Source organism: Tasmannia lanceolata, unplaced genomic scaffold (genome assembly GCF_043159265.1).
Source record: "Tasmannia lanceolata isolate RefF3 unplaced genomic scaffold, GAP_Taslan_0.1 ptg000012l, whole genome shotgun sequence".
Taxonomy (NCBI): Eukaryota; Viridiplantae; Streptophyta; class Magnoliopsida; order Canellales; family Winteraceae; genus Tasmannia; species Tasmannia lanceolata.
Window position 1 is genome coordinate 20,894,125 of NW_027518689.1, and position 72,089 is coordinate 20,966,213.

At 40.7% G+C, this 72,089-nt stretch overlaps 1 protein-coding gene across 5 annotated transcripts; it reads left to right on the forward strand.

Moving 5' to 3' along the window:
* The first annotated feature begins 12,879 nt into the window (after positions 1 to 12,879).
* LOC143887697 (putative F-box protein At1g60180) lies at positions 12,880 to 42,504 on the forward strand. Of its 5 annotated transcripts, none has more exons than XR_013254341.1 (5): positions 12,880 to 13,917; positions 14,314 to 14,487; positions 14,591 to 15,048; positions 41,805 to 41,848; positions 41,930 to 42,504. XR_013254341.1 is itself a non-coding variant. In XM_077391841.1 (3 exons), exons 1-3 carry the CDS (start codon positions 13,489 to 13,491, stop codon positions 14,963 to 14,965), a joined length of 978 nt encoding a protein of 325 aa, XP_077247956.1. In that variant the 5' UTR covers positions 12,880 to 13,488; the 3' UTR covers positions 14,966 to 15,059. The 5 variants fall into 5 exon arrangements, 1 of the variants encoding a protein (XP_077247956.1); XR_013254342.1 differs by having other exon boundaries at positions 41,933 to 42,504; XR_013254343.1 differs by having other exon boundaries at positions 12,883 to 13,479; positions 13,565 to 13,917; positions 41,805 to 42,504.
* The last annotated feature ends 29,585 nt before the right edge of the window (positions 42,505 to 72,089 follow it).

Here is a 72,089-nt window from a genome sequence, read left to right on the forward strand (position 1 = left end):
GAGGTGACCTGGATTGATTGAGATGGATGTAGATGACTTTTGTTGAGATGACTTTGAATGAGATATATTAAGATGACTTGGAGGAGAGATGGACATATATGGATCTTGAGGATTTCAACATTTTTCGAAGAACTGTGGATGGACAAACCCAACCGAGATGCTAAACAGATATTAAGAGTGTGGAACCAAATCTTGGTTTTCTTTAGGTGGTAAAATGCTCCCAATTGCTCTTGTTATTTTCTTGGCTTTTATGACCATGCTTGATGGGTTACAAACATGTCCATAAGATGCCCCAGGTAAAGAATACTACTTCGATAGCAGGAATTTTAGGTCAAATGGCTAGACCAATGGGATTGACTTCATCAGGAATCTTCTTTTTACTGTTCTTGCCTGGCCGCCGTGGTTCCTTATTTAGTAGGAGGTTCTGAGTCTTCTCTGCTTTCCTAGAAGGCACACTGCCGCTTTCTCCAACGCCGGACATTTTAGCTTCAGAAAGAGAGAGGAGAAAATGGAGAGGACTTGGGAAATGACTTGATTTGGTAGAAAGAGAAGTGAGAAAATGAAGTGGACCTGAAAAATGATTCAATTCGGTGGAGTACGTACTGGGATTTTCTGAAGAATTAGATTTGCTTCTGGACCTGATGCATTTCTATGTTTTAAATTGTGAGGCTAGCCACTTTTAGAATATTTTGAATATTGTGACTAAAGGCTTTACTTTCCTTCTTTGGTATTTCCGTCATGGTTATTATCTCCTTTCGGATTGCTCGGTTTCAATGCCCCTAGCTTAGAGAAGTATCAACATGTTGGTATTTTTCGGATGCTGAAATTCTGCTTTGATGGTATAAGGATTCTTTTGTCACTTGTTAGTATTTCTCGGATCTTGAATTCTTGTTCTGATGAGGGAAGAGATCCCCCGTTGCTTGATAGCTTACCCCTTGTGTGAAGTCATTGCCTTTTGACCAGATTGCCCTTTTAAGGTTTTCAATCTGGCGGATCGCATGCCTTAACTTTTGCCTGAACCGCCCTCACAGGTTTTCCGTTCAGCAGGCTAATACTCTGATTTTTGCCTAAGCCGCCCTTGCGGGTTTTCAACTTAGCGGGTGAATGACCCTAACTTTTGCCTAAATTGCCCTTTCGGGTTTTCAGCCTAACGGGTCTTCAGACTCCATCCTTTTTTTATTCCTTCTATTTTTGTCTTGAACCTCTGTCTTTCACACCAGAGGGACTTTGTGGGTTGGATAGAGTTTATCAAAGAAAGGCTTCAGATTTTTTGCAAAATTATTTTTTGTTTGCTTTGAAGCTTTGCTTTTTTCACTAGAAGGACTTTCAAGTGGGAATGGATTTCCAAAAGAGAGTTTAGATTTTTGTAAATTTTTGACCGAACCCGGGTGTCCAAGTTGCCTATGTATCCCAGTGTAGGAATCAGGTCGCTCGTAGTTCAAGCCGATGCCCCTGGATTCTGGATTCTAAAAAAATTTGGTTTTTTTTCTTTTTTTTATTTGCTCGAAGGGGTTTACAAGAGATTTTCCAGCATTGGGAGTTTTTCCCTTTCTTTTTTTTTTTGCATTGGCTTTTTCTTTTGGATACAGTGAATCGAAGGTGGCATTCTGGTGTTAAGGCATGGAATTCGGAATTGATAGAGGTTCATTAGATTTTTTTGTTTTTGTTTTTTCTTTTCTTCTATCTTTTTTTTCTTTTTTTCGAGGAGTCTGGCGGCATTTCCAGGCAAGACTTCAATGGGATTTGAATTTGATTTTTGGGATCATAAGCTGACATTTGGGATTATGCGACTTCTTGCACTCTTGGCTTCCAAATATTCCTGGGATCCTTGCTTGGGATGATCTTCAGATGGGTTTGGATATCCTAACACTTCTTGATAAGCTGTCTTTCTCCATCGATTTGGATATTTTTCTATTGGATAATATCTTTGTGAATTCTGGCTTCTTTTAATAGGACCAAACAAGGCTTCTATGAACTTTCTAAGTAGGTTGATTGATTCTTTGTGCTCTTTAAGGAGATAACATTCTGCCAATCCATATTTTCAAAATTCGGATTTCGAGACAATAGTCACAATTTAAGGAGATAACATTCTGCCAATCCATATTTTCCAAATTCGGGTTTCGAGACAATAGTCACAATTTTGATGTCTTCTTTAAGTAGCTTTGCTTAATGAATCTCCTCTTACTTGACCATTTTCAGATCTTAAGGGGAGTTTCACAAGCATTCTCATTTGAGAAGGAAGCAAACACTCAAATGTGCTCAAAATACTCTTTTATTGATTTGGAAGTAAATGAGAATACATTGAGAACTGATCATTTTGACGCGCCGATCAATGGGGCTCCACATGTAAGAGAAGACTCTGATGGACATAACATATTTAAAGAAGACTCTAAATGGACTTATTTATTGAACTCGAATTTGGAGATAGACTGACTCAGATACTCTTCAGCAATAATGTTCCAGCATTGTAAGTTCATGAACAGTGTGCCTTCTTCATTTGTCCTGGAGCGGGGAGTCTAGAAGAGACAATTCTAAAGTATCTCGTTGTTCTGATTCCCGATTCCCTGATAGGGGAGACTGTTTTTTTTGGCATGAGATGGGCATTCTTCACACCTCCTCTCATAATTTGCTGAAATCTTTCTTCCATGGTGGTGGCACAGACAGTAGGACTGCACTATGGACCTCGAGGGAAAATGAGTATGCCCTTGTCTATGAGGTCTTGAATGGCATGCTTCAAACTCTGGCATCGATCGGTGGTATGACCAGGACGTTGGTGGTAATGACAAAATTTACTCATATTGCAGAACCTGGGAAAGGGTTTAGAAGAAGGCTTTGATTTTATCCTTTTCTCTTTGATCAACTGCTTCAGAATATTAGCTTGGGAGGTTGGCAACTGAGTGAATTTTCTTCCCTGTTTTGGAGTTGGCGTCTTTTCCTTGTAGACTAAAGACTTAGGGGGTATCTTGCAATTTTGGGCAATGCTGCCTTGGGTGGTGACATCTTTAGTCATGATATCCATGTTGATGAAGTGCTCGGAGCTTTGACATTGACAACAATGGGTAGACATATGCTGTATCTGATTCTTCACTTGACTGACTTCGCCAGCTACCATGGCGATTTGCAGAGAGAGGTTCATGATGAGTTTCTCCATTTTGGCTAGTGGGAGAACTTCAGATAGTTCAGCCATTCAAACGAGATGGGCTTCAAGGATGGAGACTCGTTCAGTAGAATTCCTGTCATGGAAGTAAAAAGTATCAGGTTCGATTTTTAGGGAGCATTTCATTTCTTAAGTTAACCAAGATTGAAAATTTTACATCGCCAGAGTGGGATTAACAACGATGGCCATATTATAGAATGAATATGGAAATATGACCCTAGGAAATCACAACCAGATAGATTTGAGTTGTTGTGATATTACAACAAACTGGTACTGATAGCATCATATCCTACGGGACAGTGATGACAGGGTAAAGCGCGATAGGATATGACCTATCTAGGGGATGCCCCTACTATGAAGGGGTGAAGACTCAGGGTTTTAAAGATGGACCTTAAAGAGATGCCCTAGTCTGAAAGGTTTGGAAAACTTTAGGGGTTTAACGATAATCTTTAAGGAGATGCCCCTAGTTTAAGGGAAGATGAAATTTTGAAGATGAGCTTGAAAAAGATGCCCCTAATCTAGAGGGGAGATGAAGCCCTAAGTTAGGGCTATGAGATGAATCATGAAAGTGAACCCTAATCTAAAGGATATCAACCCCCGATCAATGAATCGTTGATCAATGAGAGATGGGATTTCCTAGATCTAAGAGCAACGAGATTATTATCCCAACCTCAAAGGCATTTTCTTTTTGTGCTTTACTTGGAGGGCGCAATTCCTAACCCCTAATCTAGAGGAACCAAGAGGTTTGGTTCATGACTTTGTTCGTGTTCCTAAGACCGATCATAGCCATTGGAAGATGGACTACGGCCTAATCTCGACACACAAATGGGTAGGATATCCTAATCTAGGCTCACACACGTGATGTACGCATGTTCGTACTATATGCATGCGTGGGATAATCTAGGGGTAAGGCCAAGAGTTCCCTTAGCGCAGATCTGTGTTCGATATACTCTACCGGTGTCCAGAGTAGCAGTACGTGAACCAACAGATCCGTTTACGCACCATAAAGGTACTAGGCTAAGGGTGAAATGCTTCTCTAACACAGAGGCACCGGGTCATGACCTCCCAGTCAACCATGCTAGATAACACTCCGGGTTCCTAAATAGGATGTGTGTGAATGTGATATGCAATGGTGTAGATGCAAGTGATGTAAGTGTGTGTAATTTGGGAATTCGTATCTAATGCCCTCAAGTCCTTTAATTAATCTTTTGAAGGTTTGGGTGACGAATTATTCAAGCACATAATATTTTTTGTTCCTTTTTCTGTTTTTTGAATTTTTGAGTTTTTGAATTTTGTGTGTGTTTTGTTTCACATTTCCCCCTTTAGTGATAACCTAAATGACTAAAACTTTTAAAAGTTATAAAGTTAGGTAATCACTCCCCAGCAGAGTCGCTAGTCTGTGGATCCCGTCCCGGAGGGGGTGGCCCACGAGGGTGTGTGTTTTTATGATGATGATAGCGCCTTTGTCCATTAGATTTGAATATGGTTGCTTTTTTCATAAATTTAGGATAAAAGTCCTAACTTCACGAAAAAAGCAACTGACCAGAGTTGCCACCTAGATTAGGGATCTAGGACCCATGATTAACTCTGTTAATTTGTTCTACGTTTTGAGTTCTGGGTAAGTTACCTGGTTACGAGGTCGGAAGGTGTACCGCAAGAAGTGTACAGCACCGACTTGCCTAACTTTTAAAAGCTTTAATTATTTAGGTTTAACTAAGGGGGTGAATGTGAATTTTATTAACCTAACTGCATTTTAATTGTTTAGCCGTTCACAGTTTAGACTCATGTGGGCTAGGAGTTCATCCTACATGCAACTACATGCCTATGTGCCTATGTGAGTGTTTTTGACATTTTATGAGATTGTTGAGATTCAGTTTGAGTTGAATTAGATTGATTGATTTGAGGTGAAGTGACCTATGTTATATGAACCTAGATTTAATGCAATGGACCTAAGTTACATTTTTAGTATATTTGTGAACTTTGGATTCTAAGAATTCTATTTTGAGAACCTAGAGTGTGATCTCTAAGTTTAGAGCCTAGAACTTTATGTTTTGGAGATTGAGATTTTTCATCTTAGATTCTTTAAGATTTTTGAATTCTTTTGAGTTCCAAATTTAACAAACACAACTAATCATGCAAAGAAAGCAACTAGTATGCAAAATACTAAAACATGCAAAGAGCAAAGCAAAACAACTAGCATGTGATTCTAAGCTTACGATAAGAACAATTAAAGAGATCTAAACATGCAACTAATCATGCAACTAAGCAAAAAGAAACATTTAACATGCAAAAATGGTTTAAGGAAAAGGAAATGGTGAATAGGGGAATGGAAGGGATGAAGAAGGGTGTAGGGGAACGAGAAGGATGGAGAAATGTGTGACTGAACTTGGGAGTGCCAAGTTGCCTACGTACCCCGTGATGGGGATCAAGCCACACGTAGTTCCATGAAGGTTCTGGATTTTGAAAATTAAAGGTTGCCAATTGGAAAGTGGGATTGGAGACAAATATTGGGAAATAGGATTAAGAAATGGAGTTTGGGATTTAAATTGGAATCAAGGAATTGGGTTAAGGAGGTGGCTCTCTCGGTTTGGGGGCAAGGTCCACTCGGCTGAGGAAGAAAGGTCCATTGGGTTAGAAAGGGGTGCAACTCAGTTGGGGAAAGCGTCGAGTCGACTCGGTTCGAGTGTCGCGGCTTTGTTGTACCAAGTGGGTCCGGGCAGATTAGATGGGTGTACGTACACACAGTGTGTTAATTATCAAAGTGCATGTATTTTGGCCAATTGAATGGGGAAAAATTGAGGAGGTGGGATCTGTTGGGTGATAAGGACTGATGAGGCATGGGGATTAGCTTATGTGGATAAAACTGTGGAGCATGGATGTGGGCTTGGGCTAGGTGATCTATGAGATATGTTATAGGCTATTGAAGGAAACTAGGATGATCCGGGCCATTAGATGGGAATATGGGGTATTGTATGAGTCTTGGTCGAATGGAGATGAAATATTAGAGTATAATTGGTTGGAGATGAGAGTGTGATGTATGGGATGTATGGCTATGTAGTGACCCTAGCTTATTTTGTTCCGATTGATGATCCGTAAAGTCAGATCGAAGTACTAATGGCCTAATATATAAATTTCATGATAGATGGGATCTTCTCATGCATTCTAGGGAATGTGAGGATGCTTATTTTACCAGTGAAACTTCACGGATCAATACATTAGGCTATTGTTGGTTAAAGTGTACCAAAATGAGGGTGTCTACGCAAACCAAAATTGATTAGTATTTATAGTCTAATGTGTTGCTTTGTACTATTGTGCCATAGACAGGAATTTCATATGTCAATCCAAAGACTAGCACATTAGCACAATACAACAAAAACGCATGGCTTGAGGATCAACATGCAAAGATGAATCAAGAGAGCTTACACACATTGAAGACATCACCCTTTAAGATGTCCAAGTAAAGAGCTCAAGTCAATGATCCCCACAAGCATGCCTTGTACAATGCCAAGAGGAGCTTGCAGATGAACAAGTGTTGGTGACCCTCTCAAGCAATTAAAGAGAAGAATATTCAAGAAGAGAAGTCATATGAACCAAAGCGACATCAAATGTTCACTTACATGCATGGTTTTAAATTTCGACCGAAATTTTAGATTTCGGTGGGGATCGAAATCGGTATTTGGCGAAATTAGAAATTTTTCCATTTACTAAATTTCAGCCAAAATTTGGGTAATTTCGGTTCGAAATTTCGAGAAAATGCCCTTTTTATTTTAAAAAAAAAACGTTACAAAATTTCGGTCCGGAATTTCAAAATTTCTGTCCGAAATTTCAAACGTGAGTACCAAATTTCGACTGAAATTTTGGAATTTAGGTCGAAATTTTCATTTTTCGGAAGTTCGAAACCGGTACCGAAATCGAAATTTTAAACCTTGCTTATAGGCACAAGAGCCCAAAGAAAATCGTGAAGTCAATGCAATCAATGAGCTAGATAGTTGACATTTTATAGATTGTATTGGAAATCTTTTTCAGGTGGTTTTGCATTTTTGAAGTGTTTGAAACCTATTTCAAAACCATTAGTGAGACCTAATTGTATTTCATTTAAAACATCTTTTACAAGTCTCAAAACATGTATTGGAACCATGGACCAAAGCCTAAATACCAAAGCCTAAATACCAAGGCCCAAACGATCAAGTTTTCAAAGTTAAAACTGTTTTTTAACACAGGGTCGTTGACTGAGGTAGGTTGGACGACCGCGGGAGGCTTGTTGAAATGCCAGCAACCAACTCACAATACTAGGCCAGTCAACTGAGGTAGATCTGGCCAACCTCAGATCAGGTGCTGGAAATTCTAGCTTCCCATCCATATTTGTTAGTCCGGCCGTCCGCATAGGGCCGGTCACCCGCCGCTATCGGGGGTTCAAAAATAAAAAGGACCAGCGCACTAGGCGCGATCGACCAACCCTCCCTAGTCGACCGGGTCTGCGTGAAAAAGTAGCCGTTGGGGCTTAAACGGCTAGTTTTTCTTTTGACCGTTTTACTTTGTTTTATGCCCAAATTGCCCTAAAATGGTCATGAATCATATTAGTGTAGACACCCCATTTTGACCTGGCCTGAGGTCCCGAAATCAAATAAGGTTTCCGAAATCCTAATCCCAAAAATTTCCGAAATCCCAATCCCAAAAATTTTCGAAATCCCAATCCCAAAAGTTCCCGAAACTAAGCTCTAATGATCTCTGAAATTTTATGCTTGCATTCATTTGAAACCCCAAGTGTTCCTTAGTATTTTTCTGTTAGTTGGAAAGTTTTGAAAACACCCTTGAGAAATGATATTAGAATGCCCTGATTTGAAGATTGCGCTAACCCATTTCGCCTATTTTCATGCAAGAGGCCATCCAAAGGGTTGTTACTATTCCCGAAGGGTCTTCGTAAAATTTGGAAATGGGTGGAAGATGGCAGAAAAGACAAGATAATTTAGTACGATTATCAAAACCTAGCTATACTAATATCATCTCCATTTATTTGAGCAGGAGGGGGGTAAGTCAATATATTGGGGGTATCCCTTATGTTTCTAAAAGGGAAAAAGACAAGACGGAGTAGTGCAATTATCAAAATATGGGTCATATGATATCATTTCTCTTCATCAAAGCAGAAAAGGGGATGGATTAAGAGAAGGAGGGAGCACGCATTTCACAAAAAGTAGAAAAATTAGGAAATACTTCTTCGGGATTAGGGGACGACGGACGGAAGCCTCCTGAGCCAAAACCCCTTTCCAAACAAAGGGATAAAAACAAAAAATATAAAAAACTAAAATACACAAAAATAAAAAAGGGCAAGGGTGGTGATCGCCAGGTCATTCGGAGCCCACTTTTCATCGGGTTTTCCCGTGGCTTCACTCGTTTCTTCGAGATTTCCCCCGTGTTCCCATGATTTCCCGTGATTTCCAGAGCATTCGTGGTTTCCCGCATTTCCTTGTGGTTTCTCTCATTTTCTCGTGGTTTTCCACGTTTTGCTGTGGTTTTTTGCTGGTTTTGGGCGACGGTGTGATGAGTTTCACCACTCATTCAGCCCCGTAGACGATAGGTGATGATGACGTCTTACTGCTTAGCATATCCTTTCTCATAGCTGCATGCCTATCATTATGTTTACTTCTAACCATGTGATCGGTTACTGTTTCTTTAGCATAGCCTATTGTTTAGTTGTATACTATTTGTGTGTTTGCTTTATTGATTCTTTAGCATAGCCTCTTGCTTAGTTGTAAGCTATTTGTGTGTTTGCTTTACTGTTTCCTTAGTATAGCCTCTTACATAGTCGTATGCTTGATTGTATGTTTACTTTATCAGCATGTGTTCGTTTATTGCTTTCTTAGATTTATACCTATTTAGCTGTAGTTGGAGACAGGTATTAGGGTCATGCAATGTTGGAGTTGCACTAGTCCGCCTCCCCATCAACTTGAGAGATTGTGAGGATCATTGATGTATCATTGTATGATTCGAGAGATGTATTATAAGGGGGAGACGGCAGATTCTAGTGTTCCATCCAGGGTTGCACAATGCTAATATCAACCCTCCTTTACTTTGTGGATGTGGATTACTTGTGGTAGATAGTTCTTATCTTGTGTTGGTGATTGTGATTGCGCATCCCCGTGCCATATTTAGCTAAAGAAGAATGGGAATAGGGCTTCCTTATCGCTATCCTCGATCTAAGGAGTTCATGGGAGAACACCCTAGAATTCTGTGGATACGTCATGGAAAGTGAGGAGCAGACCCCGTTTCCATCCTTCTCATGCAGATCCAATGGCGGATGGGGCCGCTTTGATTAGTTCCCTTTGATTGGCGATGTATCTTTGATTGTTTGATGCTAGATAGTTGAGCCAATTAAAGCGAGTTGATCAAAACGGGACCACCTTTGTAGAAAGGTCGTTTATTCAGGGATGCTTGTTCCCATTTTACGCCTTTTCAACTAAAACTCATTAAACTAATAAAATATGCGTTAGAGAGCGAGTTTATCGGGAGAGTGGGGTGCCTAACACCTTCCCCATTCGTAACAAGGCACGGACCCCCCGCTTTGGGGTATCGACATGCCTTTTTCAGCATGGAGTTCATATAGGGTTTTAGGCCCTTATCCTAGATGGCGACTCTTTTCTTCATTCCCATCGGATCTCTGATCCGTGTGGGGAAAACGTCGGTACAACTTAATTTCGGGTTACTTGACCCAAATTAAGTGGTATTGTACGCCATTATTTAGATTGCGAGAGCAGCGACATCGAGAGCCACACGGAGCTCTACATATGTGGAGGCGAGTCCGAGGCCGCCGCCTGCCCCACCTTGGCACTGCGCGTTTCCCTCGAGGGTCCCACAATTAGGCTATATATGTGATATATTTCATCATTTAACAACTTTTGGAACTATTGAAAATCATTTTTCACCTAAAACTTTCAAATCCCATTGATTTCTTCGAAGAGATTGATTTTGCATATCATTTTGAAGAAGATCTTCATAGGCTTCATTGTATTTGATCTTTGGAGAGTTTTGTGAGCTTTCATCATTATTATACTAAGCCTATATAGTGGCTAAGAGTGTTTTCTTCATTGTATAGAAGGTCTACAATTCGGCCCATCAAGAAAAGTGAATTCGGCTTTGTAGTGAAAAGGTTGTTCTCTTGAGGAGTTGTGGTGGAGATTGTAACGGCTTGGGATTCTGGATTTAGTGGGGATCCAACATTAGTGGAGAAGTTCCTAAGGAGAACCAACTTGGGGAGTGGAGTAGGCCTTCGAGTGAAGGTGCGAACCACTATAAATCTTTCATGTCGTCTCCTTTGTGGTATTTATGATTCTCCTTTCTCCCTTGTCTCCTTGCATGTTTATATGCTTATTCTTTCATCAACATAAGGATTTAAGATTGAAGCCTATATTTGTTAATCAACTCACTCACACCACTAATCAAGTTGTAGGTTAATTAAGTTATTGCAATTACTTTGGAATCGTTATACTCATTTATATCAACTTGATTAATTAAAGATAAAACTGGGGTGAACTTGCAAAAGGATTTTAAAAGGCACAAATTTTGTAAAGACAACCAATTCACCCCCTCTTGGTTGCCACACCCACATTTCATCCAGCTTTCAATGCATCCTCATATACGGCCAAACCATGACGCTCCTCGCATGCCCACTACTGACGTCCAGGAACAATAAACTCAATCGAGTCAGATAGGTGAAAAATTCCCCTCCACTTCGAACACAGCGAGGACTTTATGCCAAAGGTTGTGATCCCTTTTGTCTACATCTTTTCTTCCCTTGACTTCTCCTTAGCCTTTACCGGGCGCCGCAAGCCACTCTACACATAATCCTGGATGGACGTAGGTGGATCAGCACGTAGCACCTCCTGAGCGGTCGAAAAAACTGCCATGGGAACGCTTGCCGATGAAGAACGCACGGAGGTCCCGAAAAGCCCAATGTCATTGCCTTGAATTAGGGGCTCCCCGAGGAATTCGACCCCTAGATCTCAGGCGCATTCGACGCCATTACAGGGGAAGTGTCCGCCAACTGATCGCCACTGAAATAAGACACCTAAAAGAGACAACACCCTCAGAGCAGTGGAGTGAAAATGAAGATGAAATAACACTAAGAATAACATCATTGAAACCCTGTTATAGATCTCCACCTACTGTTCCGATGGGTTGGATTGCAACGTATAGATACGTCGCTGACTAGCTACACGTGGACTCCACTCTCCTTTACCACCATCCGAAACTATCATTGTCGCATGACCCGAGGCACAAATCCTTGAAAACCATATGAGCAAGCACATTCACAACGCCGTTGTAAAACCAATCTTGGAGACACTGATTGTGTATCGGATCTACTTCCTTGACCTGACTCAAGGGTGGGGGACATTATGATGGGAGTGGAATTCAACTGGTGGCAACATGAAGACACGTGGTGCTGGTCCCATTAAATCTGGAGACCATTACCCCATCACCCCTAGTACGAACCCATCCCCATCTTCTGATGGGGTAATCGTTCAACCCTCGACACGTGGCCATCTCTTGGTGCAAGGGACCACCATCACACCCGAACCCGCTAACATCCACCTACCCTTGAGACCGTATCGCACGATACATGTCCGTTACCTCACCGGCGCCCGCCACTCACAGAAAACAGGTCACATCAATTAACCGCCCAAAAAGGAGAACATCACCTAAACCTTCCAATCGCCTCCACTTGCTGCCCCAGGGATCGTATCACGCTCCAAGAGTGTCCAGTCAACTCCCTCCTCAAGAGGCCGTACGTTGCTAGGTGTCGAAATTACAAAACAACCAATATCGTGACGCCATGTCGCCATCACATCACACCCTGTAATACGGAACCTCCGCTTACAAAAGGGAATCCTCCTCTCCAAACCTAAGATAGCACACTATCTTCCTGTGCTAAGCTCTCATTCTGCTGATCTCAAACTGACTTGAGTGTCGGATGGTTGCCTTGGAGTGACGCCGGTGAAATCATAGCTTTTAATTAAGACAATGGTGAATTCCTTTGTATTCTTCTATCTCCCGGATCCGAGACCCGACGATCGTTGACTGGGCGGGGTAGGCAGAAGTTGATCCGGTAGATTGACTAGCAGTTTCAGCTACTGCTCGTGATGATGACTTTGATTAGCGAGATGTTGACTTGACTGATTATGCAACAGATTTTGCTTATTCTCCTCCGGACCAACCTAAGCTATTTGTTTTCTGGTCAGACACCGGTTATTAGGACAAATCCTTTCGAGAGATTCTAGGAGTTCCAACTCTGGGTGGTCCCTAACCTGTTGCCTGTGGGCACAAGTCACAAGTTGAGCTAACCTTCTTGCCGACAGTATCAGATGCCGGGTGGGATCGAGACCATCACAACAGTTCATTCGCTCAGCCGGATTTGAGAATCAACAATGGCAAAAGAAAACTTGAGTATATTATTAATTTGCTTGATGACCAAAATTCAGGCCCATTTCCCTTGATCCCACTTTGTTGCATGATTCTATCCCTTCGATCTATCAAAGATGGGTTTAGGGTTTAGCCAATAAAATCTAAAGGCCTTCATCTTATGGATGTTCTGCAAGTTCAACGGTCTCGATTGCAAGTGCATGTCTTCATGCTTAACTCAAAAATGAGAAATAAAATATTCACCCTTATTTTTTTACTTGTGGCAGCTCCCGTTAATAGTAAAGGAGCAGTCATACTCATAAATACACTAGACGTCCTCCGTGACTCATTTGTCCTGTCTTTCTTCCGTTCTCTGTTCATCGTCTTTTTTTCTTCCAAAAGGGTAAGAAACAAGTTATGGAAGATCATATACTAACTGCTGTTAAGAAACCCAAAAAGAAGAAGAGATATTACTCAAATCAGAGCAGAAGAAAAGGAAGGGCAGAAGAGGAAGAAGATCCAACGAGCAAATTACCAGAACCCCTACTTATCCATATCCTCTCTTTCTTGCCGATTAGAGATGCTGTTCAAACAAGCGTTTATCAAACAGATGGAGAAACCTTTGGACTTACATTGAAACCCTAGATCTGGATTTTCAAGCTGGGATTTCTTATACCGGTTTTGTTAATTTCACAAATCGATTGCTTCGTCTCCACCAGTGTTCAAGAATTCAGAAATTCCGACTCTGCTTCGATTACTCTACAGAATACACTGCTGATGTTGATAGATTGATTGATTTTGCATTGACAAAGGAAGTTCAAGAACTTGATCTAGACTCATCATTTCAAAGATACAAGTTGCCTGGTTCGATTTTTCGCCCTGGAAAGTTATCGACGCTGAGATTGTGTAACTGTCATCTCAAATTGCCGGTGGGTTTCATGGGTTTCAAATTTCTCAAACGATTATTTCTTTCTGATATCATATTGTCAGACAAATTGATTGAGGAATTGATAGGTGGTTGTCTGTTGCTTGAGGAATTGGAGATTGTAGCATGCTCGGGATTTAGTCCATTACACATTTCATCTTCCATGAATTTGGTGAGATTGACTATACATGAGTGTTGGATTTCTCATAAGTTAGAAATTGATGGTCCCAATCTATTGTGGTTGAGTATTTCGGATGTTAATGATTTAGGATCTCCAGAATACTCCCTAAGGAACATGTCGTCTCTAAATTATGCTAACATTGATCTTAAATTTTGGTTTGAATGGGAGAGTGGTGAATGTAAGCCTCCTCTCAATTTGGAGATGCTTCTTGAAGATCTTGGTCACACCAAAGCTCTTGAATTAAGTAGTCCTTGTATACAGGTATGCTGTACTAGATGGCATCACGCTTTTTTGTTGATATTTTGAACTTATAAAGAAATGATACTCCTTTAGTCAATGTATGTCCTCCAAAATTTGCTAGCTCATGGTTAGTTTAGGAAAATTTATTACGGATAATTGATTTTAGCAAATCATAGAACTATAAAAATTCAATGTTAAGACTTAAGAGTAGTTCAAGAGGTTTCTTTTTTATGATTTTTGTGTTAGAAGTTAGAACTTATCAACTCACCAAGCAGTGCACCCCACCTGTCTTGTTCCACTAAGAATTGTATTGTTCGTCTTCTAATTCACATATGATGGATTTAGGGAATTAATAGTTTGCAATTGTTATTTGGTTTTGAGTACATTTTTACCATTCTTGAATTGTTTTGGGTGAAGGCTTTGTCTCTATGGGAATTAAGAAATCGGCATCTTCCCATCTCCAAGCGCAAGCGTCTGATACTACAGACGGGATTGAATAAATGGGAACTCCCCGGGATAGCTAATTTGCTAAGGACTTCACCCGATCTTGAGATTCTCGTAATAAAGATAGTCCGCAGTAACATTGACAGTGTAATGAATCCATTCCTTTTGTCTTTTGGCCTTTTATCTACATTTCAGCCTTCTTGCTCCTTAGAGTTTCTAATCTACAATCTCTAACCTATAGAATTTTCAGTTTGACGAAGAATTAATGCATAGATACGATTTTGATGAAGGAAGATACTGGGAATCCCTGAAGTCTTCATGTACTTGCCTAGTACATCACCTGAAGAATGTTAAGATGTTGGACTTTATGGGAGGGGCTTTGGGGTCATCAAGTGGCAGTAAAGTTGTTAGAAGCAATCTCAATAAGCAGGAAAAAAAGATAAATCTAGTGAGGTTTTTGCTACAGAATGCGTTGGTCTTAGAGAAAATGGCTATCCACATCTTTGACAAACCACAGTTTATGAAAGTTGTAGAATGGCAACAGATACTACAGGAGGTTACGCAAAAAATTCTTGCTTTCCCAAGAGCCTCGTCTTGTGCGGAAGTATTAGTCTCATACAAATAGAGCAGTGTTTTCTTCTTGATTTGGCGAGAATTACCCAAAATCAGATAATGACTTCAAATTGCTAGCGCTTCAGCTATATCATGGTACTTATTCTCATCTTTCCCATTGAATTAACAACTCTATGCTTGTTTGAAAGTTTCCATGGAGAAAGTGGTGGAATTTGTTGATCTGTTCAAAACATATGTGAAACTTATGTCTTAAGAAAGGCTTCAATACAATGTGGATCCATCCTGAGTACAGCTTTCATTGCTTTCTATTCTTAAATTGAAGCATGATACTATTTTTTTTTTTATCATGGTTTTACTTTGATGGAACTCCACAATCGAACTTTTATTCTCATTGAGTTTCTTCTTTCGAGTGGTTATCTTTTCTCTAAAAACTTATCATCTGTGGTTGTCATGCATAACTTTTAATGTCGCCTACATGTGATTTTTTGTTTTAAGAGCTTCGCTTGCTTTGGATTTTTCTCTCGTATATTTCCATTACTGTTGTGCCATTCATACTTTTGAAATATGCATACAGCAATGTATATAAAAGTTGTGCAGGCTTGATTGAAAATATAAATACATGGCTACAACATTGGATAACTTAATGGCCGTTTGTGCATAAGGTTTAGACAAAGATAAAGCTCAGCATGTGGACACGGACACGAGGGTCGTGTGTCGACACAGACACGGAGTGTCAGACACGGTAACCCCTAAAATTTAGAAACGGGGACACGGCTAAAATAGGAAGTATCTATGATATAACAACAAATATTAGTTAAATAAGAGCTAAAAAGGCTTAATAATAAAAGAGGTAAACACAATATGCAATAATAAAATAGAATGCTATACTTGACACAGTACAAAAACATGTCCGCACCCACATTAAGTCTAACACTTATAGCAATACATTTAAAAGTGTCCAAAGGAGCGTCAACACGGGTGGACACGCGTGTCGTATTGGACACAGAAGGACACCTGTGTTAGCAATAACGTCAAAGTGTTGGCTAAATCATAGAGCTCAAAACATTTACCAGGGTTATATAATGGTATGATAAATGAAGGCAAGCTTATGATATGGCTTTAACCAAGATGTCTTTAATATTTTTTTGAAATATAACAAAAAATAATATCAAGAAAAAGAAGGGAAGAGAATCCAAAATAGCCGAGATTGTATTGACCTCACTTGTAAGGACTGCTATGCATTTATATGGTGTACAATATTGCTGTATAAATAAATTTAAATGTGAATGGATGTATATATATATATGTGGTAAATTAACACTTAAGGTATGCCCTCTGTATAGTTTTATGTATTAAAATGTGTATATGTATAACTATATATGCATATACGCACAGTATAAAGTATAAACACACACACACACACACACACACACATATATATATATATATGTACATGTATATACATATAAAGAAGAGTGGAGAATGGACTAGAAGAGAATAGAAGAGGGTAGAAGAAAAAGAAGAGAAAAGAAGAGTCACGAATAGACTAGAGGAGAATATAGTAGAAGAGAGTAGAAGAGAGAAGAAGAGAAAAGAGAAGTAGAGAAAATATTAGGAGAGAATGGAAGAGAGAAGAGAGAAGAAGAGAGGAGAAGAGAATAGAAGAGAAGAGAGAGGAAGAAAAAGGAAGAGGATAAAAGAGAAATTCGTGGATGGGGGAAAAGAGGAAAGAAGAAAGCGGAAGAGAAGGAAAGAGGGAAGAGAAGAGAACAAAGGGAAGCGAAGAAAAGAGAGGAGACGAGAGGAAAAGAAGAAAAGAGAGGAAGAGAGAGAGAGAGGAAGAACGATAAAATCCCCCCTTTACCATTCAAAAAAAAAAGAAAGAGAGAGAGAGAGAGGAAGAACAGAGAAAAGAAAGGAAGAGAGGAAAAGAGAGAGAAAGAGAGGAAGAGAAGAGAAAGGAGAAACGAAGAAAGAGGAAGAAAAGAAAAAAAGACGTAAGTAATTTATTATGGTTGTTTTCATAGGACTGTAGAGGAGGGATTTCTGGTTAAATTCTAAGTCCTGAATTTTAATGTTCATAACTTTGTCATTTTAAATCCAAAATAAGTAGAATTTGGGTATGTATGACCCCCTGGATGTTGGCTTTCAAATAAAAGAAACCTCATCCAAAATTTCTTTGTTATGAGAGTTATGATGGTCTTTTTTAGGACTGTACAATGAGGATTTTTGGACCGATTCACAATTCCGAATTTAAACATTCATAACTTTGTCATTTTAAATCCAAAACAAGTGAAATTTGTGTTTGTATGATCCTTGGATGTTGGCTTTCAAATGAAATATACCTCATCCAAATTTTTTTTGGCATGAGAGTTATGGTTGTTTCAATCAAAACTCTTTCAAAAAAGAGAGTTATGGTTGTTTTCTGTAGACTGTACAGTGGAGATTTCTAAATAGATTCTCAGGCTTGAATTTAAATTATCATAACTTTGTCACTTTGAATCCAAAAGAAGTGAAATTTTGTGTCTGTATAATCCCCTGAATCTTGGATTTCAAATAAAACAAATCTCATTAAAAAATTCTATGGGATGAGAGTAATGTTTTTTTTTTCTCGAGACTATACGATAGGGATTTTAGGACAAAATTTAAGGTCTGATTTGAAATAGGTATGACTTGAGCTCTTCAAATCTAAATGGAGTAAAATTTATCCTCATTTTGATGACATGGATGTGTAGTTCCAATGGAAGAAATCTCACATAAAAATCAGTTGTGAAATGGAGATATAGTTTTCTTTAAGAGTCCTACTCTTGATGGAAATTATATGGAAAACAGTTCTGAGTGATGCCAAGTCGAGCCTCGAGAAAATATTAAGTATGTAGAAGATGTGAGTATCCATTTAGTTGTCAATGGGTCCTAGGTGTAAAAAGGAATATGATAAAAATTCATGATGTATTTTAGAAAAGTTGGAGTTGGAGGCTAAGAAGGGAGATAACTGAGAATTCTATCCTTATTGCATAAGCAGTATCATTCGGTAAGTACCCTCCCACACTATTGTTCTGTGAAAAAAAATCATATACATGTATTACTCATCAAAAAACAAGTCATATAGTTTTTGGAATAATTATTGCATGAAAACTCTTTTGAGCATATGATACGATCTTCATGATTTCAGAAAATTTTAAAGGCATATATGCGTATGATTTGCTAATTTAGTGTACGATGAAAGTATGTATGGTGAGAATGATGTGTGATTATAAGATGAGTTTGATTGGCTGAGGGAAACCTAGGCTGAAACCAAAACTCAATCTCCAGAGATAGCCCATTATTATGGCTCTTTTGTGTATGATGATGGCCCGTCATGGTGCTATGGACCACTGGTGGATAGCTTTGAGGTTCCAGCGCTAGATGGAAACCCGGAGTGCAACCAAAACTCAATCTCCATGGATAGCCCATTATGATGGCCCTTCGGGGTATGATGATGGCCCCTAGTGGATTGCTTTTGAGGTCGCTAGATGGAAACCCAGGCTGCCACCAAAACTCATTTTCGAAGGATAGCCCATTATGATGGCCCTTCAGGGTGTTATGGACCCCTGGTGGATTGCTTTTGAGGTTCCAGCGCCGGATGTAAATTCGGGCTGCAACCAAAACTCAATCTCTAGGGATAGTCCATTATGATGGCCCTTTAGGGTATGATGATGATCCTTCGGGGTGTTATAGGCTCCTGGTGGATTGCCTTTGAGGTTTTCAACCCTGGAAAAGAAATGAAGGAAGATGTTAACATGTAAAGTTATATAATTTGTTATTAGATCCATAAACAATCATGTGATGAATTTCAAAACTGACAAAGTTGTAACTTGATTTGATAACATCATCTTTTTGGCGTGAAACTTTATGTTTTCATCATTATATGATCGTATACGTTATGGTATGCATCAAATTTTGTGTGATTTGCAAAGCTTATTCTATTATATATGAATGAACTTGTTTTAATGGCATGGTTTTCGACACAGAACAGAGCTAGTAGGTGTATCGTATTGGGCTAGTTGTAGGTCCTTACATTTACGATTTTCAGATGTTGAAGAGCTCGATCAGTAGAATCTAGAGTAATTAAAGGCTGCTCCACCAAGAGGAAAAAAGAAAGTGGGAAGTTAGTGTAGGTTTTGTCATGTTTATAGTTATGACAGCTTATGTTAAATGATGTTGGATTTTGCAATAATATTTCCTAGTGGACTAGAGTTGTATGTGGATCCCAGTTATGCATAGTAAATAATCTTATATTTGATATATTTAATATGATGATGTGATTGGATCGGAGGGGTGAATGTGATGCATAGGGGATGGGGTCGCTCTTTTCTCTCATCCTCGTCTCTCTACCCCTTCGGCAAAGGGCTGGATTTGGGGATGTGACAGAGAAAAACCCAAAAATAAATGCAAAAGAGCGACAAGGAAAGTAGCTACAAAATCACAACATCAACAAAATCCTTATACATGGGGTTTCTCTCTCAATTCGCTCTCTTGTCATCTGTTTTCTCATTTCCACTCCTAAGAATATGCTTAAAGATTGATGAGATCTCTCTTATCAAGTCTCTAATTGCAAAGGTAAGTTGACCAATCTCCAAGGACCATCTTAGCTTTGATGCCAAATGATGACATTATATGAATAACCTTGACCCAAAATCAGAGAGATCCACTTTTAAAAATATAAAGGTCGTTAGGAGATCACAAGCTTCCACCTCATTGGAATCCATGATGAAAGCCACGCTGAGGAAAGAACCTCTTCTATCTCCTTTCTAAATGCCCAACCAATCCAATGAGAGTTATTTCTATCTCGTTTCTAAATGCACCACCAATCCAATGGAAGTTGCATTTCATTTGGAGCTAACAATTAATTTAAACTTCAGGCAGGGCAAATCTAGTAGCAACTGTCTCTACTTGTGTGACTCTGAAGTCTTAATAGAATCCTTCCAAGTATTAATTACAGCAAAGATCCCTCACCAAAACGTAGCATCCCTTCCCGCTATCCCCCAATAGAAGCTAGATAATGTGATATCTCTTACAATTACCGTGGTTTGGGAATCTTCTCGTCAAGGATCCACCCATTTCTCTTTCTTGCGTTTTTCTTTATTTTTTGAAGTGATAACCAAACTTTACTAAATCATTAAAAAAAAAAACCCAAACTTTACTTAGGGAGAATTACGAAGGGGGCAAAACATACCCTCATTCTCTCGTTCCATGAACCCCATACTAGCGCAAATAGTGTGATGTTCGAAAGGATTTAACCTGTTATAAAAGATTAAATAACACCTTCTCCAACAGCTTAAGCTATTGGAGTAATTGGTTGCCTTGGCTATGGGTGTAGAGGTCTATTGTAGTATTGTACCTCTTTTTGATACATTCCCCCAAAGGATTAGATTTAGGGTGGGGAATGGGGGAGGTGTGGATTTTGGCAATAGGTGGTAGGTATAGTCCTGTTGATCCACATTGTCTTGAACCTTTTTAGGATTGCCAGAAATAATGATGTAAGGGTGCCCAATACTTTCCAATTGGTGGAGGGAAGGGTGTTGTGGAGAGTACACTTATCTAAGAACTTGAGAAACCATGATCTTCTTTGTTATGCTAACCTTCTTAGCAGACTGGAGGAGATCTACATCCCTTTGAATTAGCCAGATCGTAAACTTTGGGCCTCAGAATCTAGTGGCGTATTCTCAGTTAAATCTCTCTTTAGATTTTTGGGCAATTCTTCAGGTACTTGTTTTACTTTTACTTGATATATTATTTGGAAATCCCTTGTTCCGCCAAGAGATCAGGCCTTTTGTTGGACGACAACTTTTAACAGTATCAACACGTAGACTTAGTTGAAAGATTGTCGTCATCTTCAATTAGCAAACAAGTGTTATCTATGCAACGCGGATGAGGAATCCCCTACACATCTATTTCTTCACTGAAGAGTGGCTTCTTTCATTTGCAGCCAAGTTCTCAGTTGGTATGGGGTCAACTAGGTATTCCCAAATTCGATGCTAGAGATATTAATTAGCTGTAGAATAATAGGTTTCGACTCTCTTGGTCCAACATCATGGTGCCTCACACCGTTTTCTATATTTTGGATTATTTGGAAGGTAAAGGCTTCTCTTTTGGTTGGATGCTATGGAATATAAATCAACATTAGTCTCGGGCTATTAAACACTACTCTTTTTCAAGATACTCGGCAGACATTATCATTAAAATTGGAACATAATTTTGAGAGGCGGGGCTTCCAAAACTAAAGTGCTAGGAGAAGGACGCCTTCTAGAAACGTCATGAAACTCAATATTGCTGCTTTCTCCCTTGGAAACCCAGGGAAGACAGGTATTGGAGGTTTTTTTTATGAATTCAGCAAGTGACATCATCTACTCATTTGCAGGATCAATTTCCATCACCGATTCCACAAAAGTCGAGGTCACTGCTCTTCACCAAGGATTGATCATTTTCATTAACCATGTTGGAATATGTAACTTGCCTAAGGGCATTTAGGACTTTGTACATCCCTTTATGTTTTAGTATAAAGATATGAGTCAGGGGGAGATAACCCTAACTCATTTTATTTTCTCTGTCTAAACTTTCGGCTAACATGGTATCAGAGCCTTAGGGTTTTCTGATCCCTTGGGTTCTCTATCAGCCTCCATCTTCTCCGCCACCCCCCACCCCTCTCGCCGCTCAACCCAACTCCGGGCCAAGTTTCATCCGAGGCACACCGGCACGCTGTCTTTTTCCTCCTGAGAAGGAGCCGTTCCCTCCGAGCCGAAGGCACCAGGCCCTCCCTCCCTCATGCGTCACACCCGCCATGCTTCTCCTCCCCTGCGCATAGTTCCTGGTCCTGTACCCCCGCGCAGCAACCCCCAACACATTTTCCACACAGGGTGGAAATTATTTTCCAGGATCGAGGATTTGCACCCCCCCAAAATTTTCTGACCCCCCCCCCCCCCCCCCAACAAAATCACTTTCCTGGAAATAAATTTCCAGGGCTGTGTTTCGCACCGCATCAGAATTTTTTTTTTCTAGCCCCAATTCCTAGGTTTGCTGGTAAGTCTCACACCCCAAGTTTTTCAACCCCTATCATTTTTCCTCCTCTTCCTTTCATCCCTTGGTAAACCCTACCACTCTTTTCTCCTTATTATTATGTGTTAGATCTTCATCTCTTACCCTACTTTGATTCTAGTTTGTCTTTGCGGCTCCCCTCTGTGCCTCATGGCTTCCCTCTTGTCAAGGATGCCCGTCATTCTTGGAGCCGCGTCTAGCTTTCTTGGCGTATCCTAGTTTGCCCACCTATTCTGTTATCTCCTGTTATTCGTCTTGGTTTGGATTGTCTGTTTCTTTCTTGCTTGTTGTTATGGAGGAGGTGCTTGACAATCCTTCCACAGGAGTGCCTCCTGGTGTTCATTCGACACCCTCTTTAGCGTCTTCTTCGTCATCATCTCTCTCTGTGGATGGATCATTCCCACATATCACTTCTGTTAAGTTGGATGGGGCAAACTACGTTACTTGGAAAGCAGCCGTCGAGAAGTATCTTATTGCCTGTGGGAAAGCCCACGTCATTCGTCGTGATCCTCCTACGACGGATCCCACCTTTGATCGATGGGAACAGGAGGATGCTCTTGTTTGTACCCTTCTGTGGCAGAGTATGGCCCCTCACGTCTCTGGGCCCTTGATGCTTCTGCCTACTGCGAAACGGATCTGGGATCAGGTTACTCTTCTTTACTCTGGCGTGGCAAACATTAGTCGGATCTGCTCTACCTATTCTGAGTGGGTGTGTTTCCGCCGTGGTGATCTTCCTCTTGCCACTCATTATAGCCAATTCGTTGGCCTCTGTCAGCAGCTTGATGTTTACATGCCGCTTACCACGGATCTCACAGAGGCTGCTCGTCAGAGGGATCAGATCCGTGTTGTGCAATACCTTGAGAGTTTGGGTCCAGAGTACATGCATCTTCGTCAGCAGGTTATCGGTTCTGGCGCTATTCCTTCCCTTACTGAGGTTTACTCCCGCGTCCAGCAATGCTCTCCTGGTGATCCAGTGATATCTGTTCCTATTGATGGTTCTGCTCTCGCGACCTATGATGACAGTACTCGCCCGCCTCGTGGTGGAGCCTCCTCTGGTCGTGGCCGTGGCCGTGCCGGCCGTGGTGGTGGTCGTTCTGGTGGTGGCCGTTCTTTTTGCACTCACTGTCAGCGCGAGGGACATTATATTGACCATTGCTATACCCTGCATCCCGAGCTTCGTCAAGCACGCTCGGCTCACATGGGTGCTACTACTGCTTCGGCTTCAGATTGCGCTCCCTCTGCTTCTGTTCCTGCACCAGCTGATTCCACCTATACATTATCCCGTGCCGATTATGAGGAGCTCCAGCGTCTGCTGCTCAGTTCTCGTCCTCCCTCTGCAGGTTTCGCCCAGCCAGGTAGTTCACCCACTACCCTTCTATCTAGCTCAGGGTCATGGATCATTGACTCTGGCGCATCCAATCACCTGACTGGTAACTCTTCTCAGCTTCATTCTTTTCGCTCTTTCTCGTCTCCCTCTTAGTCTATCACCATTGCTGATGGGTCCACTACACCTATCACTGGTGTTGGTCATATCTCCCCTCATCCTGCTCTTACCTTATCTTCTGTTTTATGTGTACCAAAATCACCATTTAGTTTACTTTCAGTTAGTCAAATTACTAAATCTCTTCACTGTTTTTTTTTTTTTGAATGGTAACAGAATTCATTAGAAGAAGACTGAGAAGGTCCCCCTTTTAGTACAAAGACACACATACAAGCCTCGAAAGACAGATCTCTTCACTGTTCTGTCTCATTTTTCCCATCTTACTGTTTATTTCAGGATCTCTCGACTGGGAAGACGATTGGAACGGGTCGTGAGGTAGATGGACTCTATCGTCTTGACTGCCGGCCGCCTACTGTCTTACATAGCTCTGTGGATACATTTCAGTGGCATTGTCGCCTGGGGCATCCTTCATTTCAGCGGCTGCAGCAGACTTCTCTGGTTCCCGGACCTTTTTCTAGTTTTCAGTGCGAGTCCTGTGAACTCGGGAAGCACCGTCATGTGTCGTTTCCGTCCCGGATCATTAGTCGAGTGTCTAGTTCATTTGAATTAGTCCATTCTGATGTATGGGGACCCTCTAGGGTCGCGTCTACTACTGGCTTTCGGTATTTTATTGTGTTTATTGATGACTTCTCACGCATGACCTGGTTATATTTACTGAAGAGTCGATCCGACGTGTTCTTTGCTTTTCGCACATTTCATTCTGAAATTAAGAATCAATATAATTGCAATATTAAATGTCTTCGTACTGACAATGCGAGAGAATATTTTTCTGATACTAATGGCTTTCAATCCTATCTCTCCCAACATGGGATTTTACATCAGTCTTCATGTGCGTACACCTCTCAATAGAATGGTGTTGCTGAGAGGAAACTTTGTTATTTGCTTGAAGTAGGTCGCACTCTTCTTTTTCGGATGTGTTCCTAAGGCATACTGGAGTGATGCCCTTCTCACGGCGTGTTTTTTAGCAAATCGCCTTCCTTCCTCTGTCTTAGAGGGTGCCTCTTCTTTCGAGATTTTATCTTCTAGTAATGAACAGTTTCCTCTGACACCTCGTGTATTTGGATGCGTTTGTTTTGTTCATCACCTTGGACCTGGCCGTGACAAACTCGATCCCCGGTCTGAGCGTTGTGTCTTTCTGGGGTATTCCCGTACGCAGAAAGGCTATTGTTGCTATAGCCCTCGTCTGCGTCGCTGGTTTGTCTCAGTCGATGTTACGTTCTTTGAGTCTGAGGCATTCTTCCAACATGACGCGGCGTCTTTCACCCCTTCTCTCGAGTCCGAGGTCTCGCTTCCCTTACCAGATCTACCTGCTTCTCTTCCGTCTTCTCCTATTTCCGTGCGGCCAGCTTCTGCAGCTTCTACTTCTTCTGCCACGTTAGAGAAGCCAGCTCCACCTAAAATTACACAGCAGTATCAGCGGCGCCAAGTTACAGATATGTCTCTTCTACCTCCTCTCGCACAATCATCTTCTGAGCCGATGATCCCTCTCTCCCGCTCTCAGGTATCTTCTCTTCCGCCTTCCTCTGTTGTTTCTGATTCTTCTATTGCATCTCGTACGAGATCCCGTTCCACTGCACATCCTATTTTGAATTTTGTTTCTTATGATAAGCTCACCAGTACCTTCCAAAGCTTTGTTTCCTCCTTGTCTACTATGTATTTACCACAGTCAGTGGCTGAGGCTCTTGACCATCCTGGCTGGCGTGATGCTATGAACCTAGAAATGGGCGCTCTTCATAGTAATGATACATGGGATCTGGTTTCTCTACCCCCTGGTGCTCGTCCTGTTGATTGTCGGTGGGTTTTCTCCATCAAATACCTCCCTGATGGTACTCTCGAGCGCTTAAAAGCACGGTTAGTCGCGAAAGGATACACTCAGAGTTTTGGTGTTGACTACACTGAGACCTTCAGTCCCGTTGCGAAAATTCCCTCTTTCCGTGTGCTCCTGTCTCTTGCTGTTAATCATAGCTGGCCCCTTCATCAGCTGGATGAGAAGAATGCCTTCCTCCATGGCGACCTGACTGAGGAGGTGTATATGGAGCAACCACGAGGGTTTGTTGCTCAGGGGGAGACTTCCTCCTACGTGTGTCGCCTACGCAAGTCACTCTATGGCCTCAAACAATCTCCGCGTGCGTGGTTTGGGAGATTTAGTGAGGCAGTCATGCGCTTTGGCATGAAACAATGCGCAGTGGATCACTCAGTCTTCAGTTATCACTCTTCAGCTGGGTGTATTTTATTGATAGTTTATGTGGATGACATAATCATCACAGGGAGCAATTCACAAGGTATACAACGTTTGAAAACCTTCTTGCAAAAGGAATTCTCTACTAAGGATTTGGGTCAGCTCAGCTATTTCTTGGGGATAGAGGTTGCTCGTTCTTCTAGAGGCTTGTTCCTATCACAGAGAAAGTATGTCTTGGACTTGCTAAAAGAAACAGACAATCTTGGAGTTAAACCAGCTTCTGCACCCATGGATCCTAATGTGAAACTCGTTCCAGAAGGAGAGTTGTTGGAGGATCCTGGCAGGTATCGCAGGCTTGTCGGTAAACTTATATATCTCACGGTTACTCGGCCAGATATTTCATATGCTGTTGGAGTTGTCAGTCAGTATATGAGCTCTCCACGTACTTCTCACTGGGCTGCGGTGACAGATTCTCAAGTATTTGAAAGGGGCTCCAGGTAAGGGATTGATGTTCAAAAGATATGGCCATATGAAAGTTGAAGGCTTCTCTGATGCAGATTGGGCTGGATCCCTAGCAGATAGACGGTCCACCACTGGGTATTGTACATTTGTAGGTGGCAATCTTTTTTTATGGAAGAGTAAGAAGCAGGATGTTATAGCTAAGTCCAGTGCAGAGGCTGAATACAGGGCAATGGCACAGACAAGCACGGAACTTATTTGGCTACGTTCACTTCTTTCTGAAATTGGCTTCATTTCATCTTCTCCTTCGCAGCTTTACTGCGACAACAAAATTGCAATATACATTGCCAATAATCCAGTCTTCCATGAGCGCACCAAGCATATTGACGTGGATTGTCATTTTATCCGTCAAAGAATCCAGAAAAGAGAGATTTGCACTGTGTTTACTCGGTCAGGGGACCAATTAGCTGATATGTTTACAAAGTCCTTAAATAAGTCAAAATTGAGTGATATATGTAACAAGCTAGGAATGTATGATATCTACATTCCAGCTTGAGGGGGAGTGTTGGAATATGTAACTTGCCCAAGGGCATTTAGGACTTTGTACATCCCTTTATGTTTTAGTATAAAGATATGAGTCAGGGGGAGATAACCCTAACTCATTTTATTTTCTCTGTCTAAACTTTCGGCTAACAAACCATATGGAGGGTAGTTTGGAAATGGAAAGCGATTCCTCTAATACTATTTTGCGGGCCAAAGGGATTTGTGATGGGTGTGGAGACTAGCCAATCTTGTGGCTGAGATTAAAGATCTATGTTGTATATTGATTTTGTTGAAGAGTGTAAGGGCATTTTGGTCATTATGTGTATAAGTGAGGGGTATTGTAGTCTTTGTACTATGTTGCCCTATTTTGGGCTCTATATATACATCATCATTTGGGAGAACTCCTTAGTGGAGAATCTTACCATCTTCTCCCTCACTCTTCTTCTTCTTCCTCTCTTGTCTTATCCATTCTCCATTCTAACATGGTATCAGAGCAAGATCCTTAGGGAAGAAAGAAGAAGAAGAGTTTCAAGTTTCCATCTTCATCTCTCTCGTCTCTCTCGCTATCATCTCTCCCTCATCTCGTCTTACGCCAAACCCTAAACCATTCTCATCTCCTCTCATTTGCCGTAAAACCCAAAACCCAAACTCATTTTTTTCGATTTCTCCTCTCTAAACACTAACTCCATAACCTTCAAACCCCAGCCTTGTGAACCTCTAATCCCAAAACCCTCTTGTAAATACCATTTGTAGATCCATCAATTTTCCAAACAAAGCAAAAAGAAAAAAACAAGGAAGATTCCCCTTTTATCTATTCTTTTATTTTCTATTTCTTTTTTCCATTCATAAGCTCCTTGTTCTTTCTTTTGTCCCAAATTCATAAATCTCCTTCTCTTTTTTTTGTTCTCAATCCCCAAATCTCCTTGTTGGGTTCTTTCTGGTTTCTTACCCTCTTTCTATGGTTTAAATCCTTTCTTTCTTTCTTTCTTTCTTCCATGTTTTGAGTCTTATCCCCCTTCTACTCCATCCCAATTCTTGTTTAATCCCTCTATATTCGTTGTTTCTTATGGCGTTTGTGTTGATCTCAAAAGTGCACCACAAGTATTTGTTAAAATGTCCAAGAGGGATATTGTGTGTTGAAGGTTGTCTTTTCGTTGCAAGTTGAAGGCCTTCAGCCTCAACTTGAGGGGGAGTGTTGTAGCCCTCATGTAGTTCCATGGATGGAGTGTGTTGCATCCTTGTTTTGTGTTGATGTTAAAGGTGCACACCAAGTGTTTGATAAAATGTCTAAGAGAGGTGTTGTGCCTTGAAAGTCTTTTTTTTTCTCGTTGAAAGTTGAAGACATTCGGTCTTCAACTTGAGGGGGAGTGTTATCATGTAGTTGTATTAGTATGTAGTTGTTGGTGTTATCTTTTTTTCTTTTTTGGTGTTGTATTGTTGTTGTCTTTATTGGTAGTCATTTAGTTGGTTGTTTGGTTGTTAGTTTGTTGGTGGACAAGGGTTGTTTGGTTGGTTGTTGGTGTGTGTTCATTATTGGTTGGTTGATCGCTGTTGGTTAGCCGGTGGTTCTTCTCATGGCGATATGTTGTCCAGCTGATATCTACTGATATCTACTCGTGGTGCTTCGTCGTTGCTCGTGGGCTCGCCTTTGGCATGCTTATTTTGTTCGAGGATCGTTGTTGTTTTCTGCTGAGGCACCTCCATTGCTCGTTGGTATGCGGATTTGTTCGTTGTACTTTGATTCCGGGGGAGGCCCTGTTGTGATTGCTTTCGCCGTCGTGCTGATTCGGGGGAGAGCCGTTATCATTGGTGGCCATTGAACATGCCATTCTATTCACTATGGCCGTTGCTAACCTTTTTTGTTATGTATTTCATTATGTATTCACCACCCCAGCTTGAGGGGGAGTGTTATACCAAGCTGGTTGTGTGTATGAGCTTATTGTACCTTTTTTGTTGTATGGTCTTTTTTAGTTGTTGGTTGTAGTTTTCTTTGTAGCAAGCTGGAGTTCCACAGTATATACACTCCAACTTGAGGGGGAGTGTTGTGTAAGGGCATTTTGGTCATTATGTGTATAAGTGAGGATGCCCCAAGCCCTCCTAGGTAGATGCATTTTGTTGGACATTGGTTGAGAAAAGTATCGATACGAATGATATTTTAAAATAGTTAAGACATGCAAGCATGACTTTTCTTTGTAGGGAAACAATGGGTACGACAGATCAACTTTTCGTTCACACCAATGTAGACCATGTTTTCCCTTTATTGCATGACTTTTCTTTGTAGGGAAGCAAAGGGTACGACAGATCAACTTTCGTTCACACCAATGTAGACCATGTAGATCAACTTTTCGTTCACACAAATGTAGACCATGTGGGTATCATTAAAGGCAAAGGATTACAAGTGCACTTCAGGCGATAAAGAATGCCAAATATAAAATGATGTGATAGATGCTCTTGATTTGGCTAGACGACTAGTCAAATCTGTTAGAATCAAGAATGGATAAGAGAAGAGAGGAGGAAGAGGAAGAGTGAGGAAGAAGATCATAAGATTCTCCACTAAGGAGCTCTCCCATATAATGATGTATATAGAAGACTTTGTCCCAATCCCAAGACCCAATTCATCGATGAGGACCACAAAGAAAAACCATTGGGGTCCCGAAATCACACCCTCCTATCACTTTCAAATAAATAAATATGATTGAACTTTAATTAAAGAAGCATTTGCTCATGATAGAAAAGGTGTTCCAAGCCACTAGATTAATAGTCCACGAAATTTGGGGCCTAGAAATACATCTCTATAACCATTCAAAGAAAGAGAGAAAGAAATACTTCTCTATAATTTAAAAAAAAAGAAATACATCTCTATGTGTGCTTCAACAAGGTTTTAAATTTCAGTTTCGGTTTTGGTCTCCACAGAAGTGGAAACGTTTCGGTTTTGGTTAGAAACTTAACTGGAAATCTTGTAAAATCAAGGAAATTTATGGAAACATATTCAAATGCTAGAATATAAAGATGAAACTTCATAAACGGAAATGTTTCCATTTTGACTAGAAATTTCGGTGGAAATCCTTTAAAATCAAGAAAATTAATAGAAACATATGCAAATGATAGAATTTAAAGATGAAACTTCAGAAACTGGAATATTTCGGTTTCGATTGGAAATTCTATAAAATCAAGGAAACTTATGAATACATGTGCAAATGATAGAATTTAAAGCTGAAACTTAGAAAGTTTAAGAAATCCTAAAATAAGCACATACACACACTTACAAACCATCACCTAAGCAAGACAACCATCTATAATGGTTTAAAATCATCGAATACCTAGTGATCTGCACTTTCGCGTATATCTGATAATTTAGTACATACCAACTTTCACATGTAATTCATACAAATATTTAGGTATAATACATGAACCACTGTTAATTATGTAATACATAGTTATGTAATAAATAATTATGCATTGTGTAATACATACTATTATAATTAATTATGTAATACATACTAATATAGTATACCGCTGTTACACTTGTGATTTTGGTTTATGCATTCCAATCATTTCAGTTTTAGTTTCACTGGGGATGGAAATAGAATCATTTCGATTGTTTTGTGTCAATTTCGGTGGGAATTTAAAACCATGAGCTTCGGCCCTGTCCTAATCTCAACGACAACGGCAAAAATGATTAGCACAATATAGGTATATAAACTGGAGATGGGTAAACTAGAAAGAAAGTTTAGCCTTGAAAATTCCATCGGAAGACAAATAAATCATAATAAATGTGTGGCCTGTGGACGACCCCATGGACTATATATATAGACAAAACATGACCCCTTCTACTACTTTATTATTCTAAAACTAGGAATAAAGATTCTAATCTAAATAGATTACTGGCTAGAAGTGTTGAAAATCCCAAATTACTAGGTTTTGTAAAGTCAATCCAATCCCTATCACACTAAAACTCCATTGTTAATTCCCTTTCATCTATGTTCAAGTTGGAGAGCCCAAACCCAACCACTATAAGTTCAAAATATGTCCTAGAAATTCTTTAATTCAATTTCTCAGAATATACACTTAAATACCTTATGATCCATAGTTTCAAAACACCATCCTGCGTCATCGTGGACTCCCCCGAGTCGATTCCTTTTTAACTTGGCCGTGTTCTTGTCTGAGTCTGCATTTTGCCCTACATTGTCACTCAAAGCTTTCCTTGGACTCTCCCAATTTATGACCGCCTCAACTGAGTACTCAGCCGTGTCAACCGAGTACTCTACCACATCACACTGAGTCGACTTGGATTTGCTTTAGCTGCTTTTTGGCTTACATCTGCATTTTGAAACACTGCTATGATCATCCTCAAGTAGGATTCCATCAAATCCCTCAATTTTCCTAAAATCTACACTTGAATGCCCTATGATCATCCTCAATTAGGATTCCATCAAAACGCAGCTTAAAATCCTCTAAAATTCATTAAAGATACCATTAAATCCCCATTGGAAAACAACAGGGGTCTAGAGATTTTCAAGTTTTGTGGACTTGGGTTGATTCCCTGCTGATGTCGTCAACACATATCAGGCTGACATCCACAATTAAGCTCTACTTCATGCCATTTTCATCTTCTACCTTCGTATTCTTCCCCCTAACATAGGCGTTGATAATCTTCACCTGGGTCAAGGAGTATTTACCGCATCACTACTAAACCTATATTTTTCCACAATGACTTTGCTCGAAATTGCATCTCTTTCCCATTCCAACCTCAAAGCCATTTTACTTAGGGTGTCTTGTTTCTTAACCTTATTTTTTACAATCCCAAGTTCACCATTTTTTGTAGACTTTGAGATCTCTTTCCAATCAATGTTGCCTTTGCTTCTTTTCCCATTCTTCTTTCCCTTCCAAGGAATTCATGTTGAAGCTTTCTGCAATATGACTGGCAGGTTTGCAGGTGATTCCTAATAAGAGTGATTCTCCCCCAGTGGAGAGGTAGTTTCTCTTCGGGGTCACCAACTTCGTTTCAACCTTCTCTGTAATTGTGTTCCATTGTACTTCAATATGGACCTAAGGCAAAATCTCTAGTCTAGAGTGTGATAAGAAATCTCCTCTGAAGACTGCACCAATTACCGTTTTCGGAGAAGAATTGGATGAATATGATGGTCATCAAAGAAATTGAAATTCTCTTACACTTTCAAGTTTTTTTTTTTTTTTTTTTTAAGATAATAAAATTTTATTCCAAAGATTAAGAGGTTACAAACAGGGGACAAGTGGTTCCCATGAGATTCATAATATTACCTTACACCCACACTGATAGAAGAAATAATACGCGTATCATGGATATCGGCGCCTTCCTTTGCCAATGCATCAGCCATGGTATTTGCTGACTGCCGCCTGTGAACGATCTGAGTGTGGATCTTCCGTATCAGATCATGAGTTTCCTCTAATACGTTATGCAATTTCCAGGGCCCAGATGAACGGTTAGAAGCCCAGGCTATTGCGTTGGTCCAATCCCCCTCAACGATAAGTGGGATCCCAGGTTGTTTAGAGCAAACCATCGCAATCCAAAGAGGAGCTCTGGCCGCCGCTTCATTAGCATCACAGATTCCAGCCCATCCAGAGTAGGACATGATGGTAGCCCCATTAGCATCTCTAATGATTCCCCTGATTCTGGCCCTTCCCGGATTCCTCAAGGAGCTATTGTCGAAATTGAGCTTGAACCAATCCTCCGGTGGCAGCTCCCATCTCGGTGTGATGCGGCATGAAGGTCTCCTCTCTGAAATCACCGAATTCCATTGTCGAAGAATCTCCCCCACAGAATAGGGAATGCCGGCTTTAGCGTGAGACCAAGTAATGATGGAAATACAAATGTCCAGAATGATGTGTTGCCAAGATTTGTTTTTGTTCTGAAATATTCTGCGATTGCGCTCTGACCATATATGCCAAATGACCGTGTATGGTATTGCCTTCCACATAGAGTGGCCTATGCATCCATTGAATGTCCCTCTCCAGTGTATTATAATACTAGATATTTGGTTCTATAGCACCCAATCTGTACTGAAAGATTTAAAGACCGCCATCCAAACTCGGTGAGCGAACGGGCATACCACAAGCAAATGGTCAATAGATTCCTCATCGCAGCGACAAGAGACACCAGTTAGCCAACTGAAAGTCACAACGTTTTAGCCGATCACATATGTTAATATACTTATGGGCAACGGTCCATGCGAGCGCAGTAACTTGAGGAGGGGGCAAAGAGCACCAAATATGAGCACGCCGAGGTACTGTTCCGTGATCGCCATTAATTTTCCGGAAGAACGATCGAACTGAAAATCCCCCTTTGAGAATCAGTTGTCCAAATCCATTCATCAAGGGAGGCGAAGGATAAATAATGCACAGATAAGAGCGGGCGTAGTGATTCAAAACTACCGATCTCGTCCTTCAGATCACGAAGGAGTCGGATATCCCAAACTTGGTTCCCTTGGCCTTCACCCCTAATCAGATAATCAATAATTTTGGCATGAGGATCAATAGACAAACGAAATAAGCTCGAATAGGCATCTTTCAGTAAGCAGTCCTCTACGCATAAGTCCATCCAGAACTGACGAGTTCACCCTTTCCCCGCTTTGACGCGCAAGTTAGGTAGAAACAGGGCCCGTGAACTGGTGACTAATTTCCAAATGTCGGATCCTCTTCCAGTTGGAGGGTTGTTACATTCCCACTCCCCCGCCATCCACATCCATATTTGTCCCTAATTAATTGGTTCCATAGTGCGTCCTTCTCAACTCCAAAATGCCATATCCATTTGCCCATTAACGCTATGTTTCGGAGTCTAATTTTTCCGATTCCCAGTCCACCTTTCTTCAACTTTTGCATACTCTCTCCCACTTCATCAGATGCTCAACTCTTTTGGGTTGCTCTCTTCCATCCCATAAAAAAATCTCTCTGATGCTTTTCGATGCACTTTGTGATTATTCCCGGTATCTTGAATAGGGAAATAAAATATACTAGCATGTTAGAGAGAGCTGCCTTGATAAGGTTGATTCGGCCTCCAAAAGAGAGATACTGTTTCTTCCATGTCGCAAGCTTACACTCAATTTGCACGGCATCGTCCCATTGAGATGCTTTCGGGATCCCAAACCCAAGTCGGAGCCCCAAATATCATATGGGTAGCACAGTTTCCGAGCAACCCAAGGCAGCAGCATGTTCCATTACCAACGGTTCTTCAATATTAATCCCAGCCACCACACTTTTGGAGAAGTTTATTTTGAGCCCATACAGAATCTCGAACCACCAAAAAATGCATTTGATGATCATAATCCTACTAACTCCTTCCAAGAGGAGGAGGGTGTCATCCGCGAATTGCAAATGCGATATAGTGGGAGATTGTGTCAGTTTGTGTCCCGATAAATAACCTTAATGCTCCGCCTTGGTGATGAGAAGACTCAGGGCTTCCACCACCATAATAAAGAGATAAGGTGATAATGGGTCACCCTGTCGGAGGCCGCGAGAGCTGCGGAAGTTCCCCGCCAGTGAACCATTGATGAGAATTGAAAAAGTTGCAGTAGAGAGGCATGCACGCATCCACCCCTACCACATGACACCAAATCCCATCCTCATTAGGACATAATCAAGAAATTGCCAGTCGACGTGATCATAAGCTTTCTCCAGGTCCATTTGGACCACAATTTCCCTCTTCCCTGCTCTTTTTGTTGAGTCCAGGGTCTCGTTCGCAATAAGAGTCTCGTTCGCAATAAGGATACCGTCAAGTATTAGGCGCTTATTCATGAAAGCTCCCTGATATTTAGATATAATAATACCCATTACCGAAGATAGCCTGATCGCTAGAACCTTAGATAGGAGTTTATACATACTGCAAACGAGACTGATCGGACGATAATCTTTCATCTCAGCTGCTCCATCTTTTTTTGGGATCAGAGTGATTAACGTGGAATTACCACCAATGTTGATGATGCCCCTCTGAGAGGGTGAGTCTTGGCGCAATGGTAAGGTTGCTCCATTGTGACTTGGTGGTCACAGGTTCGAGTCATGGAAACAGCCTCTCTGCAAAGAAGGGGTAAGGCTGCGTACATCTAGCCCTCCCCAGACCCCGCAATGGCAGGAGCCTCGTGCACTGGGCCGCCCGTTGATGATTCCCCTCTGCTGAAATTCGTTCATGCACCCCAATACATCTTCCTTGATCACATCCCAATATAGGTGGTAAAAGGCCAATGGGAATCCGTCGGGACCGGGAGCCCTGTCTTTCTTCATTGAGAGATCAACTTCGATCTCCTCCATTGAAAAGCTTCTTTCCAACCACACCTTTTTTCTGATTGAAATTGTTGTGAGAGAGAATAGAGAGAAAGAGAAAAGTGAGTTAGGGCTAGCTCCGCCTCACTATAGTATTTATATATTAAGAGATAGAAATAGATACAATTACTATAATGCCCCTACTGGGCTTATTCTAACACTCCCCCTCAAGCTGGAATGTATAAATTATTCATTCCTAGCTTGTTACAAATATCATTCAACTTTGCTTTATTCAATGGCTTTGTAAACATATCAGCCAACTGTTCTGCGGAACGAGTAAACACAGTACATATCTCCCCTTTCTGAATCCTCTGACGATGAAATGACAATCGACTTCGATGTGTGCTTTGTTCGTTCATGGAAGACTGGATTTGTTGCAATATAGATGGCAGCCTTGTTGTCACAATACAATTGTGACGGTGAAGAAGATACAATGCCGATCTCAGACAAAAGTGATCTCAAACATATAAGTTTTGTGCTTGTGTGTGCCATCACTCTGTATTCTGCTTCAACACTCGATTTTGCAATGACGTCCTGCTTCTTGCTTCTCCAGGACACCAGGTTAGCTCCAACAAAGATACAATACCCAGTAGTTGATCTCCTGTCTGCAGGAGATCCAGCCCAATCAGCATCAGAGAACCATCAATTCTCATATGACTGTATCTTTTGAATAATAGGCCATTTCCTGGTGCACCTTTCAGGTATTTAAGAATCTGAATCACTGCACTCCAGTGTGAGGTACGTGAGGAGCTCATATACTGGCTGACTACCCCCACAACATAAGATATATCAGGGCAAGTAACAATGAGATATATGAGCTTGCCCACCAGTCTTCTATACCTGTCAGGGTCCTCCAACAAATCTCGTTCTTCTGGAACTAGTTTTGTATTGGGATCCATAGGTGCAGACACAGGTTTTACGCCAAGATTCCCTGTCTCCTCCAACAAATCCAAAACATACTTCCTCTGTGATAGGGACAAACCACGAGAGGAGTATGTTACCTCTATCCCAAGAAAATATCTGAGGCGTCCCATGTCTTTTGTAGCAAATTCTCTTTGCAGGAAGGTCTTTAGCGTCTGTATTCCACCTGAATTACTACCTGTGATGATGATATCGTCAACATACACGGTCAATAGAATGCACCCTGCGCAGGACTGATGACTAAATACCGAATGATCTACAGCGCACTGTCTCAAACCAAACCGCATAACAACCTCACTGAATCTGCCAAACCATGCTCGTGCAGACTGTTTCAAGCCATACAAAGATTTCCCGAGGTGACATACAGAAGAGGACATCTCCCCCTGAGCAACATACCCTGGAGGTTGCTCCATATAAACCTTTTTATGATGGTCGCCATGTAAGTAGGCATTTTTCACATCTAATTGATGAAGATGCCAACCATGATTAACTGCAAGTGACAGAATAACGCGAACAGAAGGAATCTTTGCCACTGGAGAGAAAGTTTCATGGTAATCAACTCCAAACGTCTGAGTATATCCTTTCTCCACAAGACGGGCTTTCAGTCTCTCAACAGTACCATCTGACAAGTATTTGATAGATAATACCCATTGACAGCCAATATGTTTAGCACCAGAGGGAAGGGGAACCAGATACCATGTCTGGTTCGAGCGTAGAGCACCTATTTCAAGGTCCATGGGAGCACGCCAGCCTGAGTGATCGAGAGTCTGCTGTAACGACTGTGGTAACACAATAGAAGACAGAGGAAACAAAACTTTTGAAAGTAGGAGTCAGAAGATCATAAGAGATAAAATTAGAACGAGGGTGAGCAGTAGAATGAGAACGAGTATGAGAGACAATAGGTGAGTCGCTGAGAACGACAGGAGAAGGGATAGACGAAACCTGTGTAGATGGAATCAGGATCTCTACCTGTGAAGATGATGGTTCAGGTGGAGTTGTTAGAGGCCCATCTTTGCGTTGCCGCCTATGATAATGCTTTGTTATTGGTGTTGGATTTGCTACAGGGACTGAATCGCCATCTTGAACAACAATAGGCTGACTTGGAGGTATAGATGGTAAAGAGGTCGGTAGAGGAACTGACTCAGGAAGTACAGGAAGAGATATAGGCACTTCGGGTTCCAGAGGGGCTACAATGACGATAATGCCCCTACTGGGCTTATTCTAACAGAAATCATCTTAAATCGTAACCCCACAGGCTTTGGCCGCTAGGCATGGGTTTTTATGTACAATTTTTGGTAGTACTCCCCAATGATATCTCTGATAGTCGTCTGATCTTCAATGAGTACATCATCCAAAAGCAAGGAGTTGATTTGATTAATCCGACAGCAGGAGCAAGCCATCTTATGGAAAAAGCTTGTGTTATTGTCCCCCTTTTGAGCCACGTGACCCAAGATTTTTGGCACCATCTTATTTCCTCTCCCTGCGTATGATGTCCTTGTATAAAACTTAGTTCCATGCGACTCTGCTGCTCCACAGGCCCGAGTGGATGTTGCTCGTCCAACCTCTCCAATTCGTAAAGTTTTGATAGAGATTCAGATTTGATACGCTCCCTTGAGTCTCGCTCCAACTTTACCAATCATGAATCCTGGATTTTAGATGTTTGAGCTTTTGATCGAATACTAAACCTCTCCACCCAGTGAATTGCTTCTCGCTCCACCACTCCTTAATCTTTTCGCCGAAATTCATCGTCTCACACAATGCCATATCAAATCTGAAAGGACTTTCAAGCATGTTAAAGAATCCATCGAAGGGATTGGTAGGTTCATTCCATTGTGTACTAGCTTGGACTCAGCATATAGAAAAAGGCCTGGTGTGAGGGATACTTGAGGATTGGATTTTCTTCTGGAAGCTCTTGGACACGGCTGTAGTGTAGAAGGATTTTGAGATCAGCCTTTTGGTAAGAATTGACAATCATCAAACGGAATCAAATTTACTGCCAATATTTAATAATGACTAATCTAAATAGATTACTGGTAATCTCTGTTGAAAACTCAGAAATTACAGGTTTTTATAAAGGCAATCTAATCCCAATCACAATAAAACTCCTTTATTTATTATCTCGTCGTCAACGATGGGAGGAGATTAAGGTGGCAGAGATTGAACGATTAGAGAAGTTGATAGGTTCTTCAAAAGGCGTCTCCCAGGAGTCAAGGGATTCTCTTGACCGGGAAGTTAGTTTAGAAATTCGGAATCGGATAGGCATGGTTAAGGATAAGCAGGAGGCGGATTCTAGATTGATGGATTTTTTATAGTCAGAAGAGGATGAAGTTGTTCATCGAGAGGAAATGGACAAACTTTTGGCAATAGGAGATGTTTTTGGAATAGGTTATGATAACAACCTGAAAGCCAAAAAAAACTTATTCTGCTCTATGGCTATTAGGAACTTGAAGGAATGTAAAGAGGTTGGGAAGGAGAATGAGGTTAAGGGGGCCGAGGGTAGTAACCCTATATAAAAAGCCTTCCGGCCCAAAAAAAAAAAAGGAGGAAAAGGAGAAGGGGAAGAATGATAGGAGAAGATAGAAAAGTTAGGTTGAGGAGAAATGGAGGAAGGAAAAGGAAGATATGATAATCTAGTGGGAGAGAAGAAATGGATTTGTTCTAAATAGGTTTGGGAGATTTCGAAGGTGTTTAAGGAGAGGCTATTCTTTCTGATGTTTAGGGAATTCGAAGGTTTTAAGTCTGAGGCTAAGGAATTTGATGGATGTATTCCCTTAGGAATTCACTGATTAAAGAGCTTGATGATTGACGTGCTACATATCCAGATTTTACCTCTTACTGCCGTGGCTTGAGAGACTCGTTCTTTTGCTTCGTTTTTGTCTGGATGTCTTAAGATATGTTCTTCCTGGGAGTGCATTAGTTCGGAAGTGTTGGGTTTAAGAAAGCTATAGTCTTATGTTTTTGGGCCCCAATCATCCCCAAAGGCTTTGAAGGTGCTGTCTCTAAGATTCTAGGTCGACAGTCAGCAGTAACTAGTGGCCTTAGCAGGCTTAGGTGGTAGATATTTTTGGTTGAAAGAAGATGTAAAGGATACAGTTAACCGTTTAGAATAGGAATGCTTATATTCCAATGTAGATGTTACGTTTACTTCTTTCAGGCTTGGTTCCGGTATGCCGGTCCAGTCTGTTTTAATATTTGTATGCAGATTGGGACTACTGGTCCCGATTGCTATCTTAATATTAATGAAATATATGAACTTTCAAAAAAAAAATTACCTTTCAGCTATGTTCTTGTTGCAGAGCCCTAACGCAACCACAACCTGTTTGAAATTTGCTATAGAAGTTCTGTAATCCAATTTTCACAAAATCTACACAGGCATGACCTAGGGTTATCCCCAAGTAGGAGTCCATAAAAAACCAACGTAAAACACTCTAAAATTCTTTAAAAGATACCATAAAATCCCCATTGTAAAACAGCAGGGTCTAGAGATTTTCAAGTTCCTTAGACATGGTTTGATTCCACTCTGATGCAATGCGTATCAGGCTGACGTCAACAATTCATCTCCACTTCGGGCCCTTTTCGTCTACGTTCTTATTTTTCCTCCTAACATATGCTTTGATAATCTTCGATTGGGTTAGTGAATATTTATTGCATCAGTACCACCCCTATTTTTGTCAATGATGATTTTGCTCCTAAGAGCTTCTCTTTCATATTCCAACCTCAAAAGCTATTTTCCTAAGAGTGTCTTCTTTCTCAACTCAACTCAACTCAACTCAACAAAGCCTTTGTCCCAAACTAGTTCGGGTCGGCTAAATGAATCCTTTAGAAAAAAAAAGTGGTTAAGAGTGTCTTCTTTCTTAGCCATATTTTCACAATCCCAAGATCGCCATTCTTCTTATACTTTGAGACGTCTTTCCAATCAATGACCCATTTACTTCTTTTCCCATTCTTCTTTTCCTTCCAAGGAATTCATGTTGAAGCTTCTAATATATTAGCCACTGCCCGAGGGAGAAAAAGGACATGTAATAGTCCAGAAGGTGTGAAACTATCAATTACTCCAAAATCTTAAGCTGTTGGAGAAGGCGTTATTTAATATTTTATACTTTAACACTCCCCCGCACGTGTGGCCCCCCTTTTTTTAGGGTTGGCCTATACGCGGCACATGTGGCCCCTCTTTTGGGTTGGCCACTACATGACATGTGGAATTTTATTATCAAGGAGTTGTGAACCCAGAACCTGTAGCTCGGATACCATGTGAAACAACCCATTACTCCAAAAGCTTAAAGTATAAAATGATCAAATAACACCAACTCTAACAGCTTCAGCTTTTGGAGTAATTGGTTGTTTCACAAAAGGTTGGCAGGTGATGCCTTGATAAGCATTATTCTCCTCGATGGGGAGGTAGCTTTTTGTAATCCCCCGGCCCCATATACACGTCTTCTAAATTTTTATTTTTTTTTGAAATTGGGTGTCATTATCAATATTGCCCTTATAATTATTTACTTTGGAATGTGGGGTGTGTATTAAAATTAAGCTTCTGATCATTTCTTGAAAATAGGTGTCCATATTAATTTGAGCTTAAGGTTCTTTAAGTTGTGTGGGGTGTTTTATCAAAATTGGCTTTAGACTTTTAAACACCTCCTTGGATAATCAATCAAGAGTTCTAAAGTTTGAAAAGGTTGTGGATATGAGTGATCGGATACATGTTAAATTACCCTATGCTTTGATTGTCTCTTGAAACAAGGAATCTACACAAAAAGTTAGCTCTTATTTAAGAAAGTTGAAAATATTTGTTAGTGGGAAGGGTTCGGCTGAGATTTTCTATTTAAAATCACTAACTAAACCTAGATATTCTATATACTAGATAAGGTTGGTGGGTTAGTAAGTGATGGATTTTAGTTAGTGGCTTAGCAAGTAGTGGTGGGCCCTTTGTAATTTTTCCTATTAGAAATAAGTGGGAACGGCCATACTAGTTTTGGATCTGATGGGATTCAAGAGGCCATATTATCGGCTGTTTTGAAGACCTTAATGCCTTTTAGAATAGGAGTTGTAGATTGATCAGATTAGTGTTAGGTTGTCATCATATTTTGGAAACCTATTCTCATTGGCAATCAAAATAGTAGCTATCATATCCCGTTCACATCCTACAAGTCAGGGACATTCAATCCATTCTTCATAAATAGCTTTACCTAACCTAAATCAACTACAGCTGTTGATTTCCATCCACATTTTGCAATCCCATCAGTGCATCGACCAAGTACCTCCAAAGACCATTGGCTCAAGAGCATATTTCCTTCATCTCTGTTAAGGGTTTTTGCAAAATCCCCTACCTAGGTCACACATATTCACGCCCATCCATAAAAGAGTGTTGTCCGGGAACTGCAAAAACTCTACTCTCTCTCTCTCTCTCTCTCTCTCTCTCTCTCTCTCTCTCTCGGTCGATTTCGCCGTGGATCAAGGATTTGATTTTGGTTCCTCAAGGATTCCATCAGAGGTAAGGAATCGTTCCATGTTTTGGTTCTTTCCTTTAAGTTTATCATCATGGGATGAAATTAAAATAGGTTTTGGGGACATAATAATTGAGCCATTGTCCATTGCCCCTAGATGGATTTCCGGCGATCCAACCGGTTCCTTTGGGATCCCCTATACGAGGATCTCAAAGAATCCAGTCTCCCTTGATCCCATTGGGCAGTCTTTTAATTTCTGTAACTATAAAATAGCATTACTTGAGAAAAATCAGAAGTGTCGAGTGCTTTGTCGGATTGCGGTTCTAACTTCTAGAGTTATTTTTGGGTACGATTTTGCCCGAACAAATATGACTGATAAAATCAAAATTTGCAGACTCTCTAGGGCATCTAGGGTATGAATTGTGAAGATAAAATTTATGTTGAAACTTATGAAGATTACATGTATAATTGATTGTAGGTGACTAAACTATATCGTGACGAGGATTCCGACCTTTGATTGAGGTGAGTAATAAGGGACTTCTCTAGTATTTGATACCCAATTCTTTTCATGTTACCATATGATATTTACATCCTTTTGTGTAGTAGCTTCATTGTACCTTCCGTTGAAAATCCCTGGGTCTAGCATGCATTTGTTTGTTCGTGATTCGTATCATATTCTTCGAAAGAATTGGCCTACTCTCTTATGATGATGACGTGCTCGGCATACTGTCATATGACTTTGATATCTTTAGTATATACTGTTCATTTCCATGCAAATGACTTAATCCCTTTGTCATGGTAATATTGTACTAATGACACTTTCTGAGAGGCTTAGATTATTGTGATTTTGGGCCCTCACCAATGGGGCTATTACGTTGTTTCTGGATCCCGCTAGTGGGAAGGTATGCTGGCCCTGTCGACAGGTATTTTGTAGGAATGAGTTCCGACCCCGTCCGATTGCCGGTGGATAAAAATAGCGTGTTTTATGACCCACAGTGTTCTGTGGAATTCAGGGACTGAGCCTATGACCTCAAAGTGTTTATTATTTTTACTGATTCAGCTGTTATTGTTTCAGTTAGCATTCCAGATTCATTCATATTTGTTGATTCAGTTTCTGCTTCAGATTCAGTGTTATAGTTGAGATATTTTGATCATCAATAAGACTCATTGGACATGAATTACCGTCTTTTTGCCTATCTTTTATGATTTATTTGTGACTCTTTCGCAATTCCAGAGTATCTTTATTTCATATGCATGCGAATACCATGCTAGTTTAGGACCTTATTTCACAGAGCTTTGGCTCACCTGTGGTTTACAAAATTTCAAATCCTGAAGCGTGAAAGCGGTGCGGAGGTGAAATTTTTCGAAACGTTTCACCGAAATTTCGGGTCAAATTTTGTACTTCACCGAAATGTTTCACCAAAATTTTCGAAACGTTTCGACGAAGTTTGGTACTTTTCCGACTCAGTGTGGATTTCGTTTCGTTTTCCAACAAAACCGAAATATTTCTTCGTTTCGGCCGAAATTTAAAACCATGGGTTCTGATTATTTCTGATAGCCTTGCATGCTTGTAAAGTCTTCTTTGCAGGTATGTGGCGCTGTTACGTGCCAAGCCATGTATGGTAAGGGTTTGGGGCGTGACACTTTTCTTCCAAGTCACCAACTTCTTTCAACCCTTTCTATTATTGAGTTCCTTTGTGCTTCAATTTGGACAAGACAATAGCTCTAGTCTAAAGTGTGATGAGAAATCTCCTCTGAAGAATGGAGCAGTTACCGTTTTCAGATAAGAACTGGATGAATACGATGATCATTAAAGAAATTGAACATACACTTTCAAGCTCATTGAAGGATCGGCAGGTGCATTCCATTGTATTATAGCTTGAATTCAGAATATAGCAAAAACCCTGGTGTGTGGGATACTTGGTTAGGAGCGGAGAGATCTGTGATTTTCTGCTGGAAACTCTTCAATATAGCAAAAACATTTTGGTAAGAACTGACAATAATCCAGTGTAATCAAATTTACTGGCAATATTTAATAATGACAACTTAAAAATCAATTAATTTGTAAAATTTAGACTGCTTCGTCACCAATAAATTTGTAAGACGGGCATTTGACAATATGCCAATTATCTACTGGGGGATCAATATTGCTTCCTAGACACTTATTTCACCTTCTTGAAGTAGTTTTTTTATTTGGGTTGAAATTCTATTAAAAAGTTGACTCTGGTCACAAACCATGACTTGGGCCCAAGGCAGAATTCCTTGTCTAATTAAAGAAATTAATGAGATGAGAAATCTTATGTGGAAAATAGAAATACTGCTTTCAAAATAGAATTAGATGAATGAGAATGGCAAATTGGCAATAGAAGGGATTGAAGCTTCTCAACAACTTGTAGCTCATTAAAAATATCCACTGAAAGGATTCTCTATTGGTCTCCTTGTATTTGTAAAAGATTCAACGCAGATTGAATCCAGATGCATGAGAAACTTGAAGAGGAATACAGAGATTTATGATTGCTGTTCTCTTATAAGAAACTCAAGATATAGCTACAATAGTTATATCTTCAATGAAACCAGATTTGATGCTATTGAAGAACGACAAAAGAAAACTGATAACTTATACCCTTTTATTTGCTCTGATCTACACAACATTTTCCATATTTGGTTAATTTGCACAGCCTCATTTTCAAAATTTGTGTGCACGCGTGTGTGTGGAGAGAGAGAGAGAGGCCCCATTGTCGGAGGCTTGACTATTTGATGGATCACAATGGGTGAGTGACGCTCTGAAACTCCCCTCCCTCGTTTAACCTTAGCCATCCGATTAGATGTTTCCCCCAATAGATAATGGGCATCTAATTGTACATTGGGTTCAATTTGTGTAAGCTTGCAATCTGATTGCATCGAAAATCCAGATTAGATTTTGCAGTTCCACTTAGAGTTTGCATCCTAACTGAGGTTAGATAGATGCTTGATCTAGCACACCATGGTGGATATAAGAGTGGAATTAGCAAAAAATGATCATCCATGATGAAAATCGCTCGAAATGGATAGATAGGATATTGTTAGCCTCTTTCCTAAAACAACTTTCTCGGCCACTTGTGCCATGAGGATGTCACAGGATTCGTTGATTTGACATGCAACCATGAGGCCTAAGGCCTTTGAAAACACCTTGACCCTTCGTCCATCAAGCCTTATTTCGGTTCCGCCATGAAAAGCTAAAGCTCTAATTTTTGTTATTGTGTTTTGAAATGCTATAGAATCAACTGAAGGGAACAACCAGATCCAATAAAAAAATGGATCTATATCTATTTTGTATCATTTCGGTAGCATGACCAAGTGATAAGTCAGGGGACTTATTCGGTCTAGCAAGTTCCCCGTGTCTTGTTTACTATGTTTTCTCATATGAATAATCTCTTGTCCCCAGCTATTGGGTATCCCATTTCCATACCAACTCCGGATATGCTTATTGGACTAAGGAGGTCTTCTTCACCTTCCACCTAAGCTGTGCATGAAAGCCCCAAAGCCAATCTACGGGGTCTTTTCCTCTGTCCATGTTCAAGCATTCAATATAGTATGGTTCTTACCATTGTAAATACGCAGGAGGTCTTCTTCACCTTTAAAAGAAAATACACTTTGTATTTTTCTTTATTGGTTTAAAAGAAAACCCATATTATAATTCAAAATTACAATTTGTGGTCTTTTATACTTTTGTGACACACTTGTACTCTTCTGACCTCTCTGGATTTCAAAATCAAATTTGAATTTCCCTCCACTTTTTTGAGTTTTGTGTAGATCTCTTGTCCCACATCTGAAAATGAGAATGAGAAGACGGGTATATATAGAAGTTGAATCTTTAAGAATTGGGATTTCTTAGAGAGAAACTATGACTTGCGCCACCTTGCTAGGTGACATGGCAGCGCAAGGTGAGCGTGTGGAGGCCTTGCTCAATTGGAGGGACCCACATGCCAACGGGATCTTGTTGTGTTTTGCCTCTTTGCCTCTTTGGTTTTCTATGCAATCCCTCTCAGGGCTTTTGTGCTTTTGCTTCGGGTTCTATTATTTGCGCCACCCAAGATTTCGCGACGACATGCCGTTGGTTCCTGTGAATCCGATTCCCGTCCCTCTCCAACCGGATTCTGTATTAATTAGTATCCGGTGGTACTCATGAATTTTCCAGTTGTTTTAATTTTATGTAATGGGAGTTTAATGTTATTTAATTCTGATTTGGTTTTAACTGGGGTAAAAAAAAAGTGCATGTACTAAAGGTGAAAAAAGTGACCGTTGGCTATGTGGGTCCATTACTAGGTTTTGGGTTTATGTATTTGAATTAACTTTAGTTGACCGTTAGAAGTGGGTTTGTTGGGATGGATGGATTTAATGTGTGAGGCACATTTATGGTGGAAGCCGAATTTTGGTGGCAAATAGGCCCCACGTTGGCTGGGCAATGGATTAAAAACCACAGCAATTGTTGATCTATCCACCATTGGTCTTGGTGAACATCCGATGATCAATGGTTTAGCTTTTCTTGATGGAACCGTAAATGAGGGATGATCGATGCTTAATGGATCAAGGGCTTAGAATCATCCCACCTGGGCGATCTCATTTCCATTTGGCATGCCTTATGGTTGCATCCATGCTGTTTTGGAAGTAATTTTGAAGTACATCATCTCCTTAGGGTGTGTTTGGCGTACCGTTTGAAATAGCGTTTAAAACGCCGTTTTGCAAAACGGTGTTTTGGTTCAAAACGGTGTTTTGCCAAACGGCGTTTTCATGTTTGGTTTGCCAGATCAAAACGGCATATTAAACGGCAAACGGAGGTATTGTGTGTTTGGTTGCAAATGCCACAAAACAGAGTTTTAGTGGTAAAATGACCAAAAAGGGCATTGTTTGGTTGGCCTCAATGTAACTCAACTACTCTCTCATTAGGCCAAATATTAAAAGGTCATTAGGATCTCATTCAAACACTACTAAAATTAAACATCATTGCCAAAAAAATACAAAACAAAAGGTATAGGGTATGCTAAAGAGGAGGTGGGAAATCATTTTCAATTCAGGAAAAAACAGACAAGTTTCTCACATGGTGATGGGTAGGGTAGTGGACTAGTGGGTCCCACTATCATATCTTAAAAAATTGGGACCCACCTTTTGACTCATAAATACACGATATCCTCATAATTTTGCAGGTGGCCCCACTATCTTTCACATCCAGATTATTTGTCGGTGGTTCGGCCGATAAACTCTGGTTCCGCCCACTGCCTATCTTCCACGGAGCCATTACGAGACGTGTAATCCAGTAAAAGAGAGGTCTTTTTTCAAAGAATTGTGCATGTATAGAAGGCCCCTATGGTCATATTTGTATGGCAAGAATTTTGTGGAAAAGTTAGGGAAGGAAAAATATTTCTAAAATTTCTTACTTTTTTTAGGCTTGAAAAAAAGATAATCGGAACAAACCCAATTCAAATTTTGTTTAGAGAGACTTACAATTTATGATAATATCCTTCCAAATTAATCATAATCAGAGATTTTGTACGGTGTAATGTAAGCTCTTCCAAAAAAACAAAGGTGTAAAAATGGGTTTGGTGAGGGTAAACATGTAAAAACCCAAAACCCAAAACTCCGTTCAAAACGGCGTTTTGCAAACGGACCTCTCCCCCTCCGTTTGCAAAACACCGTTTTGAGGGTTCAAAACGGTGTTTCAAACGGCGTTTCAAACGGAGGCTGCGCACCCAAACACTCCCAAACGGCCGTTTGGCCCCAAAACGGTGTTTCAAACGCCAAACGGCGTTTTAAACGGTACGCCAAACACGCACTTAGTATCTCTGGTGAGACGTGACATAACAGGGGTGGGCCCGACAGCATCGTGGTCTTAACTGCGCGCTTGGATGGCTCTCTCTTGGGTCTGATGCAGAGAAGCAGTTGGCTGGGTGGTCTGCAATCAAAGAAGTTGGTTGAGAACAGGGGCGGAGCTAGGAATTTACACTTTGGGGTGGGGTGGGGGTGGGGGTGGAGGGTAGCCACTAAGCTAGCTAAGCATGCATGTCCAACCATGCACCATAAGAGGGATTTTGCAAGTCTTTTGTGTGTGTGTGTGGTGGTGGGGGGTGGGGGCGGCATGGCCCCGTCATGCTATATGTGCCATCCCCCCTGGTTAAGAATGCCCGGAGTTGGAAACTCGGGGAAATGCTCTTATGCTTCAATGGGGCGAGGCAACAGATGAAGGCACAAGGTCCATGCTCAAGATTTTGAGAGTAGGGGTCGGCTTGCGTATCTGGGTTAAAGCATTGCCCTTGAATCGGAGCTCCTTAACTCGTTGTGTTAAAGCATTGCCCTTGAATCGGAGCTCCTTAACTCGTTGTGTGATGATGCAGTGTTGTGGCACCCGGGCAATTGCTAGCATTTGTGCCAGTTTGCCAGCATTGCTGGGATGCCTAGGCGTTGCATGTTGATGGTATGATTGGCGATGGGACATTGCATTGTCCCTAGGGTTACGAGACGGTGGCTTATTGGGCGACGTGGTGGCGTGTCGTCCTGGCTGAGGTGCCATGTTGGTCACCATGCTGTGTTGGCCGGGAGCTTAGGTATCCGCAAAGGACCCAGTCTTTGCCATGCCACATGATGGTTTTCAACCGGAGGTTTTCATGGGCTCCGATCTATACGTCAGCATGCAATTAGAGCCCAATTTTGACCCCAACACGTTCCCCCCATACCCTCTTTCTCGAGCCAGTAAGGGCCAAGGAAGTAGTCTGGACTTCCCATGTCGAGTGAAACTTGTTTAAGGCTGATGGGGAGTTCTCGCTCAGGCACTGAGGCTCTTAGACAAGTCCTCGACGACTGTTCAGGTAGGGCACAGACAGACGCCAGGCCAGCTTGTCTAGAAAGTTTGTTTTGGATGCTCGGCTCTTGGAACAGTCCTCGGGATATCCTTCCCCAGTAGTGGAAGTTAGATGGGATTTTAGTGGAAGTAATAGTAAAAAGGAGGTGACAAGGGTGGGATATGTGTAGACTTGTCTAGAGAAGATTAGAGGGAATTTTGGGGAATTTTGGTAGTGTGTTTGGTTAGATGTCAAAGCATGTGGGAGAATGGAGGGGTGTCATTAACAAAATAAATAGTAGAAGAGAGAGAAAGAGGAGAGTGAAAGAGAGAAAAAAGTAATGATTACACATGACATATCATATTCTACTCTTCTCCCCTCTAAAATTTACCAAAAACAAGGTTTGGCATTGGAAAAGTAGGGGAGGGGACAATCCCGCCACATAGGCGCCACCTAAGCAAAAAGCTAATAATGATGTCTCTTCCATGTCTAGTAGTCCAATGGGATTTGTAGCTAAAAAATGACAACCAAACAACATTTGGTATTTCATATTCCTAGAAATCCTCAGCCGTCTTCCCTACTTTTTGCAACCAAACAGAGCCCAGGTGGTCCTGCTCGGGGCTTCTTTCGTCATCGGCTTTGGAACAACAGTCTGTAGGTAGTTGGGGGCGATTCTCGACTTCAGGGCTTTGTCGTCATTCGGAATAAGGTGGGATTTTTGAAATTCGTAACATGTCAGCTCATTGGACGTGCATGCATGTCCCTTGAAAGGCACACCTCGATATCCGTGTAACTACGAGTAATAATAGTGGGGTCCATGTGTCATTGATCGGGCCGTGAAAACAAGCAGTCACGATCTGGATTGTCAGTTCAGGTGGTGGTGGTCTATAAAAAGGCTTGACCTACGTTATTTTTCACTTTGCATTTGCTTGAGCAGCTGTACATGATCTCGCTGTTAACAGGTATGCCCTAAAAGCCAGTCATATTGAAAATAATGAGGGGAAAATACACGTAGACCCCCTCAACTTTTTGACATTTTCAACTCTAGCCTTGACTTTTAAAAGTCACCAACTACACCTGAGGTTTCAATTTGTATAAGGTAGACCCCCTCTTTTGAAACACGCTAATGAAGACGCCATACCACTCTCCCAACCCCATAACCGAATCCAAACACTACCGAAAACACAGTGGACCCACCTTGTTTGGGTGATCCAAAGCGTTCATTTGATGGGCCATAACATAGATAGGGCATGCCCAAAAAATCAGCTCCATAGGATCATCCTAAGCCTTCGATCTGTGGATGAACTATCAACTGAGGGGGTCTACCTTATACAAAATGAAACCTCAAGGGGTGTAGTTGGTGACTTTTAAAAGTCGGGGTTATAGTTGAAAATGTCAGAAAGTTGAGGGGATGTATCTGTATTTTTCCCTATTATTGATTCTTTCATGACATCTATTCGGTACTTATTGGAGTGTGTGATGTCCTTCTTGACACGTGTGCTTAGGTAGCATCATAGGATGGGTCATGCTCGTAGAGATTATGTGGCAGGGAGATATGACCATCCCATTCTTTGTAGTCCCAAAATGTTCCTCGTTGGGGTTGAGATAGGACATCTAGTACTTGCAAACAACCAGCATTGATCCTGCCTCCATAACACGCATTGGGGTGGCCTATCTCGGTCACTGGGCAGTTGACTCTAAGTAGGTGGAATGGGTGCAATGACTGAATCCCGCACCGAACAGATCATACTACAAAATAATAAGTGGACAAGGATTTGGATAAGGTTGTTCTGTTAGACAAGACCCTTACATACGTCCTTAGACCTGAGAGGGTCATTTTGGTCTGCGTGTTAGCCGAATGGCTCTGATCTATCTAATGTAGTCCCTAATTGGGATTACCAGAGGGTAGTACTGGGTCATCGGGTAAACCCATGGGATCAATAGTGATGCCTAACAAGGAATCCTCCATATCTCTCGTAGAGGTAAGTCATTTATAGTTTCGATCTCAGCTAGGCCTTTAAATAATGACTAGCCAGTCAGATTGATAAATTACTTATCAAAAGTTTTCTGAAAACCATTGAGTGTTTTCAAAAGGTGTTTCCAAATGCATTTGTGGGCCCAAGCTTGATAGATTGTGTTAAAGTATGATAGTTAATTAAATAACGCCATCTCCAACAGCTTAAGCTTTTGGGGCAATTGGTAGTTTCAGATGGTATCAGAGCAAATTGCTTGGGTTAAAAACTTCTTGGTATTAAAAATCCACATGTAATGGCCAACCCAAAAGAGGGGCTACATGTTCCACGTGTAGGCCAACCCTAAAAAAGGGGACCACACGTGAGGGGGGTGTTAAATTATAAAAGATAATTAAATAACGCCATCTCCAACAGCTTAAGCTTTTGGAATAATTAGTAGTTTCACAGATCAAAAGGTATACCATTGAGTGGGCCTGAGGGTAATTTATGTCCGCCTCCATAGGACCCAAGTCGGTAAATGTAGGGTTGGAGGAAGGATATGCTCATTAGATGTGCTTAGGGCATTTAAATCTAATGGTCTTCTTCAGGGTGATGTTCTGGTGGGGGCCCTTTGCCCAATTCGGTCATAGTTGGACTACGTTACGTGAGATCGCAATGAGGCCCATGCTGGGCCTTGCAAGAATGACCATTGGATCCCTGCGTTGATCCCACTCACAACTCCCTAGATACTTATATATTGTTGGACAATTTGGGTTTCGGATTTTAATCGTGTGCGAGGAATGGATTGGATCCACTATATGTGATACAGGGAGGAGGCGCACCATACATAGGGTGCATACACTTTAATTAGAGGAAGAGATATACCATATTATGGTGTGTACATGTTTTAATTGATACGCCCACAATTAATACTTAATTCCTATTGATTGGGAGTTAAGTTGAATTCTATTGGTTAGTTAAAGGGAGATGATATTTTCAGCCCCCCCTGCATTACGTGCACGCTCCCCTTTATTTGACGTGAAAAGTGGGCAACTTTAACTCTTTTTGACATCAAATCACGTTATAAGGGGGCCACATTCGTAATGCAGGGGGTGAAAATATCATCGTCCTAGTTAAATCCTTAAATCCTATTGGTGCTCCGGGAAGGCCCTTCGATGCATAAGTCAGTGGCAACAACAGATAATAAAACACACACTATGAATAGTAAACTATGGGAATTAGACTTTAACCTTTGAGCCTTAGGAGGCTATTTTATAGTTGGAAGTAAAAGAGACATCAGGGATGAGATTACCCTAATACCCTTGAACAGCAAAGATTCACCTTATAACCTTTCAAATTAGGTCAGATTACTTAATTACACATGGCAGGCTGTGATTGGGCCGTTATTCTTATGCCCATAAGTCATCTTGCATATATGCCTATGGAAAGCACACTTTTTCCATGTTACTGCTTCATCATGATTTTCATGCTGATTAACATATATATAAAGGTGTTGATCTTATTAGAAAATCTTGTATTGATAAAGTTTTTTAAAAAAAAAAACAAATTCTTGTAAAACTTAATATTCTACATGGGATCACTTGGATCAAATGTTGTGGAAGTGTGAGAGTTACTCTCAGATCATAATGCAAAGAGAACCTGACACAGACATAGTTTACAGTAGTAAAATGCCATTAGTAACATGGTGCAACATCATTATGTAATGAATCCCTTCTTATATTTTCCATTGATTGCGATCAATGCTTTTTAGAATCTAAATCCAACTGAACGGAGAGGATATTGGAAATTGGATTCAATGCTTTTTCAATATCTTACCTAGGGGTGTAAATGGATATTCGAAAATTCGATTACCGTCCGCATCTGAATCCGTTTAAAGCGAATATTATTCGGATCCGTTTCAAGCGGATATTATCCGAATCCGTTTATGAGATATCCGGCTCTTAGCGGATGCGAATCTGGTAAATGGTATATCCGATCCGTTTAACATCCGAATCCGAGAAGTAAATCCTTTTTATTTATTATTAATAATATCATTAATATTTATTTTTAGTAATGACACACTATCTTTTGTTTCTAAAAGAAAAGTGAATTTTCTTTTTAGAAAAAAACAAAAACAAAAAGTGTTTTGGGTAGGAAATGAAGTAATCTCTCATTTTAAGGGCATTCTTGGAGTTTGACATGGCTTCTTTATGAAGCAACAAATGTGGGTTGTAGGATGAAAGAGACAAATGGATGATGGTGATTGAAAGAAGATGTTATAGTTTCTAGAGAATTCTAGACCAAAAAGGCTATAGTCATTGATGGTAAATGGACGGCTCAGATCAATTTTCCAACTTAGGGTTATATAAAAACCCAAAATGCAATTAAAAGAGGGTACTTCTAAGGTTTGCAAGGAGAAGCAAGAGAGAGGAGAAAGGAGGAGGCTGAGACACCATCTTCGGCATTCCTTGGTGCCTCAAATCCCACCAAAATCCACCGCTGCCCCTCACCACCTTCTCACAGCCACCTCCATCACCACCAGTTATCTCCATCTCTAACCCAATCCCCATCTCCATCCTCATTTCTCTCTATCTTCCACAATCAGCACTCCCACTTCCCCTGTTCAAAATAGCCCAAACCCATTCCATCATATATATATATATATATATATATAGGAAACTGTTGGTGCGCTTAAGCTCACCAAACTTATGGTGAGCTTAAGCGCCCCAATCACATGGGGGCCCACTTTGTTAGGTGATCCAAAGCATTCATTTTAAAGTCCCTTACATGGATAGGGGGTGTACCAAAAATCAGCTCCATAGGATCATCCTTACCCCTCCATTTGTGGAGGACAAAAATGGACAGACACAAATCTACCCATTTTTGTCCTCGCCAAATGAAGGGGTTAGGATGATCCTATGGAGCTGATTTTTGGTACACCCTCTATCTATCATAAGGCCTTTAAAATGAATGCTTTGGATCACCTAACAAAGTGGGCCCCCATGTGATTGGGGAGCTTAAGCGCACCATAGGTTTGGTGCACTTAAGCTCACCAACAGTTTTCTCAAATATATATATATATATATATATATAAAACCCAAAGACCACTACCAACACCATCATCCATCCCCACCGCCTCTCTCTCTGACTTTGTTTTAAAAGGAAGAAGAGGATCTCATATATTTTAGGGTTTGAGAGTTAATTTTGTGAAGAGAAGGTAGAGGTCTGGTTTTAGGGTTTGGAAAATTTATTCGATGAGTAAGAAAGAGAAGAAAGATAAAGTGCTGCAATAAAATGTTCGAATTTACCGAATAAATGGATACGGATAATATCCGAATTCGAAAAATATCCAACGGATACGAATTCGGTAATAGATATTAAATATCCGTCAAATTCGAATTCGAATCCGGATTCGAATAGTGTATACTGTAATCGAATTCGGATATAGCCATATACGATTCGAATTTGATCCGTTTACACCCCTAATCTTACTTAATGATTTCTTGGTAAAATATTAATTTTGATTTTGATTTTAATTTCTTGGTCCCTACTTACAAGCACGATCTAGACCGTTCATTAAGTGGTTCCTGATAGGCCACACCCCAAAAATATCAAGAAAAGGATCCTAGCCCATTGCTTTAATTGCAATAAAATAGACGGCTAAGACAATTTCAAATTTTACGCCGTAAAACTATTGGTAATTGGAAGGCCGTATTTGATTACACTGCGGGCAATGGATCAACAGACTTAAAAAAAGGTTTACGGTGAAAAAGTTTGCCCTGTAAATGTTTTACTCATGAACTTGAATGAGAAGAGATTTACTGCGATTGGAACGGAGGGAGCTGTCCCACGTAAACAAAAACATGGGCGAATATATCATTTCCCCAAAAAAAGTTGATCGTTAGGACACTCACATGCCACCTTCTGTGGCTGGCCCATGGGGACTCCCACATGCCACCTTCCATGCTGAAAATTGAGATTCTTGCCGTACCCTTTCCTTCCGCACCATGCAACATATGGGGTTCTTCCGTACCCTCTCTCTTTCTCAAACGTGAACCTTTTGACGGGGCCTAACAAGTGAATGTTTAGATAATTGAACAGGTAGGCCCTAACTGTACTTATTCTCACAACTAGGACTCTCTCTCTCACTTCTCTTTGAGCACAAACCCTTGGTGGGGCCAACCATTGAATGGTCTACATTCTTTTTTTGGTAGTTGAGTTGGGGTTAGGCAGAACACCTACCAGATTTCATTAATAAAACGAAAGTACACACTATGGGGGCTGAAAAGCCAACAAGAAGGGATCAAGATCCCAACAGCAACAGAATGGAAAGTATATAAGAAACCAGGCGAGTCTTTTAGCACCATTTCTATGAGTTGAGGGGGCATGTGGGAGCAGGGTATATCACACCCTTCGGACACACAATCAACCTTCGACAAAAAGTCGACAGCCGAATTAGCCTCTCTCCAAATATGAGTCACTTCCCAGTTTCGTAACTTTGCTAATTTGCCTTGTATTTCTTCCACAATGCTTATTAATTTCCATGGACAGAGACAAATTCCTTTGATAACGTTAACAGCTGTTAGCGAATCCGAATCAGACTCCACCCATATTTCTAAATATGGGTTTAGGGTTTAGGGTTTAGGTTGAAGAAGGCGAGAATCATAAAGTGTATTTTTTTAAAAACCACTTGGGCCACCGAATTCAAAGATCTTAACCGTTCATTTATTGGGCCCTAAAATAAATAGGCCATGCCCATAAAATCATCTCCATTGGAACATTCAAACCCTCATTGGAGCATTAAGATTATCAAATGGAGATGAACGGTTTGGATATTGGAAAAAGGGCCGCAATGAGTTTTCTAATAAATATGCCTTATACGGTGTATGTACATATGTGCAAGTATTTTTTTAAAATAGAGTGGGGTCCACCTTTTTCAAAGATCTAAATCATTCAGTTGGTGGGCCCCAACATAAATATGTCATACCCCGAGAATCATCTCCATTCGATGATCCTACAACTTCGATCAATAGAGATTTCTGTATGGTGTAGTTTACCTACAGAGTAGAAGGTTAGGATCATCAGATGGGGCTGATTTTGGGGGCACAATCTGGTATCAATAGAGACCAACAACTAAATGGTTTGGATCTTCGAACAAGGTGGGCTTATTGTATTTTTCAACATATATGCTCACTTATGAACACACTCACTATATATTGGGCTCACCTCACCCACGTGCATGTGTCATCATTCACTTTGTTTGAACATCCAAATCTTTCATTTGTTGAGCTTCAACATAAATAGGCTGCGCTCCAAAAATCATCTCTGTGATCCTAACCCTCCAATCTATTACAACACCGTATATGAATCTCCACGGATCGATTAGTTATGATCATCCTAGGGAGATGTGTTTTGGGGCAAGGCCTATTTATGTTGGGTCGCAGCTAGGGGTGCAAGTTTGGCACTGTCAGCCCTGACCCGCCCTGAGCCCGAACAGGGTCAGGGCTGGATTTTCTAACCCTGAGGGCGGGTCAGGGTTCATTTTTTTTATCCTGACTCAGGTCGGGCGGGTTTTGAGTTAATGCCTCGAGTAGCCTGACCCGTCCCAACCCTGAGTTTTCTATTATAGAATTGAACCATCTGTGCATGTTTCTTTTGCTAGTGTTTTCTATTATCTAGGATTGATGTTTCTTTAGATTATTATTATTAGTTGTCTCTGTTGCCCGCATGTTGTTGAATTCATATTGTCTTATTTTGTTCCCTTTCTCTGTTTATTGATCATTTTGTTCCATATCATAAGTGGTTGCTTTATTTTTGGCACTCTTAATAGAGATTTGCACTAGGGTCAATTAGGGCCGGCCCGGCCCAGCCCTGCCCAATCAGGGCAAATCAGGGCGGCCCAGGGCCAGCACAATACCCTGTAGGGCGGGTAATCGGTTGAGGTTTTCCGGCCCTTACTCAGGGTTAGGGCGGGTCAGGGCCGAGATAATGGGATCCAAGGTTGGGCTAGGGTTTTGAAAAACCCGACCCTGTTGCAGCCCTAGTCGCAGCATATGAGTGGTTTGGATCTTCGAACAAAGTAAGCCCAAGTGATTTTTTTTTTAAAAAGAATACATTTTTACGGTGTCCACCTTCAAAGATCTAAACCATTCATTGTTGGGCCCTATGCAAAGAGAGAAGAGGGAAAGAAAATACTTTTTTTGAGAATAAGTATGGGTGGGGCCTACCTTGTTCAAAGATCTAAACAAGGATTAAAGATCATTAGGTGGTGCCAAAATTCTGAAGTTTTAGCTCGGAATACTGAAAACCAAGTGGCCGAAAGGTGACACCATACCGCCATTTCTAAACCAAAAGATACTTTTCCCCTCAAGTCAAATAAAGCACACCAACACTTCTTCATCTCCTTCTGTTTTTTGCTTTCATCTGTTATATCATCTCGGCAAATCTAGAGAAGATGAAGAAGAAGAAGGGGAAGAAAAGTAGCGGAAGAAGTTGGGGACCCGATCCCGCGAGAGGGGCGCGACCCGCCTCTCTTGGTCTCTCTTACCCACGCGAATGGTGTGTGCTTTTTATTATTGATATAAATCATCTTTTCTGTGAACTTGGGATCACTAAAGAAATTCGAATTTCATACAAAAGAGGATGATCAGAGTCACCACTTAGGTAAGTGATACTACAATGATCTGCGATCCCATAAGTTTAGATTCGTTACCTGATTACAAGAATGGAAGGTATGTCAGATTACCATCATATGCACCATTCTTGCCCGATAATCCAGTCTTCAATTCAAATGATTAACTCATTTAAATTTCTTTTAAAAGACTCATTTAAACTCTCTTGTTGTACAAACTACGGGATATGTATCCTAGATGATCTAATTTCAATGTAGTTCCTAGGTGCATTTCTTGATTCTCATGATTTGTTTGAATTCAATCTATGCGAGAGGTCTCTTAAAATCTAATTTGGGGGAAATCCTAAGTGATTTAATCAATTTATGTTAGTTAATTTAGGGTTTGAAAATGACCAAGAAATCAATAACAACCCTAAAATCCTACTGAAGTACGTGTAGGGTCGACTTGAGCTTGGAATGCCATCCAAGTTGCCTACGTACCCAAGCCACACTGAGATCAAAGTCGACGTAGTTCGATAGCCTAAAATAAGCTACATGCCTAACTCATCTAGAATACCGATCTAGACTGGACTTACTGTTTCAACAGTTTATGAGAGATTATTTAATTCAAGTTAATTATGTTTTATTATCCTAGGACTCCATCTAAGATGCTATATGATCCTATCTAAATGCAAGACACTCCATAGACTAATGCAGGTGAGCCCTACATCCTAGGTTAACTAGGCACGTCCTATAGGGAAAAGATGTTAACTAGTGAAACCTAATCTAAGGCTCAATTGCTAATAATAGCAACGGGCCGTGATGAGGCTAACCAGACTCCTAACTCTAGGACTCCCTAAGACCTAGAACTCGAAGCGACATGAGTACTCCTAAAAGGCTCCTACGAGGTGGGACCGTGATCCAACGGTTCTAAAATTGATTTGAGTTCGGGTTTGCCCAACCCAAGTTATTAAGTTGGTGATTTTTATCTTTTAAAGGGTTTCTATCACCTAGAAATCAAGGTATTCTATGGCTCTAAGGGGAAATCCACATAGACTAGGATTTTGACCAATTTAGCAAGTTGTGAAGACTTTTAGTGACTTTTAATAATTTTTATCTAAGCAACATAAGCATTATGTTGTTTTTGAAAAATTGTGATGTTCTAGAATTTATCATGATTTTACGAATTTTATGTGATTTTTAATGATTTTTACAAATTCAAGCAATTTATTGGAGTTCTAAATCATCCAATTCGATCCAAATTAATACTGGGACATGTTCATAACAATAATAAATCACAGTAGAAATTTCACATATTATTTCTGAAATTTAATTATTTTAATAGATTTATTTATGTTCTGGCCGATTCAAATAAAAATCACTAAAAATATCAAAACATGCACACAAAATCCAAAAAATTCATAATATGATTTTTCTGGACCATTCCATCTTATTATAGAATTTCAACTTCTGAGGAGTTCATTTGGTAACATCTCCTTTATACATGTGGAAAATAATTGATTTTCATTTAAAAAATTCAGTAAAAATAATAAATAAACACAAAATCCTTTCAAAATTTTTGTGTGATCTTCAAATATCAAAAGGCTACTGAGAATAAAATTTCATAAAATTTTCAATTAGTTTGACCTGTAATCGAATTTTTATTCGCCAAATATCATTTTTCTAGGTATTTTTTGAATGCATTTTTAAATCATCAAGATGAATGAATTCTACTGAAATTTTTGGATTATAATGTTCTTTTAATTCAAATAAAACTTAGGAAATATAACTTTAGGAAAAATTCCTGGTTTTGAACTAGTTGCTTTGAAAATTGACTCAAAGACCAATTGAAACCCTAATTCTTTGAACATCCAATTTTCTACATCTAAAACTATTTTTCTTCCACTGAAATCAGTAATAATATGAATTGGCCCATTATAAATCATATTATATTCATGCAAGATAATATCTCATGAGTTTTCTACAAACAAACTTGGAAAAATAAGAAAATGACACCCTTAAACATGTTACTAGTTCTACACTAACAAGTGTTGATGTACTAATATTTGGTCGCTAATCCGACGGCTTGAAGTCTCCTCTTAAGAAAACCCTTTGATGACGCTTTGCTGCCGAAAAGCTTGACCTCATAAAATAAATTCCACCTAGCTTTAAATGATGAAATTGACCAAGCAAAAATGGAAAGAATTCGGGTTCCAAGGATTTTTGTGCAATCCGATTTCCGAGAAGGCGAGCGCAACTTGGACCCAAGAAGAAGGCGAGTGTAATTATTGAGAGGGGATTTGGGCTGATATATATAGGTATTAAGTTTTTAAAGATAAGTGATGAAACTCGGTCACAATACATGTGTGATCGGTTTGTAAAGGTGAGTGATGAAAGAGTTACAAAGACCACCCAAAAGCCCCAAAATCTCCCTTGATAGATAGAAACTATGAACGAAAAAAGATATGACAGTGAGGGTCTTTTTTTCTGATTATATTTAGAGGAAAAGAAAAGAAAACCCGAAAGCAATACCCACGTTTTCTTCAAAAAAAAGTCAAAAGATCCCCCTCCATCGTCTGTGAGGTTTTTCTTTATCGATAACAAGTGAGTCTTAAAAATAGAAATTTTCCAATAGCAATGAGAAAAAGAAAGCATTGCCCAAAAAAAAAAAGAACATAGCAAGAGAAAGGTGCATGCTAATGTCTTTTTTAGAATCCTCCTCAGATCTCCATTATGGCACTTGCTTTTTTATTCTTCAACGAGCTTTTTTTTATCTTTTTAAATATAGAACCCTATTAGAACTCTACTTCCTAAAAGCCACTAACTGCCAAATTAAAATTACTATAATAAAATAGCAAGACATGCTATCTCTTTCCTCTATTAATTCAACTATTAAATAGCCATATAATGGTTGCTTTCTAATATCTGCATGTTACCTCTTATACCTGTCCAACCCAAATGAACCAACGTGTAAGCTAGGAATGATCCACATGGGCCCCACCACAGAATATGAATTCCCAATGTTCGGCCAATCGTGAGATGAATGGAGGATCAGAATTTTTTCCGAGACATGTGTTTAAGGTTACTTTGATACATTTTGCTCAGTGGGTCCCACTTATATGGACGAATCAGTTTTGGGACTAAAAAAGGCCCTAGCAGCCCCACTTCATAGGATGATCTAAACCGTCCATTTGATAGCCCCCAACAAAATTAGTTGTGCCCTCACCCCCAACTTAATCATTTCTGCAAGATGATCCAAACTGTCCATCGGATGTGCCACAATACAAATAGATCACACCCCTGAAATTTTTCCCATTGGATGATCTAAACCGTCTAATTGATGAGTCATGACTTGAATTTGTCGTGCCGTGTACATTACCTCTGTAAAATGATCTGAACGGTCTGTTTTATTGGCACGACATAAATGGGTTTCAAAAATGATCTTAAACTGTTCACTTGAATGAGCCATGGTGCAAATTTAGCCGCCCCCCTAATCATCTCCCTAGAATGATCCAAACCGTTCGATTGATGGACTACAATGTAAATTGGGTGTGCCCCCTAAATTGCTTTAGTAGATGATTGTAAATCATTCCGTTGATGGGCCGCCACCTTAAGCTTGAATTACGACAATAATGGGCCCATGCTAGAGTGGCCGAAATACACTACGCCGGCCATGGAAATCGGTTTTGCTTATTAGATCCAAATAAGTTCAAAAATCCATGCTTTTCATGAAAAACAATGCAGGGCATACTTGCTTGATCCAAATTTAATAAAAATATTCAATGCGAGCCCACCAAATGGGTCCAAATTATCTCTTGTTTGGATTCTTATAAATAACCATTCTCAACACTTGGCAGAAAAATGCAAATCATGACAGAAATGACCGAAAAAATTAAAAAAAATGTAAGAGACGGACACATAAATGGAAAACACTGGAAAACCAATAGAAAAACACTAACTTCTTCAATGATTAAAGTAGAGCAAAATGTGTGTTCTTCGTTGTTATAAGAGTGAACCATGTAATCAAAATTACCAATCAATAAAGTTGATCTTTCTTCTTCATTGTCTCTATCTATGTGTGTTCATGTGTATTTTTGTCCATATGCTTCCAGGATTTTAAATGTGTCTTTCAAATATTTTAGGAAATTGTTACCATAGATAAGCCTATCACTGCTTGGGTTCGAGTTTCTTCACGGTTGGAAAGGAAACCTGTTTCTCCACCACCTTATGTGATCATTCCAGCATCTTGTCGTTCTCTCCCGTCCACACCAATGGTGGAAAACTCAGATAATCCTCCACCTATCACCGTTGCGGATACTTTGGCCTTGGTTCTCAACCAATTACAAGAAATAAAAGAGGAGAACCGAGTCATCAAGGCCCAGCTTTCTGAGAAGTTTGGACCATAATTTTCCAATTCCAAGGACGAGAGGCCTATGCATCATACTGCTACTTCAGAAGCACTCGCCCAACCTGTGTTTGTTAATATTCCTGATAAGACCGAGGAAGACTTTGAGAAGGAACAATATAGCGAGGATAACAGCAAACCGTCTCAGACAATGGTTGATAAAATGGTCATGGAGAAACTAGACAGCCTTACCAAAAAGTTCAGGATATCCAGCTCCAAGATCAGGGAGGCTTCCTTCTGAGTGACCTCACATTGTTTCCTGAAATCCGCCTCCCAACCAACTTTCAAATGCCAGACTTTGACAAATATGATGGCGTTGGTTGTCCGATCATACATTTGCAAATGTTCACCATCATGTGTCAGCCTCAAGGTCTATCTCCTGAGCTAATGGCTCAGTTGTTCCCTATTTCACTCACCAAGGTTGCTAGAAGGTGGTTCATGGTCCTAAACAAGACTCGTTATAGGACATGGAAAGATATAGGTGAACAATTCATAAAACAGTTTAAGTATGATGATGGCACAGAGATTACCAGGAAGGATCTGTAGAGAACCAAACAAGACACAAAGGAGTATTTCTTAACTTTGTGAAAAGATGGAGAAGGTTAGCGGCGCAGATGATGGAGCGCCCTTCTGAAGAAGAGCAACTCTAGATTATCATGAAGAATATCTCTCCTCAGCTCCAATACCACATGTCTCTCCAATACTATCCAGATTTCAAACACTTTATTATAGCGGGAACACAAATTGAGGAAGCCATGGCTCAAGGGTGTTTAACCGTAGTAACTCGAATACCAAATAATTCAAGAAGTCTCCACCAGCGCAAATTAGTAATCTTTCTCGTTCCAACCCCCAGTCATCAAGATCCCACAATCCTCTAGTGATGGATTATACCCAACCCGCAGCCTCACCTCAACCACAAGCCAAGACCAAATTTATCCCTCTCCCTCTTCCGCCATCTGAGATACTCAGGCAATGCTTAGCCTCAGGTCGCATTACTCTACCCACCATTAGGGCTCCTCCTATTCCTTTACCAGCTAGTTGGAGAGCAGACAAACACTGTGAATACCATAGAGGCCCTGGCCATCTTACTGGTAACTACATTGCCTTAAAATTTAGGATCCAGAAATTGCTTGACAATAAAGGCCTTACATTCCAGGCAACACCCAACGTTACCAATAACCCATTACCTGCTCATGCAAACCCTCCTGGTGTTATTAATGCTATAACCATAGGAGACCTAGACATTGATCCTCTCACCCTCATTTGCGTCTTAGAACCAGACTCAGAACCTCAAATCATACTTTGTGAGAGTCGAACCTGAATGGATTTGTATCTCCTTTGGTTATTACATATGATGAGCTGAAAATTCAGGAGTCTCTATCTCCCTTGGTTATCACCTGTGACGAGCTAAAAATTCAGGAGTCTGCATCTCCCTTGGTTATCACCTATGAGCCACAAACTCCATATGTTATTACTTATGATGAGTCCTAGTTGGATGAGGTCAGCCATGTTACTAGGGGCAGAAGAATTTTCAAGCCTCCTGAATTAAGAGCTGAGAATCCAGGGGCATTAGCTCGAGGGGAAGAACCACAGTATGTGAAAGATCCCAATGACGAGGTTGTACAACAGTTGAAGAAGACTCAGGCTGTCATATCTGTTTGGGAATTGTTGATAGCATCCAAAAAGCAGAGAGAGGCTGTGTTAAGAGAATTGAACACTACACAGGTATCTTCAGAAATATCTCCAGAACAACTGGTAGAGGTTGTTGCTCTCACCCAGGCCGCCAGAGTTGTCAGTTTCTCAGATCAAGAGTTGCCTCCTCAGGGTCGAAATCATGTTAGGGCTCTCCATATCACTGTCATCTGTAAGGGCAAGAAAGTACCATCTGTTTTGGTGGATGACGGGTCTGCACTAAATGCATGTCCGTTGAAAACCGCCATTAGTTTGGGGTTCAGCCCTACCGACATCGCCGAATCAACTCTTGGGATCCTTGCATATGACAATACATGCAGAAATGTAGTTGGGATTCTCAGCACCAAGGTTATAATAGGCGGTGAAGAATTCAAAGTCTAGTTTCAGGTGATTGACATCAAGGCCACATTTAATATGCTTCTGGGACGTTCCTGGTTGCATAAGGAATGCATCGTTGCTTTGTCCCTCCACCAGAAATTGAAATTCATCAGGAATGGAAAGTTGATCATTGTCAGAGGTGATGAAGAGCCAGAAATAGGGCAAATAAGAGGGAAATTCTGATTATTCCTGTTGCAAAAGCAGAAGACTACAACTTGAATGGCTTTATGTTCGATGTTGCTGCTATTTCCTATGAAGAGGCCTCCTGTGAGGAATTGTGTTTGCCTTATGCCATCAACCCCAATATTGTCAAAATGACGAGAAAAATGAACTATTTTCCAGGCATGAGTTTGGGTCGTGATCCGAGCATGACATCTAACTGGCACCCAATCAAGGCAAACCATGAAACCTTAGGTCTCGGATATGTACATACTGAGGAAGAGGAAGAAGCCATTGAAGAACTGTTGAAATTAAGAGATGAAATCCGCCGCACTGGAGGGGTAATCCCAATAGCCCCTTACTCTTTATCGATGAATGGACATTTTTTCAAAGAAGGTGAGACTTCACCATACTAGGGGTTTTCCGAGCCCTGGTTTGATTTGGTGACAGGGATTATGATGCCTGGTTTTGAAATATTTAATGGACTTGCTCTCTCAGAAACAGAATCACCATTACTTTATGTTGAGAAAGCTATGGAAGACTGGCTAGTCTACCTTGAGCCTGGTTCTGTTATAACCATAGCAGCGGAGCGCTGCCCTAATCAACCCATCTTCCAGTACGAAGATACCCCTGTCATGACCATTGTTATGGTCACAGTACTTGCGCTCTGTTCAAATTCAAGTAAGTCTTTTCGGAAGGTAGACTCATCCCGACCAACTGTCATGGTCCAGACAGCGGCAGAGCTCTGCCCAAATTATCTTTCTTCCTTCAAAAGATAGACCCCCTTTTTCGACCAATGTCTTGTTCATAATTTGGGAGTCATATCTAGGTCATGTTGTCTTCACTTTTTGAGACAAACCTATCTTAAGTACCTTTTTATGACCAACGTGTTAGAGCTCCGTTCAAATAAATATATCCTCTCACAGGAGGATATACCCAGCCAATCCTTTGTCATCCAAAGTGTCGGACCTCTGTCCAATTATCATCTCGAGATCAAGGTTATCTGAAGCGTGATCAAATTCAATCTTTCAGGGGCGTCCTCCCATTTCTCAGATCGCAGGGGTAGACCTCCCTTTCAGCTCCTCACATGTCCAGGTTCTATCAAAATTTGAGAAAATTGTAAAAATTGCAAAAAATAAAAGAAAACTTTGTATGGTTCTTTATTGCGTGAAAAAGTTCTGAATCTAGTTTATGAATCTTCCCGTCTGCAGGTAGAAAGTTCTTACATTTGAAACCATTGCACCCAAGAAATCAAAAGCCTGGTCTCATATCAATTCTCGTCTAGAAAGAACCTTGGATTTACAGAGTCCTTCAATTCCTACTCACTCGGTAGAAATTTCAGAATCTTCTAGTCCATCAACTCCTCTTGCCATCATGGCAGAACCTATGGACCAGTCTCAGGCTATCCAAGAGCTGCAACAGGCAGTAGCTAAACTCACTCGGAGTTTCCGTCAACTCTCGGAAGAGAACACCGCATTGAGATCACCTCCTCCAATTACTGTGGCACCTCCCACACCTCAATTGCCTATTCCTCCTGTCCAGGAAATCATACCGGCCCAGCCCACTAACCAGTCTATGGCTCAACCTTTGGACCCATTCCTAGAGGAGCAGTACGCCAATGAGAATCATCCTCTTGCGTAGATAGTCAAGCAGTGGGAAGATAAGTTCGCCAAAGCTAACCATGACCTCATGGTCATTAAAGTTCAGGGGTCATCAGGACTCACCATGTGGGAGGTATCTCTGTTCTCCGATGTACAACTTCCCACCAGCTTCAAGTGGCAAGATATTAACCAGTACGACGGAACCGGCTGTCCTCGTATGCATCTCACAGTGTTTGAAGGCATGCTCCGATAACATAAAGTGTCCCTGGAACAGTTAGCATTGGTCTTTCAGATGTCTCTAAAAGGCATGGCACAGAAATGACTTTTGAATTTGCCTGAGTTACCGACTATGGGTTGGGATCGCATAATGAATGAATTTATTAAACAATTCTCTCATGAGGACGGGGCAGAAATCTCTCGTTGGGATCTCCAGTCCACTAGGCAAGAACCCATGGAATCTTTCTCAGACTTCGTAAAATGTTGGCGTCAGAAGGCAGCTCAGATGCTCAAACGACCGTCCGAGGAAGATCAGATAGACATGATGCAACAAAACTTAACCCTTTCCTTCCAGCGCCTTACGGCCACCCAAAGTTTCTCAAGTCTCAAACATTTCATTGACACGGGCAACAAAATAGATGATTCTATGGCGAGAGGACTAATACCACGATCAGTACTAGGGTTAAAGCGTTCATACTCCAAGAATCCTGAATCATGGACAGAAGTAAACAACAATTCAGCCAAGGTCAGAAAACTGGAAGAAAAACCGTCGCGCGGTCCCACAAGAAATTCTCCACAATACCATCCGACCTGGTCATTGTTATGAGAGTTCTGATACAAACAAACAAGCTCACTGCTCGTACACCTAGTCCTCCCCCCAACCCACTACCAATAAACTACAGTGAGTGGGAATTCTGTGAATATCATCAAGGGAAGGGCCACCCGACTGAGAAGTGTGTCTCCTTGAAGTACGCCATCCAAAAACTCATCGATAAGGGTGACTTCATCATCCCATAAGGGACGGATGTTGCCCTCTAAAGGCGATAGCTGCAAGCGGGAAAGCATGGGCATTTGCATTTTTTCCCACAAAGTATGGTTACCGATGCTGGCAAGGCAAAACCCTCCAACTAGTCGGATACTTTTATCCCACTCCAAATATCCTTCCGAATACAGATTCCTCGTCTTCTGAGTCAAACTCCTTTTCTGATTCTGACTCATCTTCAAAAAAGTGTCAAATGTAAATGAGCCCGACAAGGGCGTGTCGTTCAGTTCTTCTTCTGATGTATCTTACGAATCAATAAAAGAACTTTTTATGTACTCACTTTTGTCCCTTGATTATTCTAAAATGAATGCTTTAAAATAAAATGAACAAACCCTCCTCAAACGAGGATGCAAATGAAACTCCCCTCGAGGTGAAGAAATTAATCGAACGAGAGAAAAATCATCGAGCAAAACCTTTAGAAGATGAGTTTGAAACTATTAACATAGGCACTGAATTCCTGCTTCGGGAGATTAAGATTGACAAAACCTTATCCCCTGAAGAGCGTGCGGATTTAATCAAATTGTTAAAAGAATTCAAAGAAGCCTTCGTCTAGTCTTACAAAGATATGCAAAGATTAAGTAAGGAAATTATCCAGCACCATATCCCTCTCTTCCCAGAAGCCAAGACAGGGAAGCAAAAGCTCGGAAGAATGAAACCAGAATGGTTTCTCAAAATCAAAGGTCAAGTAGCTAAAAGCAGGATTTCTAAAATGTGTTCAGGTATCCTGAGTGTTTAGCAAACATCGTTCCAGTACCCAAGAAAGATGGAAATGATTGATGTTATGTCAATTTCAGGAATCTCAACAAAGCTTGTTCAAAGGACGACTATCTAAAACACTGAATACCAAGAAGCCTTCGAAAGATCAAGGGTTGTTTGTCATCTCCCCTAATGTTGTCACCAGCTGTCGCCTGACAACCATTGGTCAAAATTCGATGTCATAAACATTACTCTAAAGTTTGTCAAAGACAAAGTTCTTACAGAAGAGTTGGCTGATGCACCTACTGAAAATGCAGAGCTGAGCCGTGAAATTCCAGAAAGAGTGATATGGTGTTTTGATAATACCGAACTCATGTCTTCGATCCTAGGGCAAAGTTTAGACCAAACCAGTCTGACCCCGACATCGTTGATAAAATTCTGTCCGAAAAAGCCGTCAGACTTCTTGACCAAGATGGAGATAGAATTTCCAAACCTACTAACCTCGATCAAATCAAAAGATATTCAAAAGCCTCCATGCTCCGATCAGAGCCAAAATGACTCACCTACAAAATTTAAAAACTCTTTTGAAGATGCCTTCAAACCACGAACTACGCGGACCTGATCCCAACCTCTTTGGGGTACGTAGGCAGCCTGGCAAAACTCAGGTTCGGTCACCCTTTTTTGGCAAAGCCAACATAAATCATCCCCCTTCGATCCTTTTCCCCACAGAAAAGCCTCAAACTACGCAGTCCTGATCCCAATCATTCTTTGGGGTACGTAGGCAGCCTGAGCAATTCAGGTTTGGTCATCATTTGGCAAAGCCAAACACCCAACTAGTTTCCCCACAGAAAGTCTCAAACTACGCGGACCTGATCCCAATCCTTCTTTGGGGTACGTAGGCAGCCTGATTATCTCAGGCTCGGTTATAGTTGGTGAAACCAACAAACCTTTTTCGTGATCCCCACAAGTCTTCCCAATGTCCCGAACAAGAAGATCTGAAGATCCGCTAAGTCAAATACCTGAAAGGGCGGCTTAGGCAAAAATTAGAATCATGTCACTTGTAGAAACAAAACCAAAAACATGTCACTAGCAAAAGTAAAGGTGCAAACGGTCCGTTAAGTTGAATATCCGCAATGGACAACTTAATTGTTGGCGAGGATATACCTTCGAAATGACCAGATGAAGAATTCTTTGGTCCAAAACAAGATGATTTAATACTTCAAACAATCTAAAGGGTCTTTGGACCATGATTAAAACCAGAGGTAGGGAACACTGCCTATGCGTAAGAACATTTAAACTCATCTATCTAGGGTTCGACTTACCTAAATAAATCAAAAGCATTTGTTTCAGTAAAATCGAGTCTCCCTCCTTTCCTCCCTACATGGGAATTCAGAAAAGAAAAGCTCTTTTTTCTCAGCCAAGTCAGTTGCCCAGCAAAAGTAATCATACGTTGAAGGAAAACACAGCGAATTCTCCTATCTCAGAAAATCAAGATCCAGCTCAGTACTCAGTGTACAGGTCTCAGAAGGTCAAGATCAAGTTTGGTCTCCGTGTAGAGGAAAAGAATGTTCAGAAAGATGTAACCTCGTGATCAGGAGCACTAAGAAAGAACCCTCTTTTCATTACATCAAAATTGCTATCCTCTTTTCTTATCTTGAATAAGCTTTCTCTTGTTTATGGGAATAAATACACTAGGGGCATTTTGTATTATTAGGCATAGAAATATGAGTAATAACACAAAATGCATGATCAAATCATTAAAGAAACCATGCTAGGGGCATTTTGCATTATTAGCCTTCGCTAATATTGCAAAATGTTCAAAATCAAGATTAGCCTTCGCTAATAATGCAAAATGCTCAAAATCAAGATTAACTTCGCTAATAATGCAAAATGCTCAAAAATCCAAGTTGTTTACAGAACTATACTAGGGGTATTTTTGTATAAATACCCATCCAGAATAGATATCTATTTATACAAAAATACTCTTTATTTCAATACAAACAATACAAACAACTGCAGAAAAAAGAAAACAAACAAAAAATGATACATATATCAAATGTATGTTTGATCAATCCAGAAGATAAAATACATCTCATCCCCAACTGGGGGAATAAAAAATCATTGTTCATCAGTAGGGTCTGTCAAACCCTGCTCTTGAGGATCTTGGACTACATCTGAGGCAGACAACGAGTCTACTCTTAGTTTGGAAACGAAGACTTCCTTGACTCTTGAGATCCCTCACCTGGCCTCTCTCCACAGTGGTGCTCTAGTGTAGACACCCAATTTTGTCAAGGCGGTACTAATGATATGTGTCGCGAGGAAGAACCTTATGATGAGTCCCAGAGCACCAGTTGTGTTTCTCTCAAATCTCTCTCAGGGTATTTACAGAAGGGAATGATTTTCGAAAAATATTGTTATCATGTAGAAAACAACCGGAAAGATGGTTTTTTATAGCACCCGCCTTTTTCGGCAACCAAAACGCTTGTTTCCACACAGCTTCCGCCTTTTTCGAGCAAGACGAAGAAAATTTTTGTCTCCCAAAACCAAGCAAGTTAGGTTCATTGGATAGTACTCGAAACAACGAATCCCACGCACCTGACCACAAATAAATCGGATTTCAAATGAAGAAGTTATACACGTTTTAAACTACCACTAAAAAACGAAATATCATCATTATTTGGATAAGGATGAAAATTCGTCCCAGACGAATTTGAATCCGTCTGAGACAAATTTTGGCCAAAATTACCAAAGCATACCCCCCCCCACTTCCTATAAATATGAGGGGGTAAGGGTTCTCTCATTCCTCTCTCTCTCTCTCTCTCTCTCTCTCTCTCTCTCCTCTTTTGGTTTTTTCTCTCCCCCCTTTGTGATGGGTTCTACAACCCTGCTTGGGTGTATTTCTAAGGTGAGGCGTACAACCCTGCTTGGGTGTATTACTGAAGCCCCAAATCCCTGTCGAAATTTAGAAAAACCCTAGTTAGCTTGCTTTTCAGAAGAGAGAAAGTAGACAAACACTAGGTAGCTCTCACTATGAGTCGGCACTCCGCCAAAATTCTGAAGGTTTGGAGTGACATCCTCTTTTAGCGCCGTTGTTCTGCCGAATTTCGCAGAATCACGAGCTACTTTTCAATAGTAGCACCGTTGTTCTGCCGAAATCTCGACAAACATGAAGACGTTTCGGCAACACAGCGCTGTTACGCCTACGATTTCTCCGCAACTTCGAAGGCCACTCTCAAACAAGCACGGTTACGCTGCCCAATTCTCACTGGTAAGATATAATTTATTTATTTTCCAGTTGTGTGTTTACAAAACCGGTTGGGTGGGTTTCATCATCCGTGATGTCAAGCCCCTCTACCTGCCCCTTTACTACTTTCAGATATTTACAGCTTTCATTTACAAAACGGATACGGTGGGTTTCATCTTTCGTGATGTCAAGCCTTTTTATCTGTCCCTTTTTTTATCTAATTTAAGTTAATATGTGGCATGAGTAAGTTGTGAAATCAGGCTCTGCTGCAAGCAACTTACAATATCAATCAGATTAACTATATTTACTTTCTGCAATTTACAGCTTTCTGCACAAGTAAGGTACGAGGTTGAGATGTCATAAGAGTCGTTCCGATACGGCAGATACCTTGTGGCCTAAATCCCTCTGACTTGCTTTTTACTTTCTGCAATTTACAGCTTTCTGCACAGTAAAGTACGAGGTGGTGACATCATAGGATCTCGGGTGCACAAATTGCCCCCTGAACTTATGTTATAAACACTTCTGCTTTACTTTTACTTTATGTACTGTCATTTTCTGTTTGATTTAATCTAAGCTGATCGTGAGTAGTTACGAGTTCCGTTGGGAGCCGTATACAACTTACAATACCGATCAAGTTAACTATTGATTATTTTCAATTTCTTTTGTAAATCCATTCCATTTACATTCAGAATTAAGCATAATCTAATAAGGGAAATAAAATCAAGTTATTTCGTTTCAAATTCTTCCAAAAATGTCAATCTAAGTTAAGTAACCGGATTAAACCGGTCAAGAGGGGTGCCTAAAACCTTCCCTAATTGTAACCACAACCCTTACCTAGATATCTGTAAGGACCACGCATTAAGCAAACAAAGTAAAATATAAGGTTCTAGGCCCAGAGCAAAGGAACCCCTGATTACTATTCTTCCGAAGAAATTCGAGTCATTACTCATTGCCTTGGAATAATAGACATGGGTCTTACACCCTAACCTAGGTGGCGACTCTGAGTTTCTCTAAAAACTTGCGAAGTTTGGACTACGGTCCCGAGTTTGCAAGTAGCACAGATCAAATAACACCCCCTATGTAAAATTCGATTGTAGTGATCCCCTGTCGTCCTGCGCAAACACGGGAAAAAAGTAACTCCCACAGACTGGCGACTCTGCTTGGGATGACTTAAACATGATAATCTCTCTCAGCAGAGCCTGTTATCATAATTAAAAGCTTGGAGCTCTATATAACTAAATTGGCATTTTTCAAGAATTTAAAATCAACTAATTTGATTTTTCTCCTTTCTTAGGGTTATCCTTGACCCGATGTAACCTTCAGAGATATTCGCAAGCTGTGAACTTTTTCGCAAGTTGCGAATGCAACGGACAAGCGAAATCAAACAAGTGTTAGATTTACTTTCCAGTACATATATATACACTTGCTGCGCCTTTTCTACTGGGATTGCTACGAGCCAATGTTCAAAATTACTGCAAAATTGTTTGAGCCAAGCTCGCAATTAAATCGCACGAATATGCCCTGGGAGGCACCTAGGCTACCCCCTTCATTTTCCTTTTTCACGCACACACCGTGGGAGTTTATTGCCCACTTTCATACCTTTTTACCCGGTAGTGAGTAGCCTTGGAATGGATTCGGTTGTATTTGGAATTTCATCACCCAAATCTGTTGGTCTTGCGTCCATTTGACGTGAAAGCACCACCTCTTTGCACATCACCTTTGTGGTGACATTAAAACAATGTTGTACTAACTTTTTGTTTCGTTCGGGCACATTGAACAAGGAATTGCTTATGCACATTGGCAAGAGGGACTTTGAAGCCTTCATCCCCTGCATAGCCCAGTATATTGTGCACTTAGATGTTACCTTGCCCTGTCTAAGAGCATGCTGAGCTTAGAGTTAAGCAAGCCTACCAGTTACTCTCGAGAGATGTGAGCGTCATCTAAATAGGGATACACTAAACCCCCACCCCACTGCGGGCACGTTGAACGAGTCTAGAAAGGTGTCCCCGGGTTGCCTCAATTCTTCCTACGGATGTCATTACCCTAGCCCGATGTGCAAACGGTCGCAGCTTACTTTTTCTCGAGATTTGAGGTTACTTTTAACCTTTATTAGTCTTGTCCAAAGTCATGTTTACAAACCCATACCGTCGAAACCCTGGAGGAATGTTCGTCCTA

What these genes read in the sequence shown, in the direction of transcription:
- LOC143887697 (XM_077391841.1), top strand. Translation starts at nt 13,489, where the DNA reads ATGGGTTTCAAATTTCTCAAACGATTATTTCTTTCTGATATCATATTG. An exon ending in TAAGTAGTCCTTGTATACAG is followed by an intron (nt 13,918 to 14,313) that starts GTATGCTGTACT and finishes TTTTGGGTGAAG; the next exon opens with GCTTTGTCTCTATGGGAATT. An exon ending in TCCGCAGTAACATTGACAGT is followed by an intron (nt 14,488 to 14,590) that starts GTAATGAATCCA and finishes TAGAATTTTCAG; the next exon opens with TTTGACGAAGAATTAATGCA.